At 36.5% G+C, this 72,089-nt stretch overlaps 2 protein-coding genes and 2 non-coding genes across 8 annotated transcripts; all 4 read right to left on the bottom strand.

Moving 5' to 3' along the window:
• Positions 1 to 9,504: 9,504 nt before the first annotated feature.
• On the bottom strand, positions 9,505 to 16,509 carry LOC107809742 (NAD-capped RNA hydrolase DXO1). Of its 2 annotated transcripts, XM_016634414.2 has the most exons (13): positions 15,968 to 16,509; positions 14,722 to 14,957; positions 14,035 to 14,100; positions 13,858 to 13,936; positions 13,650 to 13,729; positions 13,529 to 13,552; positions 13,093 to 13,217; positions 12,215 to 12,431; positions 12,078 to 12,131; positions 11,768 to 11,814; positions 11,214 to 11,298; positions 10,088 to 10,151; positions 9,505 to 9,927 (listed from the first exon to the last, which is right to left on the bottom strand). In XM_016634414.2, the coding sequence occupies exons 1-13, from the start codon at positions 16,380 to 16,382 to the stop codon at positions 9,824 to 9,826; spliced, it is 1,596 nt and encodes a 531-aa protein (XP_016489900.1). In that variant the 5' UTR covers positions 16,383 to 16,509; the 3' UTR covers positions 9,505 to 9,823. The 2 variants fall into 2 exon arrangements, with proteins under 2 accessions (XP_016489900.1, XP_016489901.1); XM_016634415.2 differs by lacking the exon at positions 12,078 to 12,131 and having other exon boundaries at positions 15,968 to 16,508.
• A 31,864-nt stretch (positions 16,510 to 48,373) lies between these two features.
• LOC142165156 (small nucleolar RNA R71) lies at positions 48,374 to 48,480 on the bottom strand. Its single transcript, XR_012696105.1, has one exon. It is a non-coding gene; the product is annotated as a small nucleolar RNA R71 (small nucleolar RNA).
• A 13,759-nt stretch (positions 48,481 to 62,239) lies between these two features.
• On the bottom strand, positions 62,240 to 62,337 carry LOC142165017 (U6 spliceosomal RNA). Its single transcript, XR_012696061.1, has one exon. It is a non-coding gene; the product is annotated as a U6 spliceosomal RNA (small nuclear RNA).
• LOC107780982 (calcineurin B-like protein 1) lies at positions 62,296 to 70,861 on the bottom strand. Of its 4 annotated transcripts, none has more exons than XM_016601605.2 (9): positions 70,604 to 70,861; positions 69,821 to 69,994; positions 68,974 to 69,056; positions 67,660 to 67,719; positions 67,277 to 67,385; positions 67,114 to 67,166; positions 63,121 to 63,201; positions 62,765 to 62,877; positions 62,296 to 62,680 (listed from the first exon to the last, which is right to left on the bottom strand). In XM_016601605.2, the coding sequence occupies exons 2-9, from the start codon at positions 69,897 to 69,899 to the stop codon at positions 62,617 to 62,619; spliced, it is 642 nt and encodes a 213-aa protein (XP_016457091.1). In that variant the 5' UTR covers positions 69,900 to 69,994; positions 70,604 to 70,861; the 3' UTR covers positions 62,296 to 62,616. The 4 variants fall into 4 exon arrangements, with proteins under 4 accessions (XP_016457091.1, XP_016457093.1, XP_016457092.1 ...); XM_016601607.2 differs by having other exon boundaries at positions 69,821 to 69,988; XM_016601606.2 differs by having other exon boundaries at positions 69,821 to 69,965.
• Between the last annotated feature and the right edge of the window lie 1,228 nt (positions 70,862 to 72,089).

Raw genomic sequence — 72,089 nt, 5'->3', positions numbered from 1 at the left:
GCAGTCCGCCAACAGCTGACCCCTCGCCGTCAACCACCAGCCCCGTCAACCACCAGCCCTGTCGCTGCTGCTGTTGTGTCACCTTCCCGAGTGCCCAAAACCACCAGCCCCATCGCCTTCTTCCTCACCACAAAACCCTAGCAAAAACCTAGGAGCCCTCCCCGTCAAACACTGCCCGTCGACCCCACAGTCGTCGACCAAACAGTCTGTCAGTGAGGTCGAGTTGAAGTCAAGTTCCAGTCCAAGGTCCAAAGGTTGAGTCGAGGTCCGGTACGTCGAGGCGCTGTCCGAGGTTCCGTCGTTGTTCTTCGTTCAGAAAGGTCCGGCTTAAGTTCCGTCGGAATCGTGTTTGTCGCTCTGAGTTTGTCGAGGTGCAAAGGTTAGTAAACCTCGATGTATTAGATAAATAAACTTACGTTGAATGTTTGAGATCCAATATAAAAATTGGTATGGAAATTTTCTGCCTATGTTTCATCGTCTGCATTTTGGTTCATTTTCATGTTATGTTATTCTTGTTTATTTGATGTCGTTTAATTAAGTTGGACTAGTCGTTCTATGACACAAGTTTGACGTTAATCTGTTCGTCCTTTCCTTCGGTTAGGTCATTCGAAAAAATAGTATTAGTGCATGCTTTTACTACTACCGAAACACTCATTCACTAAACTCCTTTCATTAAACTTTTAACAAGTCATGGGATTTTGGTTGTAAAGAGGCCGTAAGTTTTAGTATTGTTAAAGACATAAAATGGCATCCTTTTAAAAAATAAAAAAAAATAAAAAAAATATAATAGTAATAATAAAGAATAAAATGAGACGAGCCTCGCCAAATAAAAGGGACAAATTGCGGGGCCCTCACAAAATATATGTATTAAATACTTAGATTCCGGGATGGGCCGTTTAACAAATTTCACGGCCCTCCCCAAAAATAATAATGCGCTAGTTGCTTTAGGCGCGCCTTTAATAATGTTATCTCCCTAAACTCGGGTGCACATTTATGTGACCCAAATCCAAATCTCAACGGAGTCGAAATGTGTCTCTAGTCACGGGCGCATTGATTGTGGCGTGGCCCGAGATGCATTTCCATGACGTTGCAAATTCCTTTAAAAAATAAGAATGAGATGAGCCTCGCCGAATAAAAATACAAATTGCGGGGCCCTCAGTAAATACTTGTTTAAAATTACTTAGAATTCAGGAGGGTCGTTTAGCGAATTTCACGGCCTCCGCAAAATAATAACGCGATAGTCTCTTTAGGCGCACCTTTAATAATTTAATTTTCTTAAACTCGGGTGTGCATTTCATGCGACCCAAATCCAAATCTCAAAACATCAAATAAAATGCGTTCCGGATTGTGGGTGCATTTCATGTGACGCAGTCCAAAGACGTGTTTTAAGCGATGTTCACATTCTTGTAAAAACAATAATAATAAAGCGGTTAAAAGTTAAAATTTGCACATAAGTTCATACTTGTATAAAATCAGATAATCAAGCCGAATATAACAATTGAGCGACCGTGCTAGAACCACGGAACTCGGGAATGCCTAACACCTTCTTCCGGGTTAACAGAATTCCTTATCCGGATTTCTGGTACGCAGACTATAATATAGAGTCATTATTTTCCTCGATTCGGGATTAAAATTGGTGACTTGGGACACCCCAAATCTCCCAAGTGGCGACTCTGAAATAAATAAACGAATCCCGTTTCGATTGTCCTTTAATTGGAAAAAACTCCCCCTGCGCCCCCGCGGGCGCGGAAAAAAGAGGTGTGACACTATCGGCTTAGTATTGAACCTATGGGGCCGCACACTAACGAGTGTTCTGATCTTTGCTAAGGATTAATTAATTTATTATTTGACAAATAAATTAAAGAATTTAATTAGTAAAAATAAATAAATTTATTAGTCCAAATGAAATATTGCTATATTCTTTGCTAGCACAGAAGGTATAATTAATATTGTGTACAAATTGAATTTTTCTACTTGGAATAGAAATCGAATTATATTTCTTGGTTGAAGTATATATATGTGATGTATATAATTAATATTTATTTTATATAAAAGATGTTATATAAAATATAATATTAATAAAAGGCTTGTTAGTAATTCCAATTTGGAATTGGATTAAATCACGTGTAAAGTTCACAAAAGGAACTTGTCGTCAATTTCATCCCATTTGGAATGGGATTAATCTTTTATTAATTATGAAAGGTTTACAAGTAACAGATGACAACTTTGAGTTGGAATAATCACGTGAACAAGTCTTCAGCAGTCATAAACCTATTTGAATGAGATTCGAACTTCTATGGAAAAAGTTTACAAAGTCTATTTTTGGAATAAACTTTTACCCCAAGTAAATCATTACATCAACCAATGGGAAAAGGTTTTAGGTGATGCTATATAAAGGGTGATGGAGAAAAATTTGTCATATTATTCTTGAGAAGAAAAATCACTTTATGATAGTGCGAATACAATATAAAGCCAAAAGAGAAAATATAATTACAAGAAAAGTGTTTCTTGTTCTTCTAATTTGAGTTGAGATTTTTGAGAAAAATTTCAACACAATATTCTTCGTTCAATTTGTTCGCGGGTTTCATTGATCAAAGAGTTTATAGCAAGGATCAATCTCGGTGTGGATACGCATAGAGTCTTTGCACTATCAAAGAATTTGAAACGAGATTTTCTTCACCAGGTACATCTTAGATCCGATCTATTGACATGTAAATAAATTTTAAACACGAAAAGATCTGACTAGGATTGTTATTGTCTTCCGCCGCATGTTACGAACACCTATACGCAATCCTTCAGTGGTATCAGAGACGTGGTTTATTGTGTCTAAAATTTATTTACCAAAATATTTTAAGATTATATTTAAAGCGTTCAAACCATAATACATGTGTCTTGTGCTATAGTCAAATTGTTTGAATGTATATGGATTCATATTATTTTATTGTGAATAAAATATGTATACATATAAGTTAAACTATTGAGATAATTTGTAACTTAAATTTGAAATTTTGTATTAGATATGATGGTAATCTATAATAGGTTATTGGATTCTACTGTTATTTTAATTGTTATTAGTTCATGAGATGTTAATTAATAAAAATATTCTGGCATGAATTCTTTTTATGTGATATATAAGATAAACATGTTAGAGGATGTTAATTTTGTTTTTATGCCATGTGCTTGTTCATTACATAATTTTGAATTATTTATTACATGTGATGTAAATTAATTTAGGACTAAGCATGTAGACAACTTGAACTAATTCACATGTTATAAAAGATTTGATCTTCATATTATTAAAAATTATTTTAGTAACAATTCCCTCTTACTAAAATTTGAGTTCTTAAATAATAAAATATAAGATATTTTATTATAGAGCTATCCATCAAGGTAAATAATTTTACTTATTTCTTATTTATAAGGAGCGGCCTGACTACCAGGAGACTTATAGTTCGAGAATATGTTAAAATTATTTATTGCATTAGATGTATGGATTGATAGAATTATTCAATTTTACACTAGAAACCTGGATCACCTGGGGGAGTATAAAATTTAATAAGTTCTTTGTTATCATGATGGTTGAACTCAATTATGCCAATAAGATCGACCTGACTACCAGGGGACTATTTGACATAGAGCTATTTAAGATATGGGGATACAATTGGTAAGAGTACCTACCTTTAAAATATATGTGAGAAACGACTTGACTTCCAAGGGGCTCATACATATTGTTAAAGGATTCATTTACTCCACTAATAGAAATAAAGATTTTGTAAACTATAATGAGAGTAAATAGTTTAAAATAATTAGTGGAAATATCATTTAGATAAAAGTCCATGTCTTTATGATATATGCAAATATGTTCTTATATTATTGCCTTTTCTTTTCTGTATTTTAGATTTCTCAATATGTCTGTTATATCACTGCGTGAAATGCTTGAGACCAACAAGTTGGTAGGACAAAACTTAGATGACTGGTATAGAAATTTGAGAATTGTTCTCATGCATGAAAAGCTCATTGATGTGATTGATAAGCCTGCAAAGATAATTCCACTAGAGAATGATGTTTAAGGCACCAAGGTTTATCAGAAATACTTGGAAGAATGTCTTGCTATTAAACACATCATTCTCGCTTCTATGAGTTCTGAACTCCAGAGGAAACATCAGAATATGGATCCAATTGCAATCATTGAATATCTTAAGAAGATGGTTGATACACAGTTGGACATTGAAAACTCTCCAGTTGGACCCCTTGTCAATCATATGATTGTTCTTACAGAAGAACATGAGAAGTTGGGGTACAAGCTTGGTAAAGAACTTTCTGAAGATTTGATCTTGCAGTCAGTACATGATGTTGAATGTTTTCACTGTAAGAAGAAAGGTCATTGGAAGAGAAACTGCAAGGAGTATCTTGCAACTCTAAAGGACAAGAAACAAGGTGAGACATTAATGAAAAATGTTTTCAAGGTTTCTTTAGCTACTACTAATTTTTCACTGTGTGTATTAGATACTGGCAGTGGTTATAACATCTGTAATATGTTGCAAGGGTTCAAGATAAGTAGGAAGCTAAAGAAAGGAGAAGTTAATCTACAAGTTAAAAATGGTGCAAAAGTTGCGGCCGTAGCTGTAGGATCGATTTCTTTAATAATGCCTACGGGCAAAGTACTTATGTTGGATGATTGTTATTACATTCCTAAATTTGTTTCGAACGTAATTTCAGTTTCTATATTAGACAAACGTGGTTCTCGCATTACTATAGACAATGGTATTTGCTCTATTTATTATAGTGATAATTTATATGTGAATGGCTATCTTCAACATGACGTTTATGTCTTATTTAATGTGAGTGCTAATTCGATTATGCATGTTTCAAGTCTTAAGAGGAAAAGAGATGATCAAGTAAATCATGCATACCTTTGGCATTGTAGGCTTGGTCATATTGGAGAGAAAAGAATTAACAAGTTGTACAAGAAAGGGTACCTTGACAAATATGATTTTGAATCATATCCAACTTGTGAATCTTATCTCAAAGGAAAAATGACCAAATCTCCATTTACTGAAAGTGGAGAAAGAGCTTCTGAATTATTGGGACTAATTCATACAATGTTTGTGGGCCCATGAAAATTCAAACTAGAGGTGGATATTCTTACTTCATCACCTTCACTGAGGATATGTCAAGATATGGATTTGTGTATCTTATGAAACACAAATCTGAATCTTTTGAAATGTTCAAAAGGTTCCGTAGTGAAGTTGAGGAACAGACTGGTAAAAGTATCAAAGTACTAAGGTCTGATAGAGGTGGAGAATATTTTAGTGAAGATTTTACTAGGTATCTCAAAGAGAATGGGATTCTCTCCCAATGGACACCTCCAGAGACACCACAACACAATGGTGTGTCTGAAAGGAAAAATCGAATCTTATTAGATATGGTGAGATCTATGATGGAGTTCACTGATTTTACCGCAATACAACAACAATTTCACTAATACCATTTCCAAGTGGAAAATCATCCATGTCATTGAAGGCAAGGTTGAGACTTTGAAGATGAACAAGTTTCGCGAGGCTGCTGTTAGCATTGATGGTTCACATGACCCGTGAATTCATCCCATTCGCAACAATCTCCTGCTACGGAGCTCGAGCATAAAATATAAAATATTATATATATTTATATAATTATATTATGGATGTGTTACATATATTTAATTAATTGAAATTAGATAAAAGAATCACAAAAGAAAAATAAAAATACAATGTAAATTAATTATATTTTGCCAAAGTTTATATGGCATGTACTGCCAAATGGTATTAGCACCCCAAGTGAGTGAGGAATGTATATAAGGTCTATTTTGTTGTATATCTATATCTATCTATATTTATATCTATATTTATATTATTATAAAAGCACGAATGTTGAAACGCTAAATATTAAACGACAAAAATATTCTTAAAATGTTAATCGACTTTTATACTCTTAAAATTTTAATTCTTTTTGGGAAAAGACAATACCATAGTGGGTAAAATTGTAAAATTTAGAATTTTGCTTATAATAGAACTCAAAAATCAACCAAGATTTTAGAAAATCACCGCCACTAGCCCACTACATAAAGGAAGCATACCTTATTTATAATGGGAATTCTAATTCAGTTAAGCCTTACAACTCTATGTCATTTATGTAAGGAAAACTAATTGTTAAGGAATTATTTGTAAGAGACGTGCATATTTTTTTATTTTACTTTAAGAATTGTCATCAATTGTTCAACATATTTTAGTTGTGATTACAGGCCGGAGGTGGTTATGTTGCTTTGCGATACAACAGTTGAGTTCTTGCTCATTTGGTAAATTTCTTGTATGTGCTTTATGTTTGAATATCTTGATATATTAGAGAATTTATGATGAGAATTAGGGTTAATAATAATTGTATTCTTCTTTTAAATTATTGTTGAGATGGGTAGAGAAATTTTTACTTTTTTTTTTCACCATATATGAATTTTTCCGCTTTGCATATGTAATTTTTTAAATTGAGTTTCTTCTTTAAAAATTAGAATTAACCAATTCCGTTTAGACTCCGCTAGCTACAATGAGAGAATCCTAAAACCAAGGCCTTCCCAATTACAAGTATGAGTTTCGACAATGTACAAGCAATAATTACATGATAGGTCACAATTAGTTTTCTAATATTCGGACATTTTAGAATTAATAATCTATTTAAAAATTACTTACTTTTTATATAAGTATAATTTCACATACCTCCCTCCAAATTTGGCTTGTAACACTAATCCTCCATGCAATTCATAATACAATTAAAGTTTGCTCCCTTGTTTTGATTTCTCAACTTAATAATTATTTTAAACTACTTATTGTTACTGCAACATGATATACGACCATTAATATTTGAAATCTAAATTGAAGCAAAGAAAAAGGTTCATCACGAGCACAGAGATGGTATGAGAATCCAATAAGCTGAGATTGTAGGAACTGAATAGAAGCAGAAAGGTATTATTAATACTTGGTACTCCATATCTTATAACTAGGATCCACCTAGTAATAAGAAATTGATCACTATTCCTTCCAACTTTCAATGTACTGCAAATGAGTTAGGAGTAACTTTATTTTTTCTTCCTTAATTTCACATGTTCCTATTACGTAATTTCCATTTACTATCTTCAAACTGTGAGTCCTTTCGTTTTTCTCCTTCTCTATTTCTATTTTCTCTCTGAAATAGCGGCACCATCTTAATTCTTGTTGATTACTTCTGTGTGTCTCTTTTTTTTTCCAACAAATGGATGGCTCAAGCTCAAAAATTGAACCCTAAACTTGATTTTGCAAAATAACAACATACAGGAAGAAGTTGTAGGTGGAAATTAAAAGTGGGAGAAATTGAATCTTTATAATATCAAATATAGATGCACCAAAAATGTCACAAAAATTGGAAGGTTTGAGATGACGTTAAACGTGACCTTGCCGCGATCTGCGATTTCATTGTTAATCCCATGGACCCGTGCCTACGTGAATTCGGTGAAACACATTTTGACTCTATAAAAGAGTTTAATCCAAATGTTGAACTTTCTCATTTGATGTCCTTAAAATAATTTAATGTGGAATGAAATTTGTTGTTGAATCAATAAAGTGTCCCCTAAATCTCCTAAGTCAGCATTGACTATTACCCACAAAGGATAAATCTAGCAATTTTTATTTCTTCAATTGATCACTTCTGCAACTGAAATTTTAATTGAGTGGTATTTATTTAGTGATTGAGTTAAAAACAGATATGCCTTGGCATATTTTATTGCTATGAACTTTTCAAAGGTCATATTTGATTGTTAAGATACAGGTGCTATCCTAAGGTTTGGCCCATTTTCAAGCACTATGATATTTGGGAGAAATTCAAAAATAGTCAGATTTATATGTGATCGTTCAAAAATAACCGCAATTTTAAAAGTAATAGAAATTTAGCTACTTTTCATGTAAAGATAAATCTGAACGAAAACACTGTTCAAAATCCGGAAAAATTCTCCAGCATAATATACTGGAGTTCCAGTATAATATACCGGTCCAGCATAAAATACTGGAGTTTGGAGTAGGGCTGTGCATTTGGATCGGATATCCGAAATCCGATCCGATCCACTCTATTTCGGATTTTCGGATTGAATACGGATTGTGTTTTATGAAATTTCGGATTTTCGGATTGGATTCGGATTGGTATGATTTTAATCCGATCCGATCCGATATCCGAAATTATATGTACCTATATAAATACACACTAAAATTTTAGGGTTATGCTTATTCATTTTTCACACACTCCCTCACTCACTTAGATTTTTCCGCCTGTCTTGCACCTGTCTTCTCTTCAGTGAAGACTAAAAGAGTCTCAATGACTCAAACTTCCGATTTTACTTTGATTTTATGTCTCTTTCTTCCGCCTCTCTTCTCTTCTCTTCTGTCTTTTATGTCTATTTCATGTTCTATTCTTCAACTTTTGATTTTATTTTGATTTTTTTGTTTGTTTTGATAGATGGAAGATGAGATAGAGACACCGAATGAACTTTAAATTGTTGAAAAATTTTGTGACAATCCGATCCAACAATCCGAAAAATTATCCGATCCAAAGTTTAAAATCCGATCCAATCCAATGTTAATTCGGATCGGATTCGGATTGCCCTTTTCAGAATCCGAAATCCGAATCCGAAATAGGCTAAATCCGATCCAATCCGATCCGTGCACAGCCCTAGTTTGGAGCACCGATGCTCCAGTCTCCAGTATATTATACTGGAGCCAGCAAAGTATACTGGTCCAGCATAATATGGTGGAGTTCATACACAGGTGTATCGAACTCCAGTATATTATGCTGGACAGGTCACTGTTGCAGCAAAATAATGGCTATTTTTCATTGACTTGGTAAACGCTGGCTATTTTTAAATGACCAGTCCGAAAACTGGCTATACCGTGCTATTTTTACGATATAACTATTTAATTCTTCCACTTGCTTTTGTTGTCATATAAGATTCAATATAGAAGAAGAAAAAAGAAGGGATCTTTTGGATTCAGTGTTCGTGACTCAAAAATCAACATATACCGAAATAAATGACTAATAAAGCATAACTTTACTACTTGTATTCATCGTAGGAAAGGGCAAAATGCATTTTATGCATTTAAGCTGCAGCATTCTTAAATACTTGCTATCGGTACCCCTATTCTCTATCTATTGCTATCTTCGATTTAGTTTTCTAATTAGTTATTTTGTTATTACTTGCTATCAGGACTTCTTTCACCTTCTTTAGACGAGGGTCTATTGGAGACAGGCTCTCTACCCTTCCAGAGTAGGGGTAAGGCTGCGTACATTCTACCCTCCCCAGACCCCACTTGTGGGATTATACTGAGTGGTTGTTGTTGTTGTTATTGTTGTAAGCTAGCATTCTCAAAACCAAAATTGACAATGATCTAACTTCATCATCAAATTCCCATTAGAAATACAAATGATAGAACTCCCAAGACAAGGAATACACAGTTCAAAGAACAAAATAGAGAATTCCAATTTTTGTAGTCACTTCCGTTAAACTTTTACACTATTCCCTGTTTTAGAGGAATGGAAAGGAGGATTCCGCTGCCTCTTACAACTTAACTTGGATAAAAACTGAACGTAAACGACTGTAATGAAGGTGAATGTTCTTGCATCTCAAAAACTTTACAACTGATTACAGTTGATACAAAAATTCCGCAAAAGAAAAGGGGAACGTCCTTACTCTTCAGCGAACAGTGCTACATTTAGAATTGTTACGTTACCACATCAAAACCATTTATGAAGAATTGATCATCCAAAATAGGTACTATAACTGTTGAACATGGTCAGTTATTGCATCTGGGCAGGATTGAGCTTGAAGAAGCTCTAAACGCGCAGAAGGTGGAGCAAACTGCAATATGTAGTCTTCATCTGAAGATTCACAACATTGTAAATAAACAAACTGGTATCAGAGCTTTGAAAGCATTTCAAATTTTTTGTTTCTTTCCTCCAAGTAATCAAATTATATTTCGGACAAGAAAAAGAAAAAGTGAGGAGACACTCAACAAAAAAGTTTTACTAGTGTTCTTACTTTCTTTAACCGTCCCGTAGAGCCAGCATAATACTTCATCTGCAAATGCTAAGCACACTCCACCCTACCACAGCAACAGCCAAGAGACGTGAGAACTGGAACCTAATTGCTAACTTGGCAATTTCACCAGGAAAAATTAAGAGAAACCAAAGCGATAAAAGATTTCCCCTGATGTCTTTCATGTGTAAGGCTCATAAGCAACAAGAGACATTTTTTTACCCAGTGCATATTGATAAGAAACTGCTTGGTTTCCATTACGGAGCAGGTAGTGCTCCAATTCCTATGAAAGCTAAGTGTAGAAAAGAGATCACTATTTCTTCTTCTTGTTTTTTTTAAACTTCTTCTGTTTTTGTTTTTTCCTTAGGAGTAGATCGATAAGAAAAATAAGAGGGCAACTGGCCTTGGATGCGACAGAGGTGCGGGGAAGACCCATGGGGAACTCCTACGATCCCTGATTGAAGTATGCAATGTCAATGACTATGCTACTGGTGGATGACCTTCAATATTTTCAACTAGCTGAAGCTTAATATTGTGCAGCAAACCACTGGTAAATTTCACTATTGAGTTATAAAGATCTTAGGCTGCTTCACCCATTATCTTTAAAGTTCTAAGTTGGATGCTAATGCTTAGGTACTTTTAGCGCCAACTCTTGCCAAACTTATTCCCGCACTTGGTAGGTCAGATATTAAAGTACGAGTTGACCCCCCAAATCATGTTATACATGTCGAAGGCTGTTGAGTTATATAGTTCTCCCGCATGATTTTGTGTAAGGGCTTCCTTTATAAAGGTCTTGTACACCTCTATTCACTACCTTAAGGTTTTAGGTTGGATGCTCAAATTCTTTCAAACCACTATGTTGGAGATTCATACGAAATGAGGACCACAATTTAATCCACCCTTGTGACCCCCACCCCCACAAAAAAAAGGTCAAAGAAAGAAAAATAGAAAACCATACCCCACCAAAAGGCTGAGATAAGAACAAATCTATAAACAAGAAATACATGTTGCAGTAGTGGCTAACGATTCAGTATATTGGAGCTGCAGGAGACCACGAAGCACCCTCCCACAACAGATCAGACAGAAGTATAGGCATTTATGCATATCTCAGAACAAAGAGATTAATTACCTGCCAATAATTTTTCATTTTTACTCTGTGGGTGATATCTTTAGTTCTCAATCTCTCTGTGCGGACAAGACGACCAGCATCATCCCTACAGTATAATACGATTACAGATTCATAAAGTTAACCTACAACACTTGCCGAAAAACGAACAAATTTGACTAGGGTCATGATCAGTCACCGGAAGAACACAACTAGCAATGAAATCTTGTGAAGAAGATTACTGAGCACATTTTTTTAAATAGGTAACATGTTTTATTACTAAATACCAAGATGGTGCCAAAGATATGTACAAGATGTCTATATGATTCAAACTAGTCATCCATTGGCATATATCAAATTTGTCAAGGTACTCTGTTCATACCGAAGTACAAAGAAAGATATTTTAATGTTTTCAACAACATTCTCATTACTGTTGAACATTAATGGAGAGATGAAAGAGAAAAAAACATGGCATTAAGTTGCATAACAGATCAATTGATAAAGGGCAAGAGCTGTCCCCCGAGCCTTTAGAAGGGAAAAGGAAAAGCATAGATGGAAGAGCACAGCACGTAAATTACCTAAAACCAACAACAATATAAGGTACACCAGCAAGAAAGGACTGGATCTGCAACAAAAGAGAATACACATAAGTGAAAGTAATAGACTACTTGAAAGCTTCAAACGAAGGACAATCTAGAAACAGTTGATAAACGAAGTTGAAGGGAAAAGTAAATTCAGGTGATTCATTATTTAATTTTCACTTGGGATAGCCTGCACCATCGCAAAACTAATCCTTATGTTAATGCGTCATTAATTTGGTATTTCAAAGAAATAATGAAGCACGGAAGAATCTGCATAGAGCATGGAATGTGTTTCCGTTGTCAATACCCAAAACTTGAGCAATTTTTCCCTCTCATATCTTTCCTCGGTATGATAATCCAGCTGTAAATAGCAGAAATGAGGTGTACAAGTTAAAAATCAGAAAAGAATGGAAAAACGGAAGAGAACCCAATAGGCAGGCATACCTCGCGACTAGTCTTCAATTCAACATAAAACCTCCTCCCATCATCAGTTGAATCACAACAGTCCATTTCAGCCCCCATTAAAATACGATGCGCCCCTAATTTGGTCTTAACTACAGCACAATATTCAACATTGGCATCAACGTGGTGTATCCCTTCTCCATCAGATCGCGTCGGGTCTTCCGTTGCAAGGCTCTCGAAACAATATCCCCAGTAACACCTAGATTAAAGGGTAAAAAGAAGCCTTTTCAAACAAGAAGAAAAACAAACAAGCAAAGCATATTAGTTGACTCTAATGATTAACAAATTTATACTAATCAACTTTGTTACTACTACAAAAATTAATATTTCTAATAACTATAACTGATACTCTTTAAACACAACTGCTATACTAGTATCGACTGTTAAAAAGAAAAAGCAGACTACTTTTATGTTGTAAAAATTTTGAAGGTGTGGGAATATTTTGATCACAATATACTTGTGACCAACTAGAATTATTTGATATCTTATCATTGAACCTTGTACTAATTTTTTTCAAGGAACGAAAACAAATTAAAAAGGAATAATTACTCTAACAGACATCTTCATAGCTATAACACTATAACTGGTCTTTAAATTACACGTAGTGCTGATACTCCAAAGAACATTGTAGTTAATAAGCTTCTGTTGCCCAAATATTAACTATAACAGAGCCAAGTAAAACAGAGTATATAACAAATCCTAAGGGGATTCCCCCCCTCCCCCCCCCCCCCAAAAAAAAAAAACTCTAGGGTCGGAACCAAAAGTAGGAAAAGGAAAATGGAAAGGTGGAGAAATGGAGAGATACTGCATTCAAACTCCATTGCTATTCTTAAAAGCAAGAAATGGAAACACGCAAGAACCTTCTTCGATCCAGCTCACTCTTTGGCCTTTCTGGCAGTTTATGTACGTCAAGATAAACGACCCCTTTTCTTTTGTGCACTCCCATTTCCCAAGGTTCATGCCTGAGATAAGCAGTAGCCATTATCTGCAGACAAACAGGATACCAAGACGAGTGTTAACAGACTCAAGTATCATGTCAACTGAACAATTATATCTGGATCTTCCTATCAAGGATATCAGATGAAGATTATACAAATGCATATTAGTTGTGTCAGTTCAAAAAGCAGTTATTGCTGAAGAAGTGAACTATTAATACATCAAATCAAGGTCTCCTGTTTTGAACTGGTCGACCAAAAATATTGCAGATTAATGATCTTCTCCATAATCAACATTTGATACTCTTAAACTGGTCATTCTGCATTATGGAAGAATCAGTAAGAGGAGATTCAATGTTACCTTATTCAGGTTGTTGCGATAAGTCTGTGTCACAAGGGAAAAGGAAAAACAAAACACCATCAAATAAACTGCCAAACACATGAAGTTCTGATAACAACTTGAAAAGACAACAAATCCTTACCACAAAATGCATTCTATCAAGTGGTATATTTTTATTCCTGATACTGGCCAGTAAGTCACCAAAACCTTGAGAACCCAAATCTTCCAAAGAGACATATCTGTCAGACAATATACACAGAGGTGCAGAGCGAAAACACAAGAAACTCTGAGCCTAATCATCAATCATCTAAACGTTGCATATTCTCTACTTTCATCCCTCTAGAATATACCTTTCTTTTCAACAAAAGTGTCAAAGCCTTCATTCAGGTCTGCTCCAACATCTTCAGTAATTAGACGCTTGAATAGCCTCTGATAATACGAAAGTGATGTGCTATTATGATTGGTCATTCTGGGATTTGTAATACTGAAATGTCATTGAAGAAATAAAAGGAAAAGACAATACTTACCAAGCTGCGGTCGTCAAAGTAGACTTCTCCACCTTCAACTCGACTGAAGCACGCGAGTTCACATGGCTATTTATCCCAAAAAATAGACTACAATAAATTAGAAGAAAATATGCAAGGAGCAAAGACACACAATAATTTCCACCTCCCCTCCCCCTTACCCCCACACCCCAACAAGAAAAGAATCAATATCTCTCTCTCTCTCATGTGCACTGAGTGGTAAAGCATCAAGGCACCAAGAAGGTCCTAATTTTAAAGGATATGGAAGAGGGACAGAAGAGGGCGGGGGATCATACAAAGCCACCATCCATCTCTGCTCCAATTACTCCAGTTCATCCATGTGATAAAGAACAAGCAAAGTTTTTGTGAGAGAATATAGTGTTTGATAACAGGGGGGCGAGCTGAGCCCCTACAGTGGAGAATTATTAAAAACATTACTCCCTCATTACCAATGTATGTGGCAGTGTATGACTCGGCACGGATTTTAGGGAAAGAAAGGAAGAGTTTTGAAACTTGTGGTACAACGGTTAAACCTCAGTACATTAACAAAGGCGTAATTTTGAGGCTAAGGTTGTGCATTAAATCAGCCCAGGTACCATTAAAAGTTGGCTTGGCAAACATCAATTGAGCTTAACTATGTAGTTTGGCATCAAAAAGGAGGAAATATGAAAAACCAGGGAAAGAACTTACCTCTTGAAATGCTATACATTTTCTCGCTAAGGTTTCTTCACTCTTTGCAAACTTCAATTCAGAGACAAAGCGTTCATCACGATGGCCGTTGAAAAACTTGGGACCATAACCATAATTCTGCCTTGGGGGATAAGGTCCAGGTCGCGGAAGGATGCCAGCTCCTCTATCATTTTGCCAGCGACCCCGGCCAAAGCCTCCTCTTGTGTGGTGGTTAGTGTTACGTATAGGGGGTAAAACTGCAAAAGAGAATGAGAAGGAGATCTTAAACAACAATAGACCCAATTAATGGAATATTTACCTAAACAGTGGCAATTGGAATTACTATTAGTTAAGCTTAAAATGCTATTAAGCTGGGCATTCTTCTTTCACGGCTCGAAACCAAACACTAATAACTCAAACGCATTTACCTTATTCATTAGAGTGTCAACATAGCCACATCTCCATTTCCGTTAGCTTTATATCCTAAAAGGTAATTAGAAGTGCTAATACGAGAATGCACTTAAAACACCTGTACAAACAGCCAAATAGTAGCATACCAAAAATCCAAATCAAAAAGAAAATTGTAGAACTCTATCATCCTATAAACAGCAAAAAGACTAACAGAATTTTCCATGTCTGAATAATTAATTTACTTTTTAAAAAGTTTTCCAAGTTGATGAAATCAGACTAACAGAATTAAAATCCTCAAAAGTTCCCAAATTCAACCTTTAGAAACAATTAAAATATACACCAATCACTCAGCGCAAACAAAAAGCAAGTTTAAATGTTCCAAAAATCAGCTTAATAAATCCTAGAAGCAAAGTGCTCAAATCAATCTAACAGAGTCAAAACCTGCAGAGTTCCAAAATTTAACCCTCAAAGACATTTCAAAATATACACCCATCTGTCAAAACCACCAAAACACAGTTCAAAATTGACCAAAAGGAGCTCAAATCCTAGAAATAAAGTGTTCAAACAAAACCAACTGAGTCAAAAACTTGAAAAGTTCCAAACTTTAACCCTCAAAAACACTTAACAAGATAAACTCATCTAGCAAACCAACTAAAAACCCAATCCAATGTCCCAAAAGGGGCTCAAATCCTAGAAGTAAATGTTCCAATATAACCAACTGAGCTGAAAAGTTGCAAACTTTAACCCTCAAAAACACTTGAAAAGATAAACCCACATATCAAACCAACTAATAAAACCCAGAATTAGCTCAAAACCTAGCAGCAAAATATTCAAAGAATAGTAAGTAAGAAATTACCAGGAACAGGAAAAGGACTCTTAGAAAGAGTTTTAACATAATCTTCATTATCAGACCCAAAAAGATCCTTATCATCATCATCATCTTCTTCTTGAAAATACCCACTACTACTATTATGATTATTATTATGAGAAATTACTTCCCCATTGTCATCATCTTCTTTTCCACTGCCACTTCCACTACCACTGCCGCCACTACTACTTCTACTCCTATTTGATGATGATGAACCCGATGAAGATGCCGATGATGATGATGAAGCGGCGGCTGATGACGATGATGATGATGATGGTGATGATGGTGATGATTTATGATGTTGATTCTCTTCTCCTTGTTGTTGTTGGTTTGAATAATTTTCTTCTTCTTCTTCTTCTTCATCTTCGTCTTCTCCAAATAAGCGTTTCAAATTCATGGGCATTGGTGAGGGTATACACGGAGTAGTAGGTGGGTATCTTTTTGATTTGATCTTAGGCGTATGTTTGCGTATCAAATTTGTTCTTGTGGATCTTTTGGGTGCTTGTTTAATATATTTTGGGGGGTATAGTGCAAAGTTTGTAAATGGAGTATAGCGTTTTGAGTCACAAGTAATTGTTTGGGAAAACCATTTATGGGCTTTGACAAGTTTAGGCTTAAGCCTAATAACTTTATGGGCCCAATCAGAATTATATGTTGGGCCATTTTGGTTAGAGCAGACAGAACTATGAATTAATATGAATAGTTGTCCACCTAATTTATTGCATTTTAGTTGAGTTTGCGCTTTAATCGCTAATGTTTTACACTAACGATGTATTTTATGCCTTGTAGGAGTGATTCCGAGCTATATAGATGTTATGGAATGAATTCAAGTGATTTGGAGCTTTGAAGTCTGAGTAAAAGCCCAAGGAATTAAGTCAGGATCGTATTCAGGGATCAACAGATGATAAAGCAACAAAACGAAGACTCGAGTAGGCATATTGCGTACTGTCTAGTAAAATACACATAACTTTTTGCTCAGAACTCCATTTGGGCTCCACAATATATGGTTGGAAATCTAACTCAAAGGGTTACAACTTTCATATTTTACGTTTTTTTAAATTCCAAACGGAACAGGGTGAAAAGCGCGTTCGAAAATGCGACCGCGGAGCTGAGGCGGGCTGAGGCAGTATGCCTGCCATATACCACGGTTGACCGCGGTTGACCACGGCCGCAGCAGTCCAAACGTGAAATATTGTCCTTTTTCGCGTAAGAGAAGGTATAATTGTTTGGGCCCGACCCTACTTGGTATATATACATGGAAAAACGGTATTTTTAAGAGGTGGGACACACTTTTGATATAAAAATTAGACCTAAGGAGGCTAAGGAGACCGAGGATTCGACCTAAGGAGTCAAGAACACAATAGGAGCAAGGCGGGGAATTCTTCAACGAGTTTTTCCTTCCTCTTCTTATTTTTCATTGTTGGTTATGATTTTTAGTATTGTAGTTTTACATACTATTATGAATAGCTAAATTATTTTCTAGGGTTTTGATAGAACCTTTTGTAGGATAAATTCTTGTTATGTTTTTATATAATTGAGCCGTTGGATTTCTCTACTTGTTCAACTACGTGTTTATTGTTGTTGATTGAATGACCATCGATTGACTGTGCCTATTTATTATGTGTTGCTTGAGAAAGGATACATATTTAGGTGATTGTTGAACAACGTCACTTCTAATGTATGTGAGAAATCAATACAGCAGGTTTAAAGGTAGGTTTAGAAATAACAAAGCTTTGACGTGGTCATAATGAGTGGTTAGATAAAGCCAACTAGCGTAATTCGAGAGAATATGTCTAGTAAATTGTTGTAGTTGCTCGAGAGAGAATTACGGCACCTAAAGTGCTCACGATCAGTAGATAATACATCGGCGAAATTGTAGGGAATATAGCTAGAAGGATTCCGACAATTGGAGAAATCATAACTCTAGACCTCTTTAATTTAGTCTCCAACCCTTTGTCTCGTTAGTTGATAATTTTACCGTTTTCTAGTATTTGCTAGTTAATTAGTTAGAAATATAAATCTTAATCTTTATAATTTAGAAAATTGTTAAACTTGTCTTTTTAGTGATATTAAACAGATATAGCTAAGCCTTAGTTCTCTGTGGGATTCGACTCCGGACTTTTAGACCAGATTATATTTGCAGCGACCGCTTATCCTTTTTAGGACTAGAGTTGGGCGTGATCAATGTACTATAGTCTTCCATGTATATTTATAAGACTGCACTAGTTATTGAGCTCCACAGTACGGTAGGCACCGAAGTTGCCTTCTCAATTTCTTTTTTCCATGATTCCTTTATGAATGCAAAATGAGAGAAGGGAATCCAGAATTAAGAATATCAGTATATTTATAACAAAATAGTAAAATACTTATCTGTGTTAGGACCGTAAAAAGCAGGTATCATGCTGAAGCTAGCAAAGCAAACCTTGAACGACGATAAATCATACAACAAAGGAGAAATATACCAAAAGAGACACAAACATTTAACGTGGTTCAGTCAACTAACCTACGTCCACCGCGGAGATAAGCAATCCACTATATAAAAAGAGAGTACAAAATATCGAGAGAACAACCTCACGAAGAGGCAAACATAAGTGACATACTAACACTTGTCCCGTAAAGTTCTCCCCCTAAACACTACTCTCAAGTCCCTATGGCTACATTGTGGATGTTGCTGAATGAGAAGGACGGATCCTCAATTTATAGAAGTCCAAATATTTTCCTACAAGAAAAAGGACTAGCCAAGTATAGAAGAATTATAATTTCCTTCTACAAAAAGGAAAATACAATTAAGGTAATTATATTGCCCTTTCCTTCAATTAATAGGAAAACCAAATATGGTAAGAAAATTATGGCAAACACCTAACAATTCTCCCTCTTGGCCGAAATTTTCTGACAAAATAAACTTGATCCACCTTCTTCACATAGCCTTCAACAGGTTGCATCTCCAAATCTCCACCACAAAGTTTGTCTCAACGTGTATAGCACACCGGTCAAATTTCTCATACAAAAATCACGATTATCGTCAAATATGTTGCAGCTAGAATTGAACCCGCCAAGATGAACCCGTCTTGAACCTCGCTCTGATACCACTTGTTAGGACCGTAAAAAGCAAGTGTCATGCGGAAGCTAGCAAAGCAAACCTTGAACGACGATAAATCATACAACAAAGGAGAAATATACCAAAAGAGACACAAACATTTAACGTGGTTCGGTCAACTAACCTACGTCCACCGCGGAGATGAGCAATCCACTATATAAAAAGAGAGTACAAAATATCGAGAGAACAACCTCACGAAGAGGCAAACACAAGTGACACACTAACACTTGTCCCGTAAAGTTCTCCCCCTAAACACTACTCTCAAGTCCCTATGACTACATTGTGGATGCTACTGAATGAGAAGGACGGATCCTCAATTTATAGAAGTCCAAACCTTTTCCCACAAGAAAAAGGACTAGCCAAGTATAGGAGAATTATAATTTCCTTCTACAAAAAGGAAAATACAATTAAGGTAATTATATTGCTCTTTCCTTCAATAAATAGGAAAACCAAATATGGTAAGAAAATCATGGCAAACACCTAACAATCTGTTTATATTTTAAAAAAAATTAAAATTTGTTTTAAATATGATCGTATTTAGATTTAAAATAAATAAAACTAAAATTCTATATATTATTAAAATGAGAGAAAGTCTCCACATTAAGCCAAGTGACAGCCTAGCAATAATCCACTTGGTAATTTAGGACAAAGTTAGTTATGTTTTTTTTTTGGTAATTATATTTTCATTAATCACCAAAAGAGGCCTTTACAAATCAGTAGAGTCATCATCGACTCACTTACTCTTTACATGATATCTAAGTCTACCTATTCTATGAGCAGTACATAAGAAAATTATACAAAAGGCTGATTAGTTGCTATATTGCTTTTAAAATCTAAGCTGTTGTAATCTTGCTCTCATTCCTCCTTGACCTCGGATGTTACAAACACATGCCATTTCTCTTGCTACCTGCTCTGTTGTCCTGCTTGTCCTCTCAAATATTCTACTATTTCTCTCCCTCCAAAGCCCATAGACATATTATGCATATACCATTTTCAGAAGTCTGGCTGCACTTGACTTCCCCTTAGCTTTTGCTGTTATCCATGCCATCTTCTGTGCATAATCATGGTTGGTATTCACCTGGATTTGTAGCCATTGTATAAGTCTTCCCCATACTGCTTTGGTAAAACTGCACTCACCAAACAAATGTGTGTGTGTTTCATTTGTTCCATTGCATAAACAGCACATTGTATTCACTTGTATTCCCCATTTTGCAAGTCTATCTGTTGTCATTTATTTGCCATGGCATTGCATCCACATGGTAAATCTTGCTTTAGGCCTAGCATCATTGTGAAACATTAAAGCTCTCCAAGTCACCCTGCTATGATTTCCCAGCATGCCTAGATATATCTGCTTGATGCTACTCTGATTGAGTTGCGCTGTAGGTAGTTGTTGAATTATCCCTCTAGCCTCTATGATCTTTTTCACCATCCAACTGGCCTGTTGGGGTATGTCCATCTTCATTATGCTTTGACTTTTTATGTAGTAAGTATGTATCCATTTCATCCACATCTTATCTCTTTTCTTTGCCAAATCCCAATAGACTTTACTGATAGCAGCTCTATTCTAGATTCTAATGTTCAGAAGATTATATCCTCCAGCAGATATAGGTAAACACATTCTATCCCATGCTATCAAAGTTCTCTTGGTGATTGTATTAGCACCAACCCAAATATAGCTTCTGCAATATGATTCAATCAGACTCATCACCTTAGCCGGGATAATGAATATTTGAGACCAATAGGATTGAATCCCAAAAATGACTGTTTGGACTAACTGTACCCTACCAGCATAAGATAACTTTCTAGCAGTCCAAGATGAAATTCTTGCAACTATTCTGTCAATCAGTGGTTGCCATTGCATAGCTGTTATCTTCTTTGTATCCAGGGGAATGCCTAAGTATTTGAAAGGTAACTCCCCAAGTTAGTATCCAGTCTTCTGTAATATTTCCTTTTTAGTAACCTGTTCAACCCCTCCAAAATAGATTGCACTCTTATTAGGATTAGCAAGCAGTCCAGATGCAGCAGAGAACTGCATGAAGCAGGCATGTAGAGTAGTGACAGATTTGCAATCCCCTCTAGCAAACATCAATAAATCATCTGAAAAGCTGAGGTGTGTTATATCAAGCTTACCACATCTAGGATGATACCTATACTCCTTATTATGTTTCAGTCCTCTGAGAAGCCTACTTAGATATTCCATTGCAATTGCAAACAAGAATGGTGATATAGGATCACCCTGTCTGAGTCCTTTGGCAGCTTCAAAAGGCTTTGTTAGTTCCCCATTTATCATAATTGAATAACTCACAGAGGTTACACATGTTGTCATCCAATTGATGAATTTTGTAGGAAAACATAGATACTCTAGCAATTGTTTCAGATACACCCACTCAACTGAGTCATAAGCTTTCATCATATCAACCTTCAACATACATCTAAGAGATATATGCTTCCTGCTATAAGCCTTAACAAGTTCATGGGCAAGTATGATGTTATCTGCTATATTCCTTGTAGACACCTGATTTTTTACCCTCCCCAAGAATTTTCACATTTTTAGCGTGAATATGTGAAATTAGGTCTAATATAGCCATTTTAACTATTTTTACTTTATTTCGTTGCAAAAATAAAAAATCACAAAAATACATATATAAATTTTAGTTTATGTATTTCTCATAAACTTGAAAAAATACAAAAATTGTACTTTATTTTGGTACTTTATATAAATTCGAAAATTACAAAAAATATAATTCTATTAATGTTTTGTAGTCATTTTAATTTTGGAAAAATACAAAAAATATTACTTTATATTTTGTCTTTATTAAAAAACGAAAATTACAAAAAAATAGTTTTATTAATGTTTTGGAGCTATTTTAATCTTGAAAAAATATTAAAAAGATATAGCTTTATTTTAAATAATTAGTCTTATTTTAGTAGCTATTTTGCTTACATAATCAGTTGAGCAACGTCGTGTTCCTATTTCTCGGGTCCGGGCAAAATAATAATATTCGGGTTCAAATTACCCGTTTTTAGGCCTAATTTTCGGACCTAGCCCATAATAATCCGAGTCCGCCACACGTGGGGAACACGGACGGAATCCCATACACGGGGAACCCCACCACGCGTGGGGAACACAAGCCTCGAACCCCACCACGCGTGGGGCTCATTTTTCTTGGCAAAAGGGTATCAAATACACGAGACTTGGACTGGGAACGGGGGGGATTTTGAAAATTTGGAAGTACTGTACATCGAAGAAGAGAAAACCTAGAAAACGACCATCCGCAACCACCACCACCCCTCGTCGGAGCTCCAGCTCCAGTCCGTCGCCTTCCCCGTCCTCACCACTCCGAACTTCCCCTACTCCGGACCTCCATAGCTGCTTCTTCCTCACCAAGAAAAACCAAGCAAGGAACCCTAATTCCTCGTCGTCCAGCCCAACGCCATAACCTCTGTGAGACCACCTCCATCGACACCGTCCAAACACCACCTACCACCAGCCCCCTCCCAACGCCTGAACCCAACCACCGTCAAGCAGCAGAGCTGCTGCGTCATCACTAACCACGTCCGCCATTGCCGCCCGCTGCAAGCTCCAGCTCCACCCAAACCGACGTACTGCTGCATTGCCATAACCAGTCTCACCCTCCTCATCAACTAAACCACCCACCAGCTGCCTCACGACCACCAAACAAAACCAGAAAACCCAAACGCCATAACCACCAACCTTCGACGAAAAACCCAGTCGCACCACTCCGTCAACTGCTCAAACGACCCCCCACAGCTGCTCCCCCATCGTGAAACCACCAACAAACAGCCCTCGACCACTGCCAAAACAAGCCCGTCAGCAGCCTCCTTGCGTCGACCTTACTACTGTCGACATTGTTCATCTTTTCGTGAGCAGCTGTTGGTGGCTGTGATTCTGCCTTGCCGAAGCCTTCTGTTTTTCCGTCGAGGTCGACTTTGGTCCGAGCTTTCTATTTCATCGAGGTCGTCTTTGGTTCGTCGAGGTCCGGTACGTCGAGTTTGTTCCGAGGTTTCGTCGTTGTTCCTCGTCCAGTGAGGTCTGGCTTGAATTCCGTTGGGGTCGTGTTTGTCGTTCTGAGGTTGTCGAGGTTCAAAGGTTAGTAAACCTCAAGTATTAGATAAGGAAATGTTATGTTAAATGCTCGAAGATGCAATATAGAAATTGGTATGATAATTTTCTGCTTATGTTTTCACCGTATGCATTTTTGCTCATTTTGTGTTATGTGATTCTTGTTTATTCGATGTCATTTAATTAAGTTGGACTAGTTGTTCTGTGACACAAGTTTAACATTAATCTGTTCGTCTTTTCCTTTGCTTAGGTCAGTCGAACAAAATTATTATTAGTACACGCTGTTACTACTCCCGAAACACTCATTCGCTAAACTCCTTTTATTAAACTTCTAACAAGTTATGGGATTTTAGTTGTAAAGAGATTGTAAGTTTTAGTATTGTTAAAGGCATAAAAACGGCATCCTTTAAAAAATAAAAAAAGAAAAAAAATAAAAACAATAAAAAATGAGACGAGCCTCGCCAAATAAAAGGGACAAATTTCGGGGCCCTCACAAAAATATATGTATTAAATACTAGATTCCGGGACGGGCCGTTTAGCAAATTTCACGGCCCTACCCAAAATAAATGATACGTTAGTCGCTTTAGGCGCGTGTTTAATAATCTACTTTCTTAAACTTGGGTGTGCATTTCATGCGACCCAAATCCAAATCCCAAAACGTCAAATAAAATATGTTCCGGATTGCGGGTGCATTTTATGTGACGCAGTCCAAAGACATGTTTTAAGCGATGTTCACATTCCTTAAAATAATGATAATAAAGCGGTAAAAGATAAAATTTGCACATGGTTCATAATTGTATTTAAAATCAGATAAATAAGCCGAATATAACAGTTGAGCGACCGTGCTAGAACCACGGAACTCGGGAATGCCTAACACCTTCTCCCGGGTTAACAGAATTCCTTATCCGGATTTCTGGTACCCAGACTGTAATATAGAGTCATTCTTTTCCTCGATTCGGGATTAAAATTGGTGACTTGGGACACCCTAAATCTCCCAAGTGGCGACTCTGAAATAAATAAACCAATCCTGTTTCGATTGTCCTTTAATGGAAAAAACTCCCTTGCCCCCTCTCGGGTGCGGAAAAAGGAGGTGTGACAGCTCTGGCGACTCTGCTGGGGACTAGACCCAGAACCACCGGTTCAGGGTTAAGAATTCGAGCTTAGAATAATTGTTATTATTTGGCTTTATTTATTATCTGATTTTATTACATGTTTTGAGCCTAATGTGCTAAATGCTGCTTTTACCGCTTTGATATTATTTGAACTGTACATATAAATTGTGCCGAAACCATTCACTTCTTACCTCCGGGGAGAAGCTCGCTGGCCGAGACTCCCTATTCTGTTAGTGTCGATACCTGAAATAAGAAAGAGGCCGGATAAGTTACAAAGCCGGACGATCCCGCGGGTCTCCGGTACGTAGCCCCCTCCTCGACTCGAGTTGTCCGCTCGGGTACACTGTCTAGAACAAATACCCAGGTTTTGAACCTAGAATAACTCAACTTCATGTCGGATCCCTAGTAAGAGCGTTTATTTGCATCATGTGCATTTGACTTAGGGGACTCAACACAGGGGTTGGGTCCGTCTAGGACAAGCAACCTGAAAATAATAGACCATCTTTCGGCATCCTATGTGCTACATGTTGTATTTAGTCAAGGGCGAATGGGTCATTTGGTCATTTCCAGCATGGTGTTATTTTAATCAAAGCATGGGGAACATTTGTGGAATCCAAGAAGCTTTGGAATTCCCTATGTCCCCCATGCTTCATTTTTGGGAAAAACACCTAGGGAACATTTGTGGAATCCAAGAATTCTTGGAATTCCCTATGTCCCCCACGCTGCATTTTTGGGAAAAGCACATGGGGAATATTTGTGGAATCCAAGAAGTCTTGGAATTCCCTATGTCCCCCACGCTTCATTTTTGGGAAAAGCGCATGGGGAACATTTGCGGAATCCAAGAAGTCTTGAAATTCCCTATGTCCCCCATGCCACATTTTTGAAAATATAATAAATATAAAAAATAAAATATATATGTATATATATAAAATAAAAATAAAAACATTGAAAATTCAAAAAAAAAGATTGTGTATGTTTTCATCATCCTCCACAAATTAGAAAATAGTGGAAAAGAGGAGAAAATAACAGTGTAGAGATGTGACTACTTATTGTTAGGGAAAAAAAAAGCAAATGTCCAAGTAGTGTCGAAACTCTGCCGAAATTTTGAGAAAATAAAAAAAAATATGTCTTATTAGTTTGTTTTATTAAAAGCAAAGGAAAAGTAGAAAAAATCATCATTGTTTTGTCTTGTTTTTCTAAATAAAAAAAAGTCTTGTTTTTAAAATAGGTTTATTTATTTGTTTATGAAAATGCCGAAATTAAAATAATCCAAAAATATTTTCCATTATTGACTTCTTTAGAAAGTCTTTCTAATTGTTTTAAAATATATATATATATATATATATATATATATATATATATATATATATAATAAAAAAAATCCGAAAATATTTTGATTCTTCTTTCAAAATTGAAAAGAAAATTCAAAATTCAAAAACATTTTGAGAAGCATTTCTTTTATTAAAAGTAAAATTCCGAAAAATATTTTCTTCTTCTTCTTTAGAATAAAAAAAAAGCAAATGAAATTCAAAAAATATATCTTAGAAGTATTTCTTTCAAAAAGAAGATCAATCAAAAATCCAAAAAAAAAAATACTTCAGTTCTTCTTTTAAAGTAGTTCTTTCACAAATTCACAAAAAAAGGGAGTTAGTTCATCTACTTATTCCTGATTGCCTGAACTACGCGGGTTTGATTCTCACCGGATGTGAGATACGTAGGCAACCCTCATCGGGTCCAACCCCACCTCTTCAAAAAAAAAAGGAAGGAATGCTTTATGTTTTTCGTTAATTTGTTTGTTTGTTATGAATGAAAAATAATAGTCTATTTGATTGTTGTGAAAATAATAAAAACAAAATATATAGAAAATGGAAAAGGGTCTTCTCAAAAATAGTTTATTTGCCCGAACTACGCGAATTTGATTCTCACCGGATGTGAGATACGTAGGCAACCCTCATCGGGTCCAACCCCCCTTTTGCTAAAAAAGCCAAAAAAAAATAATAAAAAAAACATGTCAAGATTTTTAATTTTGTCATAAATAAGTCGGGTGATGTCCAACTTCCCCTTTTACAAAAACAAAATAGCAAAATATATATGTCAAATTTCTAAGAAGTCGGGTGACGCTGTTTTATCAAGACATAGCCGAATGTTCCCGAAGGGGACGCCGGAAGGCTGACTTTGCATAAACAGCCACTTTTGGGTCATATTTAAGATTTGGTCCAGTTGACCCACACAGCCTTAAAAATCTTCGTCCCCGAGACGTTGAAAGGTCGTGTTTGCAATATTGAGATTTCTAATTTGAAAAACGATAAAAAGAGTCATAAATAAGTCAAGTGATGTTGTTATGTCATAAATAGCCGAATGTTCCCGAAAGGAACGCCGAAAGGCTGACTTCGCATAAACAACCACTTTTGGGTCATGTTTAGGATTTTTGGTCTAGTTGACCCACACAGCCCTATAAATCTTCGTCCCCGAGGTGCTGAAGGGCCGTGTTTGCAACACCAGGTTTTTATTATAATTTGAAAAGAAGAAAAAAAAACAAAGAGTCGGCGGTCAGGTGAATACCGTTTGAATTTTTGTCATAATAAGCCGAGCCAGCTTCGGCCGCGTGTTAAACCCTTCTTGCCGAAATAGCCTTAGAGTATCTTTCAGTTGTCGAAAGGTTATTTTCGTAAAAGAACGCACAGGTATGCAAAGTATCATAAAATAATCCTCCCCAGCCTCAAAATTCATGTGAAATTTGGAAGGGGCCACATTTGCAAAAATAGCCGTTTGGCTGCATTTGGCAAACGGGGAAAGAAACTGGCCGTTTGTAAATCTTTTGATTAGAATATGTGGGTTGTTTGATTTTCAAGTTTGTAGGTCATCTTCAAACCCTTGAAACCCAGTTTGTTTTAATATGAAAATTGAAAAAATGTTTAGTATTGTTTATCTCTTATTGGTCCGAACTACGCTCGGTTTGATTCATGCGGGGTCATGATATGTAGGCAATCTCCATAAGATTCGACCACCACTAAAATAAAATAAAAAAATAAAAAATACAATAATAAATAAATAAAAGAGAGTGTGGAAGATTTTCAGGGGGCACAATTGTCTAACTGCTTAGGTACATTGTATCCCTGATATATGATTATCTGTCCAATGCCCTAACACTAACGTGATGGCTTCCCTTTGATGTGTCCATATATAGAAAGTGGTTGGTTGTGGTAACTCCTCCCTGTAAAGCAAAATCAAAGGACAATGGCTCAGAACCGCAGAACCGAGTGGGTCGGTACTGATGACCGACAACAATTGGTCGAACGGAACAACGGGTTGGTAGAAGAAGTGAGAATGCTGAGACAGCATGTGGCAGACATGTATCAGGCATGGATAACGGGAAAAGCACCACCCCCTCCACCACCAAGTCTTTTGAACTCGGTCATTTCCCAAGCACCCAACACCATAATGGAAGATCCCCCATACTCTCCATCCCAACCCACTTATGGCAGCTTTCCCAGCTATCCGAGTAGCTCCATCACTCCTCAATGCTTCTCCGCTCCCCAACACCACTTCTTTCCCCGTGACCTCAAAAGCCATACCTCACTTCCTAGGGACCCGACTCCACGAAATGCTTACCCACCCATACAAGTTCATCAAAAGCCATCTGGATCAGGTTTCCGGCCCTGTCAACATGCAAGAATGAAGAGGTTGCTGAAACGAGGAAAGGCTCTCACCCTCATCGGGGTATCTTATGCCAGTCTGTTTGAAAGGCTAAGGCATGCTGGCTCGATTGAGCCACTCCCCGCATGTACTCTAAATCCACTTGCAAGGAGCTTTGATCCGGCAGCGCGATGCGCCTACCACTCCAATGTCATAGGGCACAACATTGAGAGTTGTCATAGTTGGAGAAGGGAAGTAGAGAAAATGATCCGAGAAGGGCGGGTTGTGATTAATAACAGTGACATGGAGCACTCGAACCCCCTCGAGAACTTGCCGACGGAGGTTGATGAGGTTGAAGCTGGTAATGGTCTCGGCAGTATTGATGCAAAGCTCAGTGGCTAAAATGCCAATTTTGATAAAGTGGGAGGACGTTTCGTTCCTTGGTCAACAAGAGAGAAGCTTGTGGTGGCTCATTTTGTTGTCATTTCTGTTGTTCGGATTATTAGGGTTATAAGTCGGATGTTGTCTTGTCCAGTTTGTTTTAGGATTTTGTTCTGGATTGTTTTGTTTGTTTTGTTATTTAAACCATTTCACCGGTAATCTAATACAAAATCCGGTCTTCTTTTATTTCCAGTTTTCTTTTGTTTAGTCCTTTTATCGTTTTTATTCAACGCTGATTCTAGTGACATGACATGCGCACACAGTTTGGGCCTAGTCTTTAAAGTTAATCATAAAACCCCGGAAAGGCGATCCGACCATTTAAAGAAAATAAGGACAGTTTGAGATTATTCAGAGCTCGAGTCATGTGGAATTGGGGCAAGTTAAGAACAAAGAAAACCGTTAAAAGCAAGATTCGCCAAATTGGCATGAGGCTCGGTCATGATAATGAGAGTGCCGCCCAACGGTGCTTAGAAATGACAAAGGAAAAATAAAATGTTTAACATAATTGTCAAGACCAACACCATCGGAAGAGACTATAAATCTATGTTCAATTGTGTTGTTTGCACTTGGCTTGTTTTGAAGACTGGAATGACGAAGGCATTTTGTTCTGCTACCTAAACACTTTATCCTTCGTTACCCCTTTTGAGCCTTACTTATTTTTCTTTCATACCCCTCGTTCGGAATCAGTAGCAACGACTAGAAAACACAAGCGTGGCAGGTAAACGAAGAAAAAAAAGAAAAAAGAAAGAAAACAACAAAACGAAAAAAAGAAAAGAAAATGGTAACAAAAAAAAAAGTCAAATGAAAAAAAGAGGAATTGGGAACTACGTTTGACCTGATTCCTCAAAGAGGATACGTAGGCGCTTCACGGCTCGGTCATAGTTTTGAAAAATGAAAAAAAAAATCAATTAAGATATCCCCAAGCAAGAAACTGGGGCAGAGGTTGCGTTCGTTGTAAATAAATCTGGTTCCGAAAGTTGTAATTAATAACCCAGAATCGATGCACTTTTGAGCCTTTAATACCCTTTCTTTCTAGCCCTATCCAAAACCCACATTACGGTCCAAAGAAAGACCTTCTGATCAGTCTTCAAAAGATGCCAAGTCAGACAAATGAGAGTCTCACCGGTGAACATAACATTCTGTTCCACAGCAGAAAGGACTCTAATCTCCAACAGAAAGAGTCATACCAGCAACACTCCAAATCCCCAGTTGGAGAGAGATATAAAATGAGAGAGTCTTATTGGTGAAAACCTTCACAGGCACCATAAGGCGATGAAAGCTGAGAAAAGAACCAAAAATGAGAGAGACTTGGTAGTGAAAACCCTTCGGGCACTACAAGTCGAATAAGATTGAGAATCAGATGGGGAATCGCCAATTGAAGATCTTGAAAGATGATTGACGGTAGAGGATAGACCACATGTGCATGTCATGACCAATAGAGTCGGTAAAGAGTCATCTTCTCCTTTGTCTTTTATTTTGTTTCTTTTTATCTTTTTCCTTTCATAGAAAATTCCCTAATAGAGTCTGTTTGGTCAGAACCAGTAGGAAATGACTTCAAAATAGGCCATCAACTAGTACACCCAAGTGGTACAAGGAACAGGCGTAAAACCCGTGTCAAGAAGGGTATCCCCATCAAGATGAGATCGATAAAAGGGATGGGCCAGTGTTAGCAATTAATATCATCCCCAGCAAGTTTGATGGCATAATGGAACACAAAGCTGGGAAAGGAGAAAGAGGAAACCATCCCCAACAAGAGTGGCATGACCGCTTACCATGTTTTTAAACTAACAAAATTTTCTTTGATTTAGAAACAGGGAAAATGAACGTTATTGATGGCGGAAAGACATGCCATAAAGAAAATCATCAAACCGGGGCAGAAAATTTTCTCATTGTGAAAATTTGCTTGAAGGCGGGTGCCCACTTGGGGAAGAAGAAAGATAACACCTGTCTCAAGGGAGCTGATCTTTGAACCAGTGTTATCCCCAAGTTTTAATAAAGGAAGCTGAATCCTCAACAAACCGAGCAAAAAGATTGAAACTTGTGTGTGGAAAGGCAAAGGGCCAGTGTCGCTCCCAGCAGGCTTCAGAAGAGTGGAGCACCAATTTTGAAGGAATGCAAATCCCCCTAGCAGTGTTATCCTCAACAGGGTTATCCCCAGCTCATAACACTTATCCCCCAGCAGGTAAGTAAATAATCCCCAGCAAGTATTGAGGTAAGACATTTTCATGTTTTAAGGATATGTCGGGTTCATCCGCCCTCGAATAGGATATGCTGGGTTCATTCGCCCTCAAACAGGATATGTCGGGTTCATCCGCCCTCAAACAGGATATGATGGGTTCATCCGCCCTCAAAACAGGATATGTCGGGTTCATTCGCCCTCGAATAGGATATGTCGGGTTCATCCACCCTCAAACAGGATATGTCAGGTTCATCCGCCCTCAAACAGGATATGTCGGGTTTATCCGCCCTCAAACAGGATATGTCGGGTTCATCCGCCCTCAAATTGGATATGTCGGGTTCATCCGCCCTCAAATAGGATAGTTCGGGTTCATCCGCCCTCAAATAGGATATGTGGGGTTCATCCTCCCTCAAATAGGATAGTTCGGGTTCATCCGCCCTCAAATAGGATATGTCGGGTTCATCCGCCCTCAAATAGGATATGTCGGGTTCATTCGCCCTCAAATAGGATATGTCGGCTTAATCCGCCCTCGAACAGGATATTTCGGGTTCATCAGCCCTTGAACAGGATATGTCGGGTTCATCCGCCCTCAAATAGGATATGCCGGGTTCATCCGCCCTCAAATAGGATATGTCGGATTCATCCGCCCTCAAATAGGATAGTTTGGGTTCATCCGCCCTCAAATAGGATAGTTTGGGTTCATCCGCCCTCAAATAGGATTTTATTTTCAAAGTTGTGGTTGAAGCCAGGCGCCCACCTGAATAACGAGAGGAATACATTTCTGTCTTTTCATTTCATGTTCTATGTCGCCCACCAGTATAATGCGGGAATACTTTCTGTTCTAGGTCGCCCACCCGTAAAATGCGGGAATACTTTCTGTTCCAGGCGCTCACCTGTATAACAAGAGGAATAAATTTCAGTATTTAAATTTCATACCAGGCGCCCACCTGTATAACAAGAGGAATACATTTCAGTCTTTAAATTTCATACCAGGCGCCCACCTGTATAACGAGGGAATACATTCCACGTCTTCACCCATAGGAGATGCATTTCCTCCTAAGTTTGTTTTAGTGTTACCCATAGGAGATGCATTTCCTCCTAAGTTTGTTTTAGTTTTACCCATAGGAGATGCATTTCCTCCTAAGCTTGTTTGTTTTTACCCATAGGAGATGTATTTCCTCCTAAAGTTTATTTTTACCCATAGGAGATGCATTTCCTCCTAAGTTTATTTTACCCAATAGGAGACGCACTTCCTAAGTTCAGTTGTACCAATAGGAGACGCACTTCCTAAGTTTATTTCACCCAATAGGAGACACACTTCCTAAGTTCAGTTGTACCAATAGGAGACGCACTTCCTAAGTTTATTTCACCAATAGGAGACGCACATCCTAAGAATAGTTTCATCAATAGGAGACGCACATCCTAAGATAAGTTTCACCAATAGGAGACGCACATCCTAAGTTAAGTTCACCGATAGGAGACGCACTTCCTAAAAAGTTTCACCGATAGGAGACACACTTCCTAAGTTAAGTTTTACCAATAGGAGATGCACTTCCTAGATCCATTGTACCAATAGGAGACGCACTTCCTAAGAAGTTTCACCAGTAGGAGACGCACTTCCTAAGCAAGTTTCACCAGTAGGAGACGCACTTCCTAAGTAAGTTTCACCAAGAGGAGACGCACTTCCTAAGATAAGTTTTACCAGTAGGAGACGCACTTCCTAAGATAAGTTTCACCAGTAGGAGACGCACTTCCTAAGTAAGTTTCACCAGTAGGAGACGCACTTCCTAAGTAAGTTTCACCAAGAGGAGACGCACTTCCTAAATTCCACCCAGAGGAGACGCACTTCCTAAAAAAATAATTTCACCAATAGGAGACGCACTTCCTAAGGAGACGCACTTCCTAAGCAAGTTTCACCAATAGGAGACGCACTTCCTAAGCAAGTTTTACCAATAGGAGACGCACTTCCTAAGATAAGTTTCACCAATAGGAGACGCACTTCCTAAGAATAATTTCACCAATAGGAGACGCACTTCCTAAGTTATTTCACCCAATAGGAGACACACTTCCTAAGAAAAGTTTCACCAATAGGAGACGCACTTCCTAAGTTCAGTTCTACCAATAGGAGACGCACTTCCTAAGTTTATCGTACCCAATAGGAGACGCACTTCCTAAGTTCAGTTTTACCATAGGAGACGCACTTCCTAAAGTTCAGTTTTACCATAGGAGACGCACTTCCTAAGTTCAGTTCTACCAATAGGAGACGCACTTCCTAAGTTCAGTTTTACCATAGGAGACGCACTTCCTAAAGTTCAGTTTTACCATATAGGAGACGCACTTCCTAAGAAAAGTTCTACCCATAGGAGACGCACTTCCTAAGTTCAGTTTTACAATAGGAGACGCACTTCCTAAGTTCAGTTTTACCATAGGAGACGCACTTCCTAAGTTCAGTTTTACAATAGGAGACGCACTTCCTAAGTTCAGTTTTACCATAGGAGACGCACTTCCTAAGTTCAGTTTTACCATAGGAGACGCGCTTCCTAAAGTTCAGTTTTACCATAGGAGACGCACTTCCTAAGTTCAGTTCTACCAATAGGAGACGCACTTCCTAAGTTTATTGTGCCCACAGGAGACGCACTTCCTTAAGTTTATTGTACCCAATAGGAGACGCACTTCCTAAGTTTACTTTTACCCCATATGAGACGCACTTCCTAAATTAAGATTTCACCCATAGGAGACGCACTTCCTAAATTATTTTCATTCATAGGAGACACACTTCCTAGTTCAAAATCGTTAAGGTTTCACCCATAGGAGACACACTTCCTAAGACTATTTTACCCCTAGGAGACGCACTTCCTAAGTTTAATTTCATGCACAGAAAACGCACTTCCTGAATTAAGTTTTCATCATTAGGAGACACACTTCCTAGTCTGGTTCGCCCAGGTTATAATTTTGCTTTAGGAGACGCACTTCCGGAATTGAGATTTCACCCTTAGGAGATGCACTTCCTAGTTTGATTCATTTTAAGTTCGACCGTAGGAGACACAATTCCTAGTCTAGTTTTTTGAAGTTTACCCGTAGGAGACGCACTTCCTAATCAAGGGCTTTCAAGTTTTTAGGAGACGCACTTCCTAAATCGAGATTTTATTCATAGGAGACGCACTTCCTAGTTCTAATCACTGAGGTTTTCACCCTTAGGAGACACGCTTCCTAGTTTAGCTCATTCCGATTCAACCATAGAAGACGCACTTTCTAGTTTGAGTCATTGAGGTTTTTATTTTAGCAAACACATTTGCTAGCAAGAGTTTTGGTTTTACTCATAGGAGATGCACATCCTAGCCTAGTCTTTAGTTTACTCTCATCATTGCATCAGTAGGGTAAGTGAGTTACAATTTTGCTAACGACTCACAAATCTTCCCAGTACAAACTGGGTTAGGAAATTTTGTTTGTTTTTTTTGGTTGTCAGAGACCCTCCTGTAGAACGGAGTTTGTGGTATGTCGAAGATCGAAGAAGTTAGGAGTCCGCCTGTAGAACAGAAGAACATTTTTCAAGATCAAGCAGTGACCCACTGGAAAGCAGAAGGTTGCAACAGAAATCCCCAGCATTCAATCCAAGTTAGAAATAGTAGAAGCTCGCCTCAAGAATGCGGGTCAACAGTCTGGGATGATCAACAGAAGTTGGTCACAAAAACAAAAAAAAGAAGAGAAAAAAGGCAAGCATAGAAGAAAAAAAAGAAAAAAAAAAGAGAAAAAAAAGAGAAAAAGAAAAAGAACCCAAATACGGAAGTGGAGAACAAATGTGGTCTGCTCAAGAACTAGCACCTACAACTAACAAGTCAAGGTTCAAATCCAAAGTCTATATGAAGCACCATTCGAGACTCAAGACCAAGTTTCAGAAGACTTAAAGATAGTAATCCTTGTAACTAGTAGCTGATAGGCTTAGTTAGTCTTTTCAGTTTTCATTTTTGTTGTAATGACAGGACCGCGGACCGGAACCTCAACGGAACGACACCTCGATCGGCTCTTCACCTCGGTACAATCTACCATCTCTCATTCCCGAACTACACGTGGCCTGATTCCTGTATAACCAAGGATATGTAGGCAGCTCAGATACCAGGGCTCGGTCACATTCCCTCCCTTTCCTTAGTGTAGTCCGTCCAAGTAATGGTCGGGTCAAAAACATGTCTAGTCGTTCTTTGTCGGAAAACTCTTCGTGTTTCCAGTCAAAGAGGGGCAGCTGTAGACACCTGATTTTTGACCCTCCCCAAGAATTTTCACATTTTTAGCGTGAATATGTGAAATTGGGTCTAATATAGCCATTTTAACTATTTTTACTTTATTTCGTTGCAAAAAGAAAAAATCACAAAAATACATATATAAATTTTAGTTTATGTATTTCTCATAAACTTGAAAAAATTCAAAAATTGTACTTTATTTTGGTACTTTATATAAATTCGAAAATTACAAAAAATATAATTCTATTAATGTTTTGTAGTCATTTTAATTTTGGAAAAATACAAAAAATATTACTTTATATTTTGTCTTTATTAAAAAACGAAAATTACAAAAAAAAATAGTTTTATTAATATTTTGTAGCTATTTTAAATCTTGAAAAATATTTAAAAAAGATATAGTTTTATTTTAAATAATTAGTCTTATTTTAGTAGCTATTTTGCTTACATAATCAGTTGAGCAACGTCGTGTTCCTATTTCTAGGGTCCGGGCAAAAGAATAATATTCGGGTTCAAACTACCCGCTTTTAGGCCTAATTTTCGGACCTAGCCCATAATAATCCGAGTCCGCCACACGTGGGGAACACGGACGGAATCCCATACACGGGGAACCCCACCACGCGTGGGGAACACAAGCCTCGAACCCTACCACGCGTGGGGCTCATTTTTCTTGACAAAAGGGTATCAAATACACGAGACTTGGACTGGGAACGGGGGGGATTTTGAAAATTTGGAAGTACTGTACATCTTCTTCCTAAAGAAGAAGAAGAGAAAACCTAGAAAACGACCATCCGCAACCACCACCCCCCTCGTCGGAGCTCCAGCTCCAGTCCGTCGCCTTCCCCGTCGTCACCACTCCGAACTTCCCCTACTCCGGACCTCCATAGCTGCTTCTTCCTCACCAAGAAAAACCTAGCAAGGAACCCTAATCCCTCGTCGTCCAGCCCAACGCCATAACCTCTGTGAGACCACCTCCATCGATACTGTCCAACACCACCTACCACCAGCCCCCTCCCAACGCCTGAACCCAACCACCGTCAAGCAACAGAGCTGTTGCGTCGTCACTAACCACATCCACCATTGCCGCCCGCTGCAAGCTCCAGCTCCACCCAAACCGACGTGCTGCTGCATTGCCATAACCAGCCTCACCCTCCTCGTCAACTAAACCACCCACCAGCTGCCTCACGACCACCAAACAAAACCTGAAAACCCAAATGCCATAACCACCAACCTTCGACGAAAAACCCAGTCGCACCACTCCGTCAACTGCTCAAACGACCCCCCACAGCTGCTCCCCCATCGTGAAACCACCAACAAACAGCCCTCGACCACTGCCAAAACAAGCCCGTCAGCAGCCTCCTTGCGTCGACCTTACTACTGTCGACATTGTTCATCTTTTCGTGAGCAGCTGTTGGTGGCTGCGATTCTGCCTTGCCGAAGCCTTCTGTTTTTCCGTCGAGGTCGACTTTGGTCCGAGCTTTCTATTTCATCGAGGTTGTCTTTGGTTCGTCGAGGTCCGGTACGTCGAGTTTGTTGCGAGGTTTCGTCGTTGTTCCTCGTCCAGTGAGGTCTGGCTTGAATTCCGTTGGGGTCGTGTTTGTCGTTCTGAGGTTGTCGAGGTTCAAAGGTTAGTAAACCTCAAGTATTAGATAAGGAAATGTTATGTTAAATGCTCGAAGATGCAATATAGAAATTGGTATGATAATTTTCTGCTTATGTTTTCACCGTATGCATTTTTGCTCATTTTGTGTTATGTGATTCTTGTTTATTCGATGTCATTTAATTAAGTTGGACTAGTTGTTCTGTGACACAAGTTTAACATTAATCTGTTCGTCTTTTCCTTTGCTTAGGTCATTCGGACAAAATTATTATTAGTACACGCTGGTACTACTCCCGAAACACTCATTCGCTAAACTCCTTTTATTAAACTTCTAACAAGTTATGGGATTTTAGTTGTAAAGAGGCTGTAAGTTTTAGTATTGTTAAAGGCATAAAAACAGCATCCTTTAAAAAATAAAAAAAGAAAAAAAATAAAAACAATAAAAAATGAGACGAGCCTCGCCAAATAAAAGGGACAAATTTCGGGGCCCTTACAAAAATATATGTATTAAATACTAGATTCCGGGACGGGCCGTTTAGCAAATTTCACGGCCCTACCCAAAATAAATGATACGTTAGTCGCTTTAGGCGCGTGTTTAATAATCTACTTTCTTAAACTTGGGTGTGCATTTCATGCGACCCAAATCCAAATCCCAAAACGTCAAATAAAATATGTTCCGGATTGTGGGTGCATTTCATGTGACGCAGTCCAAAGACATGTTTTAAGCGATGTTCACATTCCTTAAAATAATGATAATAAAGCGGTAAAAGATAAAATTTGCACATGGTTCATAATTGTATTTAAAATCAGATAAATAAGCCGAATATAACAGTTGAGCGACCGTGCTAGAACCACGGAACTCGGGAATGCCTAACACCTTCTCCCGGGTTAACAGAATTCCTTATCCGGATTTCTGGTACGCAGACTGTAATATAGAGTCATTCTTTTCCTTGATTCGGGATTAAAATTGGTGACTTGGGACACCCTAAATCTCCCAAGTGGCGACTCTAAAATAAATAAACCAATCCCGTTTCGATTGTCCTTTAATGGAAAAAACTCCCTTGCCCCCTCTCGGGTGCGGAAAAAGGAGGTGTGACATTCCTCCCTGGGATAAAACCTGCTTGAGCTTCCGAAATGATATATGGCATGATCTTTTGTAGTCTACCCGCTATGACTTTGGAAATGAGTTTGTATAGTACAGTGCAGTAGGCTATAGGTCTAAAATCCCTAATAGTCACTGGGTTGGGGATCTTTGGTAGCAAAGTAATAGTAGTGCAATTGATTGCTGGAAACATCACCCCTGTATGGAAAAATTCTTTCACCGAAGCACACACTTCATCTTTGATCAGTGGCCAAGCTTTCTTATAAAATTCAGCATTGTACCCATCTATACCTGGTGCTTTATCACTTCCTATCCCTTTCAAAGCTTCTTCTATCTCTTGACAAGACACTTCAGCTATCAAATCTTGTTGTTGCTGCTTTGTTAAGGTAGGTCCTCTCCTCATCACCATTTTATCTACTGCTGGAAGGACATATGCACTAGTACCCATTAAACTTTTGTAGAAGGATACTATCTCCCCTTTTATAGCTTCATGATCTGTTATGATGTTTCCTGCCAATGTTTGCAGCTCATCAAGATATTTCCTGTGTTGTCTCTCCTTTATCACTGCAGTAAAGTATTTATTGTTACCATCACCCAGTTTGATCCAGTTTGCTCTTGATTTCTGCTGCAATATCATCTCTTCTATCATTGACCATGTCTCTAGTTTCTGCAACTTTCCTGTTCTTGTAGCATATCACTATAGTTATTTTGCAACTGTTTTTGTATGTGTTGGATGGTTTGTCTGGCTTCCTCTATCTTCTCAGTTACACCTTTGAATTCAGCTTCATTTAGTTGCCTAAATTTGCTTTTCATTCTCTTGAGCTTGGCCCATATGCTTTTCATCTCCCGTGTTCCTTTGTTATTACTCCACTCTTCTCTTATTATCATCAGAAAATCAGGATGATTAGCCCATACATTAAAACATAACTAGTTAGTTATGTTTGCTAATAACTAGTAGTTTATTTTTAGATTTAAATTATGCGTTATATGTTTTAAATAATTACTCCTAGTTACTCTCTTTGAGTTTACAAATTTAGATTTTTAAACTATTTAAAATAAAAAATGAGAATAAAAAAATTAGCGATTCAAATCAGGAAGTAGTTTCTTCCTAATATAGTAATCTATATCTATAAAAAAACTGCTAATATTTTTTTTGATAAAGTAAATAATTTGATTTTTAATTTAAAGATAAAAATATTATTTTTAATTATAGATAGAAATATTGTACTGAGAAGTAAGATGCCAATTGAAATTTTATTAATGCAACATGATATAATATAATAATAATAATATAAATTGTACTAATTTAAAATAATAAATATTTTTTAATATTGATCGCGCAACGCACGGATTCTAATTCTAGTACGTTATTAAAAATACAAAATTTTATGATCTTTATTTATTTCTTAAATCGTAAGCATAGTTAAACAGAGTCAAATAATTTTTTAATTTTTTAAAAACAATGGATAGTATAAGTTTTTTTTTTTTTTTTAAAAAAAAAAAGAGTAGAAGTATGTGCATATTTGTCCTCGTGACGTGTGTTTGAATTTTTGGAGGATGACCGCAGAATTTGTCTTGTTCTTTGTATATATTGCGTAGGTATGAATTGGTTAGGTAAAAGGTAAAAGAAATGTTGAGGGGGAAGCTATAAGATGAAATGGAAGGAATATATGGAGGTGACGTCATATCGAATTTCTTTTCTTTTCTTTTAAACGCATGGAAGCTGATCATTACAAAGATAAAATAATATTAGGTGGCTAGAATAGTATTACTACAAAAGGTAACTTAAAATTATTTAGCAAAACTGTTTTTCGTTATAAAATTACATATGTATAAAGTGAGAACGTAATTTTAAATTTTATTAAAGACATTTCAGTTACTTTTGTAGAAGGTAAAAGAAATGGTGAGGTGTACGTTGGGGTTGAGGTCACATGGAATTTGTTACGGAAACTGATCCAGAAAAATAATACAATCTTTCCGATTTATGTGAATTTATTTCTTTTTTTGTCCATTCCAAAAGAATGATCTCTTTTTAAATTTAAAATAATTAAGCTTAAACTTCGAATTCTATCCTTAATAGAAAGTTTTTATAACCCTACAAATACTTTAGATCATTTTTAACTTATTTAAGATCACAAATTCCAAAAATTTTTATTTTCTAAACTCCGCACCCATCAAACATGTACACATCATTAGGGAGCTATAGCAGTAAGTACTACTAATATATTTAATTACAGATTTTCAAGAGTAGCTAGCAGTTACCCTTACATTATAAAAGTACATATATAGTGTCTCCTCCAGCAGAACCCAAAATTGGTTCAGGTCCTATCAGTGTACACATTTGCATTGGAAATTTTTCCAAGTCCTTCAATGGTTTATTTCTAGCCTCATTTGTAATCCCGCAAAGTGTTATATTGGTATACTTTCTTCATTAATATCTTGTTATTGGGACTGGTCTCTGGGCATACTCTCCATAATTCCAGTGCTTAAAATTTTCATCAATGCTGAAATTGACAGCAGTGGGAACGAAGATCAGCAATCTCCACTCTAATTAACTAAGATTTGGTCCTCGAGTTATTTTTGTATTATAATTTTGATATTTAACTTTGTTTTCAATCGCAAACCTTGTTGATAGTACGTGCTTAGGCCTCATTTACACTTCAACAATATGTATATATAACTATCTTCAATGGATGAACAAGAAAATCTGTAAAATGCGGAACTCCGAGTGCTCTAGCATTATAAACATAATACGTACAAACAAAACAGCTAATTAAAGTATATAAGAAGATTATAACACTGGTGAAAAAATAAAATTTGCCACACTGCCCAGTACTTTAGTTCTACTCTCTAACCAACTTGGTCTCGCAATAAATTTGACTAGGCTAATCCTCAAGTTCGGTCCAAAGAAATAAATAAGAATTATTTTCGGGAATTTGATCTCATCACATCTACGTTACAATATTTTTTTGTACTTTTTCTATCCCAATATAACTTTCACTTTTTTTTTCCTTCCAAAAAGAATTGACAGAAGATGAATAAGAGAATTACTACTATTTTATTGGCCGTTGATTCTTTTTTACTTTGATTTCTCATTGTTTTTTCTTTCTCCCAAATGAATAAGAAAATTAGCTTAGATGGATCAGGAAGGACAAGTATTCATCATGTAACGTTGGTAAAGGATAATTAATATTTTAAGTTGATCTTTAGGTGGCTTTTAGAAACTATTTTGGGAAGATTTAGACGAAGTATTTTGGAGAAATTTCATGTGTAAGTGTTCCTAAAAAGATTTTTTAGGACAGTTCTAAAATTAGGTTTTGAAAGGAAAAAAGTAAAGAACCTCATGCTATAGTTATTAAAGTCTCTCAAAGTCGGGAATAAGAAATTATAAGTCAGATGCTTCGTCAATTATTTAATTTTTGGACATTTCGTTACACTTTAATCACCTTCATAAAATAACGCACTCCGATACCATTGATGTTCATAAGCTTTTAAAGTAATGGTTGGATATATTACTACCTCATCCATTGAGTATAACATAGCAAATGATACACTATAAAGTTGGTTGAAAAGAATTATTTTGACTCTTAAGCTTTAAGTTGAGGGTGAGGGGAGAAAATATATGCCAAAAGTATCAATGCTGAAGTCAGAATCGTCATGTTGGAAACAAAAAGAAAGTTAGAATGGCAAATAAAGAATCTTAAATGACCACCACTGTCACCCAATTAGAAAGTTGCTTACGTACATTCGTTACTTTTTAAGATAACTTTTTAAAATTAATTTTTTTAAAAAAAAGGTTAAATCCATAATATATTCATACGAGTTGAAGAGTTAAAATCTGCCTATGAACTTTACGGAAATTAATCACCAATCCAAACGTATTATGTATACCTGCCTTTCATTTCTAATGAGACTCCAACTGACATGTTATTTTTTGGTAATTTCTTTCCTAATGTTTGACTTTGTAAAATTAATTAATTAATTTTACAATTATTTTTCTTTTTATCCCTTTTTTCCGTAACAATTCTAACATATCGTTTAGGGTCCCTTTGAACAAAACATATTATGTATACCTGACTTTTGCTGAGAAGAGCAAAACGGTTTCTGACCAAGCAGCTTGAGTTCAGGTTAACCAAAGGACAATCACGATAACTTTAATAATTAAAGTTAAGGAAATAATATTAAACACATAGCAGAAATCATTCAAAATAAAGGTATACAAAAACAACTTAGTAATTCATCACAAATTAAATTATATTAACTACGTCCCCAAATGTATAGTATTTGTGACGAACTTATTTGTCAAACAAAATACTAGAAAATTGTAGTTGATAGTATATTTTCGTCACTAAAAAGGCCATTAATAATGATAAAACTAATTTTAGTATTTATTGAGTACTCTCCAAACTAGGGTCTTTTTTCAGTTGCTTCAATGAAATTGCCTTACTGTATTCCGAAAAAACGAGGTCAACATCACCCATTCAATGTTCATGAAAAACTTAGACGAGACTCACAAAATTGTAATACAAAAACAACAACTCATGGACCAAAATTTTTAGTAGTGGTTATGAGTAGGGGCGGACCCACATGGTGTCACCCGGGTGCCGGCTTAATCGCAGTTTGGGTATGTCCCAATTAATATTGAAAAATTGACATCCTATAACAACTCATAATAGGAATTGGTAATTTTTTAGCCTTATATTAGGTTTGACAACGATACCCCAAAACAGTTGGTATTATATAGCCAAATCCTAAAAAAACCTATTCTTTTTTATATTCTCTCTAAAAAAAACTACACGCTTATTTTGGCTTCTCTCCCCCTTTCTCTCCTTGGACTTCTTCTATCTCTTCTCTTTTGCTCTCATAGTTTAACAAAAATTCTTGCAAATTATGCAAAAAAAAAAAATCAGTGGGGTGAAAAGGTAAGGTTGATTTCACATCAGAGAAAATCAGAAGCAAAAACTGAGAGAGAAAAAATATATTTCAACTTTGTTTTTCTTCTCTCTTCTTTTTTTTGTTGGATTGAATGAGTGGGTGTGATTGAAATTGATTGAAAATGCTTAAACAAGGCTATATACAAAATTTGAGCAAGATTAGCAAAAACTAAGAGAGAAAAAATATATTTCAACTTTTTTTTTCTTCTTTTCTCTTCCTTTTTTAGTTGGATTGAATGAGTGGGTGTGATTCAAATTGGTTGAAAATACCTAAACGAGACTATATACAAATTTTGAGCAAGATTAGAAGTGATTTACAATGGTTTCATGCAAAAAATCAGATCTAAAAATACAATTGCGACCATGTGTATATCATGTTGTATATCGTATACATCAATGTATATCACATACAAATTTTTAAGGACGTCTGTATATATCACTTTGTATATCGGTATACAACATAATTTTTTCATGGACGCCCATGTATATCACATTGCATATCGTATATATAACACAAATTTTCATGGATATACACATATACACATAATACATGAGATATCACTGATGTACATAGAGATATACATGGGTTACAATACGGGATACACATGTGGAGTCGTCTTGAACTTGAGTTTTCAATCTGAAATATATACAAAGAAGGAAAATAAAATTTTAATATTTTTTTTGATAAACACATTATTATTATTATGTTATACACTGTGATATATAAATAATATAATTATTAATTATTGATCAAAAAAGGAATTTTATATTTGATATAGCATATTTAAGCAAGTTCTAAAATATAAAAATAATAAATATAATTGTGGGAGTAAATAATATTTTAGTATATAAAGAAAACTAATTTTTGATGTACACAAAGAAGAAAAATAAATTTATGATATCTATTTTGGTATACATATGTCTGATGTGCTATACATTGTGATATACAAATAATATAATATTTTTATTCAAATATACATTGATATAAATGCAGCAATAACTATATATATAATTTTACATTATTGATATACAAAGTATAATATTATTTATATACAAAGAATGAAAATAAAATTTTAATACACATGTTGGTATATACAAAGAAGAAGAAAAAAAAGTTGTGATATACATATTATTATTGTGATATACATTTATTGGCTATTTGATGCCAATATCTATAACTAGGGCTATTTTCTGTCAATTATATGAGTATGTTGTTATACCATGCCAAAACTCCATTAATATTTTAATCCGTACTTGTAACATAAGTGTATGCAACTGGAAAAATTTTATTTTGTGTCTCATACAACTGACACTAGTTGTATGCGGCAATATTTTTGTCTTACAAATTTGTGGACCCAGATTTCTGTGGACCTAGAAGTGTAAGATTGGGGTCCACAAATTTATGAGACAAAAAGGAACCTCATACAATTAGTGTAAGTTGTATGAGACACAAAATCAAACTTCTCATGCAACTGAAGGCCAAAGAATCTGTGTTCCAAATTAAACATCTTGTCCTTTAAATTTAATACTCTCATATCCTCTCCTTTGTCATTTTACCATTTCACTTTTTTTTTTTTTTTGGTTCTGTTCTCTCTGCAAATTACAACTTCTTATTCATAACAAGGAAAATTCTAGGTCTATTTAAATATCTTAGAGTTAATAAATATTTGTTAACTTAATTAGATAAAATCTTAAAATAGAGATATATACTTTTTTTAACCTTCTTAAAAATATTTTCTACTTTGTTAAAATAGAGTGTCAACTTTAAAATAACTTCATTTTGAGATTGTATTAAGAAAAAAGGATAATGCACCCTACTTTTCATACCCGACACAACTTATACTATTAGACACATTCAGAAAAAGGATAATGCATGGGCTAGCCAGTTTTTGGATTGGTTATTCAAAAATAGCCAGCGTTTGAAAAGTCATTGAAAAATAGACAATATTTTGCTGCAACACGAAAAGTTCCAGCATAATATACTGGAGATCGGTGCACCTGTGTATGAACTTCCAGCATATTATGCTGGAACTCCAACACATGGAAAGTTCCAATATAATAATATACTGGAGAATGGAGCACCGGTGCTCCAATCTCCAGTATATTATGCTGGATCGGTATATTATACTGGAATACTGGAGTAGTTTTTCGGATTTTGAACAATGTTCGTTCAGATTTATCTTTACATAAAAAATGACTAAATTTTGATTACTTTTGAAATTGTGACTATTTTAAAATAATCACTTGTAAGTCCGGCTATTTTTGAATTTCTTCCATTTTTGACTGAACCCACTTATGTTGGGCCCACCACGGGTTATGAGTAAGATCTCTTTAAAACAGCTAATCTGTCATAGACAAATTATCACCAACATGTCTTTATTCTAAGGCGAAAAAGTTTTTCCATCACACGTAATTTGAAAAAGTTTTGTTCAAGATTGCGTCATACGAATGATACATCAGTCTTTTTTCTTTTTCTTTTTTTTTTTTTTTTTTTTTTTTTTTTTTTGAGAAGAAGATTGATATAATTTCATCATCTAATTGATACGAAAGTTTTGTTTTTCAGTAGTCATTACAATTACATCCAGATCTTCTAGGGCAAATTGTTACATGATGCCTAAATATTATGAAAATATTATTGTAGATGTTCATTTATTACTCTGGTGTAGTTAATTTTTTTAAGAAGATTATCCTTTTGATGCTCCATTAAAGTTTATCTACAAGCAGCTGATGCAGGCAGGTTGCAAACAACTCAATAAAATGACTTGCAACTACTTCCTAAAAAAGTCTCGCAACTGCTTTCTTCTATACATAATAGAGGAGATTTCAGTTCATGTGAACATCACTTTGAAGTTGAATAATATATCAATATCTCTCTTTATACTTTTCTTCGATTTATTTTCTTTACAGTTTTTATTTATAATACATTATCAGTATGAGTTTCTATATTTAAATATATAGTTATCTCTAACTTGAGATAATTTGGAGCAAAAGACGATGAAAGCCAAAGCTGCGTAGGTAGATGTACCTAGAAATCTCATAACTTTGAACAAGGTTTGTGTCTAATCTTGCTTTCGCTTGTTAAGTATTTTCTGTATGGACAACTATTATTAACTACAAACGTTATGATGCTCTAACAATTTTGTTTTATATATATATATATATATATATATATATATATATATATATATATATATATATATATATATATATATATATATATATATATATATATATATATATATATATATATATATATATATATATATATATATATATATATATATATATATATATATATATATATATATATATATATATATATATATATATATATATATATATATATATATATATAATGTTTCAGGTTTCATTTACGCTTTGGCAGCCATGTCCTTTAATATTATATCATTACTTGTCTAATGAATCATATTTGAATTGTCATGTGATAACAAAGAAAGGTCTACTTAAACTCCATTAGAGTTTGCAAAAAAATAGGTGTATTCAGAAACACATAAGGAAATTGGGTCGTAGGTTTTACAAAATCTACTCATAGAAATGGTTCACTTGAGGCAGAACTCAAGGCTCTCCTTGAGGGACTCCAAACAACGCAAGAATACAGAGTGTTCCTACTGTAGATTGAAACAGATTCTACAGAGGTAATACAGTCTATACAACAAGGCAATAGACTATATGACGATGTTGTTAATGAATATAGATTGTTAATGCACTAGGAGAAGGAAGTGGTCCTACGACACGTTTTCTGGCAAGGGAATAAAGTGGCACACCAACTAGCAAAGGAGGCTGATGTACAAACAAGGGTGAAGAAATATTATGCACAACCTCCATCTTCTGTTGAATCTTTTGTAATGAAGGACCAAAAGGAACAATGCATTTTTTTGTAATGGGGTATGATTGAATGTCTTAAACACTACGTAGTACTAACATAAATATTCCTATTTGCCATAAAAAAGAGTTTGCAAAAAATATAATGATATTGGGCTAGATTTATGTCATTTGACGATTGTTTTGCCCCAGCTTGATTATGTTTCAATGCTCTAATATAATCAAATGATGAAAAATGAGCTCTAAATTGTGTTGCAGGAATGAGGAGCTTATATAAGGCCTTAAAGATGTGATTGGAGCTGCATTGAAGCAAGAAAGACCCCTAGGAGCTGAGTAAGTGAGACGACGAGAAAAAGAATCGACCAAATGAAGGCCTGGACTAGCGCGAACATTAGTGCATCCACTAACGCGACCGCGCTAGCCCAGATGGTCGAGGCAGAATGGTAAGGCTACTAGCACGGCCATTAGCGCGGCCGCGCTAGCCCAGTTCCGGATTATAATTCCTGGGGGTAAATTTGGAAGTCTGGGTGGCAAATTCACTTAACCTATAGAAGGTCAAGCTTGCCCAAGGGGTGTGTGTGCAGCTTTTGATAGCTGAGAGCAAGAAAAGGAAAGGCAAGAGGCAAGGAGGAGTATTCTACATCAAGTTCTTCTCTTCTCTCTTTTGTTTTTATGATTTGTAATGAATTTAATTATTGTGATGAACATCATTGTTATGAGTAGCTAACTCTTTTAATCTAAGGTTTTGGGTGAACCCGTTGTGGATGAACTTGTTGTTATATTAATATAGTTTGAATTGGTTATTAATCTCTATTTGTTCAACTACGTTTTGATTTTGGTTAGTTGAAAGGATCCTCAATTAGCCGTTCCTATTTATTATGTATCTTCTTGAGAGAGAGTGCATATTTAGGTAATTGTTTGAACAACATCACTCCTAGAGTATAGGCGAGAGTCATAACCGAGGGTTTAGAGGTTGGAGTAGAGATAACGATACCTCGGGTGCGATCTAAGTGAACTGTAATGCGAATCTAGCTAGTGTAGCTTGAGAGAGTGCGTCTAGTAAATTATCATAATTACTTGAGAGAGAGTTATGATATCTGGATAGTTCTTGATCGATAGATACAACTAATTCATAACTATAAGAAACATACGACTAAGGAATTCAACAATGGGGGAAACCATTACCTTAGACCTTTATTCTAATTGTCTACAACTGCGTAGTAGTTAATCTTCGTTTTGTCGATTCTGTTAGTTGGAGTAGTGACCATAACACCACTTGTTATTTACAAAGTTTGAGAAGGTCGACTCATAAGAATTTAGTACTTTAAAGGCTTCTCTTGATACGTTAATTCCCTGTGGGATTCGACTCGGGGCATAATACCCCGGATTATATTTGCAACACCCGCTTAGTCTTTTAATATACACAGTTGAGCGTGATCAAATTTTGGCACCGTTACCGGGGAGTTAACGGTATTATCAATTACGATTGAAAGAAGTACAAAAAATCTTAGTGTAGTTAGTTCTCTCTATACCCAACTTTTACATTGAAATTTTTAACGTTTGTCAACTTGGTTGCACAGGTGCATGCCTAGAAACTCATTGAGAACTGGTGAAGTATTTGAAGCATTACCAAATCCCGAGAATTTTTTTAAGACCTTGAACTGGGCCAACCGTAAAACAAACAACTCACCCATTAGAAATAGCAATGGAGATCACGAAGAACACCCATCTATACCAATAGCGCCAATGGCACCTCTTGTGCCAGAGGCGGCTCTCTATGACTAAGCACAACCCACAGCTGAAAATCTGGCCACCTCGATTTTAGTCCCGCAGATACAAGCTGAATCCTTCCAAATCATGAATAACATGCTGCATTTGTTGCAAAACAAGGGATTATTTTCGGGGTCACAAGTAGAAGATCCTCAACAATATTTGAAAATTTTTCTGTCAATCTGCAAAACCCAAAGGCAGCCCAATGTAACTCTAGAAGCAATCAAGTTGCTATTATTCCCACCTTCAGTGACAGGAGCTGCTCAAACCTGGTTAAACTCACTCCCCATAAATTCCATAACAACTTGGGAGGAGTTAGTCAGGCAATTCGTGAACAAGTTCCACCCCCCCCAACAAAACCGCTTAACAGATTGATGACATTTTGAGTTTTAAACAGAGACCAACGAAAACATTGCATGAAATATGGGAGCGTTTTAAAGGAATGTTGGTCATATGTCCGCACCATGGCATTCCAGATTTGATGTTGGGATAGCGGTTCTACATAGGATTATCAGATAGCGTGAAGAACATTGTTGATGCTTCAGCCGGTGGAGCATTTTTGAGTAAAACGTGGAGAGAAGGTCAAGGTCTGCTTGACAAGATGGCGTAGATTTTGGGATGGATAACCAGAAATGCACCAATCACTCCAGTGGTGCACTCAGTGCCTTTAGATCCATCCAATTCAATGGCTGAAAATATGGCCACCTTATTGACACAGATGAGCATACTCACCAAAAAGGTGGAAGAGTCAGGGCAAAAGCAGCATGTACATATTGTAGATACTACTAATGGGGGCTTGTGCACATCTTGCATTAGTCATCCAATTGGTAACCAATGGAAAGCAGAACACGATCATCAGCATTACCCTAAAGATATGAACTATGTGACTAATTATGGGGGCCAGAGAGAGGGTAGTCAGAGTTGGGGCCAACAGAATCAACAGTACAAGCCATCGCAATCACAGTTCAACAGTGGGAATATGGGAGGTATGAGACCCCCCAATAATATAGCACCTTACCCAAGGCCACAGGGATATAGTAATCAGAATCAACAATAGGGGTATCACCCTTCTTAGCAGCAGTATAGTGGAAGGCAGAAAGATGGGTTTGCTAGACTGGAAGCAATGATGCAACAGGTTATTGGGTCTAATGCAAAGATTAGCGAGAGAGTAGATGCACATGATTCAACGATCAAAAATATTGAAATGCAGATGGGCCAAATTTTGATGTTTCTGAACAATCGCTCTCATGGAACACTACCTGCAGATACCCAGGTAAATCTAAAAGATCAAGTCCCAAAGCAGATGATGTCGATAAGCCTACGGAGTGGCAGAGATTTGGATGTCGAGCAAGAAAGGGCTCGAGAAGCCAGGGAGGATGAGACACTCATATCAGTGCCCATTGAGTTGGATGAATCAACAAAACTGACAGAGGTGACAGTCCAGCCTGCCCAGGAAGAAAGTAGCATTCAAATGGAGATCGAGAAAGAAGCTGAGATAGCACAGGAACTAGTGGTTGATGTGGCAGCTGATAAATATCGAAGTCAAATGATTGGAAAGAAGAGACCTCCTGCACCCTTTCCTCAGAGGCTAGCTAAGTACCAAAAAGAGGAGCAATACAAGAAGTTTTTGGAGATGCTAAAACAAATCCAGGTAAATATTCCCTTGATTGATGCTTTGAAAGAGATGCCTGGGTATGCAAAAATGATGAAGGACTTAATGTCCCGAAAATTTGATTTCCAAGGCTTGGCCACAGTTACTCTTACTCAGACCTGTAGTGCAGTAGTGACCAGACCAATTGCGAAAAAGCTGTCTGACACAAGGAGCTTTACAATCCCATGCACTATTGGTGATTTTGCCTTTGCTAAAGCACTGTGTGATCTAGGGGCCAGCATTAATCTTATGCCCCTGACAATTTATAAGAGGTTGGTTATTGGAAGAGCTAGACCCACCTCTATGTTGTTTCAGCTGACTGACAGGACGGTAAAGCGACCCTCTGGTATTCTGGATGATGTGTTGATTCAGGTAGGGAAATTTGTCTTCCCTGCAGATTTTGTAATCTTAGACTGTAAAGTGGATGAAGAGATTCCCATAATTTTAGGAAGACTATTCCTGGCCACGGGTAGAGCTTTAATTGATTATGAAATTGGGGAGTTAAAGATGAGGTTGAACGATGAAGAGATAACATTCAACGTGCAGAAATCTATGAGGCGACCAAATGAATTCGCCAATTGCTCTCTTATTGATGCCGTGGATGTAATCGTAGAGACCGGTGATGAACTGCTGACTATTGAAGACTCCATCGCTGCGTGTTTAATGAATTTAGATGAGGTAAAGGGCGAAGAACTGGCTGGATGGGTGATGGCAATAGAGGGTAGAGGGTTCTGGGATAAAACTCTTGAATTTGAGCCCTTGCACCTGGAAAACGGAGAAACTCCTCCAGCCAAGCCATCAATCGAAGAACCACCAAAGCTGGAGTTAAAGCCATTGTCAGCCCATCTCAGGTATGAGTTTCTTGGACCTGACTCCGCATTACCTGTTATTATCTCATCTAGTTTGTTAGATGTGCAGGCTCAACAACTCTTGCAGGTACTTAAGGAATGCAAGACTGCCATTGGGTGGACCATGGCAGACATAAAGGGAATCAGCCCTGCATACTGTATGCACAAAATTTTACTGGAATAGGGACACAAACCTTCCAAGGAACACCAAAGAAGGCTGAACCCCAATATAAAGGAGGTGGTGAAGAAAGAAGTGATCAAGTGGTTAGATGCGGGAATCATTTTCCCAATTTCTGATAGTAGTTGGGTTAGCCCAGTTCAATGTGTACCTAAAAAGGGTGACATGACAGTATTTAAGAATGATAACAACGAATTGATCTCTACAAGAACCGTCACAGGCTGGAGAATTTGCATGGATTATAGAAAGCTAAATCTAGCCACCCGGAAGGACCACTTCCCACTTCCTTTCATTGATGAGATGTTAGATAGATTGGTAAGGAGGTCACACTTCTATTTTTTGGATGGATACTCGGGGTACAACCAGATTTCTACTGCTCCAGAGGATAGGGAAAAGACTTCATTTACTTGCCCTTACGGAGTGTTTGCCTTCAGGAGAATGCCATTTGGTCTTTGTAATGCACCTGCAACATTCCAACGGTGCATGATGGCCATTTTTACAGACATGGTGGAAGACATTATGGAGGTCTTCATGGATGATTTTTTAGTGGTAGGAAATTCGTTCGATGAATGCCTAGCAAATTTAAACCGTGTACTGAAGAGGTGCATCGAGACGAATCTAGTGTTGAATTGGGAGAAGTGCCACTTCATGGTACAAGAAGGAATCGTCTTGGGGAACTTAGTGTCGAGTAAAGGGATTGAGGTGGACAGAGTCAAAGTCGACGTGATAGAAAAACTTCCACCTCCCACATCAGTCAAGGCTATTCGTAGCTTCCTGGGACACACAGGCTTCTACCGGCAATTCATCAAGGATTTTTCCAAGATCGCCAATCCCCTCTGTAAGTTGCTCGAAAAGGATAACCCATTTGTGTTTTCTGATGATTGCAGGGTGGCTTTTGAGGAACTAAAGAAGTGGCTAGTCACAACACCAATTATAATTGCTCCCAACTGGGAGCAACCGTTTGAACTCATGTGTGATGCTAGTGACTACGATGTGGGAGCCGTGTTGGGACATCGCAACAATAAGGTAATGCACCCTATTTACTACGCAAGTAGGATGTTGAATGGTGCTCAGCTTAATTACACGGTAACTAAAAAAGAAATGTTTGTTGTCGTGTTTGCCTTTGATAAGTTCAGGTCTTACTTGATCGGGTCGAAGGTGATCGTGTATACAGATCACGTAGCCATTCGGTATTTAGTTGATAAAAAGAGTCCAAGCCGCACCTAATTCGTTGGGTGCTACTTCTGCAAGAGTTTGACTTGGAGATTCGTGACTGTAAGGGCACGGAGAACTAAGTCGCTGATCATTTGTCACGCCTTGAAGGTGCTGAAAATACAATTGAGTCTGAGGATATTCTGGAAACCTTTCCAGAAGAGCAGCTGCTAGCCACAAGTGTGGACGATGTGCCATGGTATGCTGATATTACAAACCATTTGGCCTGTGGCATTGAACCATATGAACTCTCCTATGTTCAAAAGAAATGATTTTATCATGACTGCCGAAACTACTACTGGGATGAACCGCATTTGTTTAAAATTTGTATTGACAACATGATCCGGAGATGCGTCCCCGAGATAGAACAATGTTCTATTTTGCAGGCTTGTCATGCGTTACCTTATGGAGGACATTTTGGAGGAGTTCAGACAGCAGCGAAGGTGTTAGAGGCCGGGTTATACTGGCCAACAATCTTTAAAGATGCTCACCAATGGTTAAAGGTCTGCAACAAATGCCAAAGAACGGGAAACATATCCCGTAGACATGAGATGCCCATGAATCCAATTCAGCAAGTTGAGGTGTTCGATGTTTGGGGAATTGATTTCATGGGTCCCTTCGTCAGTTCTTACGGCAATAAGTACATACTTGTTGCAGTAGATTATGTATCCAAATGGGTGGAAGCTGCATCATTCCCCACCAATGATTCGAGGGTGGTGGTGGGGTTCTTGAAGAAGAATATATTCACCCAATTCGGGATTTCGAGAGCCATCATTAGTGACGGAGGCACGCACTTTTGCAACCGTGTCTTTGAGAAGTTACTAGCCAAATATGACGTGCACCATGAGGTGGCAACCCCGTATCACCCTCAAACAAGCGGACAGGTAGAGGTCTCAAACCGTGAGATCAAGAGTGTGCTCACTAAAACTGTAAACGCCACAAGAACTGATTGGGCGAAAAAGCTTGATGATGCGCTCCGGGCCTATAGGACTACATTTAAAACACCTATTAGTATGTCACCGTACAAGTTGGTATTTGGGAAGGCCTATCACTTGCCTGTGGAGATAGAACATCGAGCTTGGTGGGCACTAAAGCAATTGAACATGAACCCTGATGAGGCTGGAGAAAATCGACTGACAAAGTTGTATGAGTTGGAGGAATTCAGATATCACGCCTTTGAAAGCACGAGACTTTACAAGGAAAGAATGAAGAGGCTACATGACAAACACATTGTGGATAGAAATTTCAAACCCGGAGGCAAGGTATTGTTGTACAATTCGATGTTGAGATTGTTTCCTGGTAAGCTTAAGTCCCGATGGTCTGGGCCATTCAGGGTGACCGAAGTGTTCCCGTCAGGGGTTATGGAGATAACCAGTGAAGATAGCACTAACACCTTCAAGGTTAATGGACAACGACTCAAACTGTATGTTGGGATGGATGAACCGAAAGAGCTGTCCGCCGTACTTCTCGTTGAACCACAAAGGTCGAGCGAGCCATAAATGCAATTGATCTACGTCGTGTCACGACGTTAACTAAGGCGCTGGTCGGGAGGAAACTCGACGGTAGTAGTAGTGGTTAATTGTGAGTTTTTGAAAATGCTAACCAATGCAGGTGACAATGGGCGGGTGATAAGGCAATCGAAAAATGGAAAAATTAGGTGAAAAGTGTAAAAACAAATTGAAGCATCCTAGCGCGGTCGCGCTACTAGTGCGATCGCGCTACTGGCTGCGCTAAATTTCCAAAACTTTCTGCCTGGACCGCGCTACTGGCCGTGCTACTAGCGTGATCGCGCTAATGGCTGCGCTAGTGAACACGCTAAATTGGCAAAACTCTTTACCTTGGACGCGCTAGACTAGAGCGATCGCGCATCTGAACGCGCTACTCAGGGACGTTTTTTTAAAACGTAAATTTACACTTGTTCTTATTTTCTTTTGTATCATTCAATTGTTTTTTTCTTTCTTCAGTCCAAATTCCCCCCCCCCCCATCTAATAACCCACATCTAACAAACCCCCCACACACCAAAACACACGCCCTAAAACAATTCACGAGATGTTCATCTGCAGCCGAATAAAAAGTATGGATTCTTCTTCCCTTCTTTAATAACTCAACTTTGCAGGTATGCTCGAGTGCCCGAAAATCTAGCTGCGGATGGGCTCGTGAAAAAGGACCGCAAGTTCCGAGCAGACAAAGTAACCACGAGAAAGGAGCCAGCAGCAGTAGAGGAAGAGAGTAGTGGTAGCTCTGACGACTCAGACGATGGGGATGAAGAAGAGGAGAATGTGAGGAACGAACCCCAGTCCCCGAAGCACCCTGTAGCAGCTGCAGTGCCATCTAAGGCATCCACATCTTCACAGCCACGCAGGAGCACCCACATGACCAATTTGGAACAAGAGATGGCTGGGTTACGTACTTCAGTCACAGATTTAGGTACCCGTGTTGAGGCCGTGGCTGACAGACAGGTGAAGTCTGAAAAGAAGTTCTTGGGCTGGTTGAGAGCTCTGGGTCGCGCGTGCAACATGAACCCAGACACCGTCTCCGACCAGGAGTGAGCCATCAGGGAAGTACCTTACTACTCTTTAATTTTTAAAGTCATGGGAACATGTCTTCATTATAAGTGTGGGGTGGGGATACTTCATTGTATATATGTAACTGTAACCTTTGACTAGTTGATTTTGGATGGTTTTGTTTTGTTTTGATTCTTTTAGTGCGTTAGCTTTGATTGCTTTGATGATTAAGTAGGAGTTGATTAGTTTAAAATAGGTAAGTAGCTTGGACTAAGTCGAGCATAAAAATAAAAAAATAAAAAAATTGAAAATGAAGACTCTTCCTGATGACGGATCCTTTAGATAATTTTCTTGAGGGAAGTTAGTATATAAAAAAACAATTTAAAATTACAAAAAGATTTTTTTATTATTATTTTCTTTTTTTTTAGGTAGTGTAGTAACTCCCCCTTGGTTTTTCTTTGGGCCACAGTTCTTTTCCAAGGGTTTAACTTGAACCGGGTATAGGTAGTTTTGTATTCATTTTGTTTTCTTTTTAGTTTTTAAATTAGGATTAATGGGCTAACGAGCTGAATTCGAAAAGAAAAGCCTCTAGCGTTATTACACCTGAACACAATAGACACTAGAGTGTAACGCTTATTCTCAGTAGTCGATTCTTGCTAAAGTGCCTTAAATTGTATATTCATGACTGACTTGAATACTCAGAAGAGAGTGTCTTGATAAGCCAATCTTGAATGAGTCATGTGTCATATGTGTGAGTTTTACTGTATTCCATGATTCACATTTGATGCCTAGAACTTGCCCTGTGTGTTTGCAAAGCGAAATAGTAGCTTCATTCAGTCTTAGAAGCGATATAGGCAATTCCTTGTTGAGCCAGACTTATAAAGTAAACCCACCTAACTGCAATACATCTTAGTTAACCCCGTTGAGCCTATAAGCCTATTTCCTTGGCAACCACATTGCAAACCTTACCCAATTGTTTGAATAGCCTTCTAGTTAAACCCTCTTTCCTCACATAAGCACTTGAATGGTATTGAGAATTATGCAAAGGCAAAGGTGTGGGGTGGGGTTTGGTTTTTGAGTGGAACCACGGAAATCGAAAAAGGTGTAGAATTTTGTCGCATAAGAAATGAAGCACCACCATAAAAAAAGAAAATAATATAGTGGTTGAGAAGTGGTGGTTTGCTATAATTGCACCTAATGGATGGGGTTGTGGTAAATAAAAGAACGGTGGTGAAATGTTTGGTTGACAGAAGTATGGTTTTGAATGTTAATGTAATTGTATTAAAAAGTGCTTAGGGAGGTTAGTCACTACACCAAATATATCTTACCCGTCCCTTAGCCTACATTACAACCAAGTGAAGTCCTATTGATCTTAGACTGAGTGGCTCAATTAGTAGAGTAGTACACTACGGGCAAGCTTATGGTGCATCTTTATGACATGTGAATGTACTTTTTGAGAGTGAGTGAAGTTTATCTATCTAAGTTCCTAATTGTTCTAAATATCATTATATGTGGAACTACTCTCTTTGTGTGAAGGTAAGGGCATATGATTCATGGAGGAAAGGCACGTCTTGACTTCTGTGTAGAGTAGCTTGAGAAAGTATGAATATTGCACGGCACGTGAGACTCAACTTTTGAGGCTAAGATTGTTCACTACTAGGTGTAACTCATGTGATCCGTTCGTGGTGTGATGCATTAGGGAAGAATGCTTAGTGAAGGAACCTTCATAAAAGGTGGTGGATTGCTAGAGGACTAGCAAAGATTTAAGTGTGGGGTGTTGATATTGGGCTAGATTTATGTCATTTGACGATTGTTTTGCCCCAACTTGATTATGTTTCAATGCTCTAATATAATCAAATGATGAAAGATGAGCTCTAAATTGTGTTGCAGGAATGAGGAGCTTATATAAGGCCTTAAAGATGTGATTGGAGCTGCATTGAAGCAAGAAAGACCCCTAGGAGCTGAGTAAGCGAGACGACGAGAAAGAGAATCGACCAAATGAAGTCCTGGACTAGCGCGGCCATTAGCGCGACCGCGCTAGCCCAGATGGTCGAGGCAGAATGGTATGGCTACTAGCGCGGCCGCGCTAGCCCAGTTCCGAAAAATAATTCCTGGGGATAAATTTGGAAGTCTAGGGGGCAAATTCACTTAACCTATAGAAGGTCAAGCTCGCCCAAGGGGTGTGTGTGCAGCTTTTGATAGTTGAGAGCAAGAAAAGGAAAGGCAAGAGGCAAGGAGGAGTATTCTACATCAAGTTCTTCTCTTCTTCCTTTTGTTTTTATCATTTGTACTGAATTTAATTATTGTGATGAACATCATTGTTATGAGTAGCTAACTCTTTTAATCTAAGGTTTTGGGTGAACCCGTTGTGGATGAACTTGTTGTTATATTAATATAGTTTGAATTGGTTGTTAATCTCTATTTGTTCAACTACGTTTTGATTTTGGTTAGTTGAAAGGATCCTCAATTAGCCGTTCCTATTTATTATGTATCTTCTTGAGAGAGAGTGCATATTTAGGTAATTGTTTGAACAACATCACTCCTAGAGTATAGGCGAGAGTCATAACCGAGGGTTTAGAGGTTGGAGTAGAGATAACGATACCTCGGGTGCGATCTAAGTGAACTGTAATGCGAATCTAGCTAGTGTAGCTTGAGAGAGTGCGTCTAGTAAATTATCATAATTACTTGAGAGAGAGTTATGATAGCTGGAGAGTTCATGATCGATAGAGACAACTAATTCATAACTATAAGAAACATACGACTAAGGAATTCAACAACGGGGGAAACCATTACCTTAGACCTTTATTCCAATTGTCTACAACTGTGTAGTAGTTAATCTTCATTTTATCGATTCTATTAGTTGGAGTAGTGACCATAACACTACTTGTTATTTACAAAGTTTGAGAAGGTCGACTCATAAGAATTTAGTACTTTAAAGGCTTCTCTTGATACGTTAATTCCCTATGGGATTCGACTCGGGGCATAATACCCCGAATTATATTTGCAACGCCCGTTTAGTCTTTTAATAGACACAGTTGAGCATGATCATATAACCACCAGACATGGTATATACTTATGACGACCATAAGTGATAATTTAGGTTTGTTATGGTTACAATTGAAGATAAGTTAGAGAAAAATTCTCCATATTACATACATGTCTCGTTTTTCTCCCGAAGTAGCAAATAAAAAAAAAAGAGGTTCGAAGCATTACAATGTAAGTTGGTTAATGCATGTTGAGATAATTATATTCTATTCCTTGAAGGATGAGAATTTTTTATAAATATTAATCTATTTCCTGAAATGAATGGGGCAATATTAATAAAGCTTGAAATATGAACACGCTCTTGGTTGTGAAGATATCACAACTCACGTCAAGAATAGGTAATACGATTAAGAGAACATATCCTTAATCTTCCATACTTCAAATTTGCCCCTGAAGTAGTAAATCTTTGAAATTTCCTTCTGAAGTAGAAAAATATTATAAAACAGTATAAATATTATTTTTGTAGCATAAAGATCATTGTCTCGCGTACCCGTTGTACGTAAAACATCTTGGATAATTTTATTAAGAATTATTCTAAGGAAAAAGCATTCTACAAGAATGCTTTCTACTACAACCACATTAATATATTATGGTTAGTTATTTAGTTTCCTGAAGGAAATAACAACTCGTGTATCTTTCCTTAAAGGATGCAATGACTATGTGGTTGTAACATTGATACAAAATATTCAGATGTTAATGGTATTTCTCCTTGAAGGAGATACTTGTCACAAAGTTAGTGATGGAAATATTAAAATTCTTACTTTGTTGTTATTTATAAATTTAAAATTATCTTTATATTTTTCCTTTGATTATAATTCTCTCATGATACCAGAAGTTTCTGAACAATATTTGATAGTACAAAATGTATTAAAAACTCCTGAAGAGCTAATTGTTTGTCTAGAAGACGCATGACACCAATAGTGTCCGAATAATATTAGATTGTGGATAATAAATGAAGACTCTCGAAGAGCTTATATACAAATATGTCATTCATATAATATGATTATGGTCAAAATATATATTATAGTAAACACAAAGTTTACTAATACAGATGGCTATCATATTGAAATTACAAATGATTGGAATAATGAAAATCTTCATGTTTCCATAATCATAAGGGGTAAAATAATATGTGTGTGAGAAGTTACCCTCTTTATTCTTCTCATATATCATAGTAAATCAGAAGCTTAGTCATGCAAAAGCAGTCACAGTAAATCAGAAGTTTTACCGAGGTAAAAGTAGCTATAGTAAATTAGAAATTTGTCGATACAAAAGTAGACACAGTAAATCAGAAGTTTACTAGTGCAAAAGTTTATGCGATAGTAAACCAGAAGTTTACTAAGAGATGGCACATGTCATGATAAACTTGAAATTTTTATTTTTTATTTTTAAATGAGCTATTTGAGAGTACAGATAAGCATATACTGAAGAACTAGAAGATTCTTCAAAAATTCTCTTGTATTCCTTGTTCTCAAAATAAATTGATTGTACAAGCTAAAATTGGGACTAAAACCCCTAATCGTGAAATATATAAAAGGTGAATATGGACCCGCTCACCTATCATATGAATCACTTATAGATGCATATATGAGATGGTTACATGTGCGATTATTGTCAACCTGCAGTTTGGCATTTGAAATTGCTTTTCTCAATTAATAGCATAATTTTCAGATTATGAAATCAAGATAGTTCATCTTGATAACGCTAGTTTATATCCAAGATGGTTTAGCATTTAATACCTCTTATTAACGGCTAAACTATTTCTTATGATAACAAAGCTTCATGTTTAAGATTTTCTAAATTGCATACATCAGCACTTGTATGCATCAGGCCAACAATATATAATAAGTCTTTCCTCATAATTGATTTAGAATCAGAAACCAAATATTTTTACTATCTAATAACTTTTGATGTGTGGTATATGATTAATTCCTCTACCACAATGCACGAAGATAGAGTTTTCAAAGAAGATTGAGGATATATGTTAGTTTTTTAACATTTGGGGATGGAATAAGCAGCTGAAGAATATGCTATATGAAATAAATTATCATTAATATGATCCTCATTCAGAAGATAATTCAAGTTAAATGCCAGAAGCATTTGTTGATCCAAAATTAAATATCATATTTCAGCTGCAAATGCTCCTATTAAAATTAAAGTTCTTAAAGGATAAAGTTTACTGCAAGCATGAAGCGTAGTAAACTGATCGGTTCCATAGGTAACAATCCTTGAAATGATAGGAGCAAACGATCAAAATGATCATAATGAGGAGGAAATGAGCTCTAGAAGAACCCACGACATAACATTTCATGAAACTCCAGAAGAAGTTCAGGTAACTGAAAATAAAGAACGTGATGAGATCTCAATAAGTTATATCGTTTAGGAACTGATACAAAATAATCGTTGACGATATATTTGATACAATATAGTGCACAATATTTATAAAAGATTGTGAGGATCGGATCTGTAGTCCAGACACCTGAAGATGTCATGCCATTTAAATGCAAGTCATAACCTATATGACTCACTTGATTAAATCTATATGAATATCCCTAAAGAATTTAAAATGCTTGAAGACTATAATTCAAAGTCTTGAGAAATGTATTCGATCAAATTACAAAGATTTTGTACGATTTAAAGCAATCTGGGCGCATCTGGTATACCGCCTCAGTGAATATTTGCTGAAAGAAGGTTACATAAGTGATGTTATTTGTCCATGTATTTTTATAATGAAAATGTCATTAGAATTTGTTATGCTTGTTGTTTATGTTAATGACATCAATCTTGTTGGAACTCCAGAAGAGCTCCAAAAGGCAATTGAATATCTTAAGAAATAATTTGAGATGAAAAATCTTGGAAAGACAAAACTTTGTCTTGGTATGCAAATTGAGCATTTAGCAGACAAAATCTTTATCCATCAATCTGCCTATACAGAAATGGTCTTAAAAATACTTTTACATGGACAAAGCGCACCCATTGAGTACACCAATGGTTGTTTGATCACTTGAAGTGAATAAGGATCCGTTCCAACCTCCAATAGAGGATGAGGAAATCCTTGGTCCTGAAATACCATATCTCAGTATAATTGGTGCACTTATGTATTTTGCTAATACTATAAGGCGTGACATAGCATTTTATGTTTATTTACTAGCAAAATATATCTCTTCTCCTACACGGAGACATTGGAATTGGATTAAGCATATATTACGATATTTAAAGGAAACTCTTGATATGAGTTTGCTTTAGGCAAACAAAGGTAGTACAAATCTTGTTGGTTATGGAGATGCAGGTTATATATTTGATCCCTATAAAGCTAGATTCCAAACCGGTTACGTGTTTATATGTGGAGCAAGTAAGGAATGTGTATGGTTGAGATCAGGAATTCATTTCATTCAAGAAAATTATGGTTTGAAATGTCATAGAAGACCCACAATTTTGTATGAAGACAATGTTGTATGTATGAAGGAGGATTTATAAAAGGAGATAGAACTAAGCACATTTCACCAAAATTATTCTACACACATAATCTTCATAAAAATGGTGAGATTGATGTGCAACAAATCCATTCAACTAAAAATCAGGCAGATTTGTTCACCAAGTCTTTACCAACTGCAACCTTCAAGAATATGTTATACAAGGTTGGAATGCGAAGCCTTAGGTATTTGAAATAACGTCTTTATCAGGGGGAGTAAAGTATGTACTGTACTCTTTTTTTTCTTGCCCAGGTTTTTTCCCATTAGGTTTTCCTGATAAGGTTTTTAATGAGGCAGCTTGCAATATACTCTATTAGTGTACTCTTTTTCCTTGACTAGATTTTTTCCCACGGGATTTTTCCTAGTAAGGTTTTAACGAGGCATTTAATAATGAACATCCAAGGGAGATTGTTATGAAAATATTATTGTGGATGTTCATTTATTAATCCGCTGCAGGAAGATTATCCATTTGATACTCCATTGAAGTTTATCTACAAGTAGCTGATGAGGCAGGTTGCAAGCAACTCAATAAAAAACTTACAGCAACTTCTTATTAAACAGGCAGGTTGCGAGCAACTCATACAGACAGCTTACAAGCAACTTATGAAAAGTCTCGCAGCTGCTTCCTTTCTTCTATAAATAGAGGAAATTTCAGTTCATTATGAACATCAGTTTGAAGTTGAATAATATATCAATCTTTCTCTATACTTTTCTTCGATTTATTTACTTTAAAGTTTTTATTTTATGACACTAACTTACTAGAGGCAGATTAATTAGGGAGGGACTGCAAAAAGAAAAGCTGCAACTTAGGATGATAACATAATGGTAACCGGTTATTCCTTTGCCATTAATTTTGGTATTAGTCTAGTTTTGTTCTTAGAGTTCTACTACTACCTGATATTGATTATGCTTGTTGTTAATACCTCGTTGTTGTTATTGCTTCTTTTCGACTTTTTTCACTACTATATTTCTTTTCCTTACTGCTGTAATTATGCTTGACTTGAGTCAAGGGTCTATCGAAAACAATGTCTCTATCTGCCCAAAGTAACATGGGAGAATTTAAACCCGATGAAAACTTAACAATAGTTGCAGGTAAGTTTTTACCGTGATAAAAGGAAAAACAACATGTAATGCTATTATTAGTCAGATGTGAACAACAGAGGGTTGGGATTGGCTCCAGTAAACAGGACACGTGTTAACAAGCTAATACCCTATAGGAAAATACTGGAGCTTACCCAACCCCACTTTGATGAGTTTTTCTAGTTCAAACATAATTGCGAGAATTTATCTGTACAAAATCTCTGATATGCAGTGGCAACAAAAATTTGACCATTTCTTGACTGTTTGTGCCATCCTTGCGCAAGAACCATAATCTTCTCTGTATCGTTCCAATTTATCAGGTGTCCAAAAAAAGACAACCTAAAACATATGAATTACAATCATCTTGCAAGAGGATTGATAAAAAGTGCACGATAACTAGACCAAATGGTGACTTCACTATCCTGCACATTATCAATTGGCATACTTGGCAATGATAAAGTCACTTTGCGGAGGGAGGCTAGCATCCTCCCCGCCCAATGTGATACTCTTGGTACTATTATCGGCCTCAAATTTCCTATACTCGAACAACATTTCGTGCATCTAATACTAAGAGAAAAGGGAAAAGAAAAGAATAATCTGAACTACATTTCCTAATTATGTAGCAACTTCATCAACTTCGGAATGGAACACAAAACTAGGAAAAGTAGTTGTAATATCCCTGCATAACAGAACATAAGTCTCATCAGAAGACAACATCAGCCAATGTACTCCTGATATATTAGTTGAGAAACTATGGTGGTACCTTAGATAGGGAAGTGTCATTATCTTTAGCAATGAAGGATTTCGGCCAACGAAAATCTGCCATTCAGATTTGTCAATCTTTCCGTCCTGATTTGTGTCTGCCTCAACAAAAGTCTACATATAGAGGCAAGAATCTATGGTTATTCAGAATTCCATGAGATCGATAAAAACAAGAAACTAGTCCTGTGAATGAAAACTGCCCTTATTTTAATCTTGAAGCTACCAATCTCTCAGTGACACAAAATGCATTGGTCTCTTAACCTCGGGACCTCTTCTTAGACGGAAGGATAGAGGTTTCTATGGCTATGTTTAGAACGGTGGAACTGTGGAAGTTTATTTAGTCATTTAGTAAATTACCTTATCGAGTATACTCTCTATAGTCTCATCAGTCAACTTCATCTCAGACTCACATAAAAGTGCAATCAACATTTGCTTAACCTGCCAAAAATTGCAGATAATTAAGAAACCTGCAAACATATATGGAAACAACAACAACAACCCAGTGTAATCCCACAAACATATATGGAAACAAATTTTTAATTATAACATCGAGTAATCTTGGCATAACCCTTCATCAAACTTAGAAGGCACAAGTAAATAGACCAAAAACCTACTACTTCCATGTCCCAAAAATCTGCAAAGGACTTCGAGAAAAGTGGGGAAAGTTACTGGTTGTATATAATGCGAACCAAAGCCACTCAATAAAGACAACAATTTAATGGTTGGAAATGCCTCAGTGAAGTCTTGTACAAAAGCTTCTTTTACACTTTTTTGATAAGTGCTTCTTGTTTGAGCTATTATAGCTTAAAATAAGGCAGAAAGCAACTGAGAAATAGACCAACACTGAAGAGAAAGTACTGAATGGTCTCCTATGCCAAGAAACAAAAATTCATGTTGCCCTACGCAGAGGGACACTACACAAAAGCAAACATGTCTTCAAACTAAAATGCTCTTCTCACCTTTCCTGACCCAAAAAGGAGTAAAATAAATAATAGGAGAGCCTATTGCAACAGTAAACAGTTAGTAAAAGCCAATAGAATGAGGGAGAGAAAAAAAGAGAAGAAGAACTATGCAACTTTCTAAAGTGAACATGTGTTCAAACTACAATGCTCTTCACGTTTCTGACCCAAGAGGGTATAATAAAAATAAGCGAGCATAATGCAAGAGTAAACAGTTAGAAAAAACAGGGAGAACTGCTGAAAACATCGCAGTAGAAGATTACGAGTTTTCTTTTCTTTCTGAGTATCAGAGATTATGTGAGTTAAGAAGAGGACTAGAGGATTGGGAAGAAAACTTGCCTAGGAGGTGTGCTTCTTATTACCTAGAAGAGTTGGATAGTCTTAGGCAGGGGCGGATTTAGGGGGGCGCAAAACCCCCGAACCCCCTTCGCCGAAAAATTACACTGTATATATAAGGCAAAATCTGTTTTTTACCTCTATATATTAAGTTTTGAACCCCCTTAACACAATCCAAAAGAGTAGTTTAGTGGTCAAGGGGGTTCAAAATCTACATAAGGTCATGGGTTCAATTCCCACTAACTACAAATATTTTTTTTTTGAACCCCCTTCGTGGAGATCCTGCATCCGCCACTGGTCTTAGGGGTCGTTTGCATTACTATAAGGTATTATCCTATGTATAACTAATGCATAGCAAACCATGGTATTAGCAATGCAAGGATTTTTTAATACTTGCATAAACATGGTTAAAGACATAAGTGCCCCTCAAATCCCTCAAAACCTATTCCAAATACTTTTCCCTATATTTTGTATATTTTTATTTTGTGATATTTTAATTAATTTTCCCCTTTAGAATTCTACTATAATCAAAATAATATCATATTTAATACTAAATTTGATTTTGAATTCGTTCAAAGTATAAACTGAAGTTTTCTTTATTGTTAAAAATCTTTTTTTTTAATAATTGGTATTTTGTATTATATGTCATAGCAATCAAATTTTTCTTCTCTTTTAACTTTAATATTTCAATTAGTTTTCTCTTCTAATTTTTCCCCCTATTAAAAAAGTTGGCTTTAGAGAGAGTAAAGAATGTCGAGGGTAATAAAATTGTTACAGTAAAAATAATGTACAAAGTTAAGATGTGGAGGTTTTTTTTGTAAATAATCAATTTTTTTTAGAAATTACGCAATGCTTTAATACACCAAACCAAATTGTGGATAAGAAATAATCTCAATATAACTAATGCCAGCATAACTAATCCCAGCATTACTAATATACCATATTCAGCACTATTCTTATACCTCCTACCAAATGACGCCTTACAGTTTCTGCTTTTGCACTGAGAGCAGCAAGCAGTGTTTGCTTAGCTATGTTTTATCACTCCTTACTTTGTGATTAGTGAAATGTTTAATTACCAAAAAAGAAAACATCACAGTAGGTAACATCACAATAGGTCATCACTACTTCGCTTGTTTAATCCAGAATGAACAAGACACCACATTAGGCATACATATATTGGTGCAGACAGTATAAGTTTGTACTATCATCGCCTTTGTTTCTACTGAAGCCCCACATTTATTGAGGGTGTAGATTGTAGTCTCTTTATACAACAACAACAACACAGTAAAATCCCACAAGTGGGGTCTGGGGAAGGTGAGGGTGTAGATTGTAGTCTCTTTATACAACAACAACAACAACGACCCAGTAAAATCCCACAAGTGGGGTCTGGGGAGGGTAGTGTGTACGCAGACCTTACCTCTATCCCAAGGAGGTAGAGAGGCTGTTTCCGATAGACCCTCGGCATACTCCATATTTTATGTTGAACAACTTATTCTATCAAAATCAACTGTTGATCGCTCCTAAGGTTTTAATGGTGTCGAAAAGGATGAAGTAGCAGAATGGAAGTTAACCTCACTGGGATGAAATTTTCAGATCTCCCCTCCGATGAAAATCTGATCTATACAAATAAACAGAAAGGAATACCAAAAGCATAGCACAAAGCTTACTAGATTATCACAATCCTGGTATTGCATTGATAACGATACATCAGCAGTACAAGGGAATTGTCCCCATCTGCTGTGGTTTTTTGAAGGCACGCCTACTTGAAGGAGTAAAAGGAAAACACTAAAAATAGAGAAAGGGGCGGTGCCAGAGAAATTGAGTGCGTTCTGTGCAACTTCATGGCCAATCCAGATAATCTGCACTAAACCTAAAGGGACTCAACCTAGATAATTTGAACTGTCCCCTATTTGATAATACTTATTGATCCTCAAAACATACTATTTCCCGTTTGTAAGCACGCTAAATAAGCAAGCATAAACTTGCTGGAAATTAAACATCTCTTCGCAAAACTATTTGGCAAATGGACCATGACATTCTACATCTAGAGAACAGTTGTTTCAGATAAGAAAGGAAGCACAATAAAGTAGCATAAGAGTTCCCTTGAAATATATGGGATTAGTTGTCAAGGTATTTAGGTAGCAGTTCAAAGTTCCAGAACAATTGTTGAAAAAAAGGAAAGGAGATCTAAGCCAACTTCTCTTTGTACGGTCTTCAGCTAATTGTTTTTGTTGAGTTAGATCCAAGGCCCATTTTTCTTAATATGATACTAGAGCAGGCAAACTTCTTGAGTTAAATCTCATTGTCATCCATTATCAAAAAAAGTTCCACGATGCCGCGTGGCCACGTGAGAGAATATTGAAGACATAACTAAGTAGATAAAAATGTACTCTTTTTAATTACTAAAGATTTTAGATGAGGGTGATCACATGGCTAACATTTGAAAAAAAGAAGATGACAGTGAAAACAGTTAAATATTGTATAATAGCCCGACTCTTCCATGATGTTACCCAAAATTGGATCCCATGTTAGGTTATGCATGCTCACATGCTCAAAATTGTGCTAGCAGAAGATGTTAGAATTCAACATTATTTGAGGGTATGAGTTGTTGTATCTTTATATGGTCTCGGGGCAACCTCAGCTGAGCTAACTTTTGGGTTGAGTTAGGCAGAAAAAGTATATTTCTTCCTTAACAGTTTCATACTCATTTCCTGGTAGAAAAAGAACATGTGAGCTACATTCAACCTTTTGTGCATGGTCATAAAGTACCTCAAAGTGATTATCCACTGTTTAAAATGCAAAAGGTAAAGAAGAATTTTTGGCGTTTTAACTATCATCTGTGGAGAATTAGGGGAGCACTCATTATTCTCCCCAGACAGAGTAAGATGAAATCCTAATCGTGTCAGAGGACAGCACTACATTCAGTCCCACGAAGAAATTAGCCAACATAACAGACACAACTCCAACTCCAAGTCTCAGCAAGTCAAACAATAACGAGATGCTTATAGATGCTTTTCCACATAGGAGAAAGAGAAAATATGTAAGAAAAGCATACCTCTTGCCTCTCAATGAACCCTGTGCAATCTAGATCATAAAGCTTAAATGAAACTGCAAGGTAGGGAAAAGTTGAGTTTCAACGCGACTATTTTTATGCTAATAATGCAGTAAATTGAACAAGTCAAAGAACTATATGTTACGCCATCTTCTCTATAACTTACAATTCATCTTCTCTTCTTGTGGGGCATTGGGGTGGAAGACATGAAGTCCCCTCACAAAATCACCAAAATCAATGAGCCCTTTTTGCTTCACATCAAAGAGATCAAAAATCTACGAGCAGAGAGTTCCAAAGGGAAATTAATATCCCATAATTCAATAAAATTTCGTAGCGGTTCATGCAAAAATAAACATTAGCTCAACATGTTTTCAACTCTGCACATCCCATAATCACCAGAATTTGGGATACCACTGTAGGTATTCTTATATACAGAATACATGTTTGCTCGAGAAACTTTAATATATAATACTTGAAGTCCCATAAAGAGCCAATTAACCAGTACTATATCAAACAGAACTGAAGCAAATAACCAATAAAGTATCGTACCCGATTTGCGAAAAGGTTCTCTTTCTTTCTGTTCTTGAATAAAGCTAACTGAAATTCTTCCTGCACGTCAAACATGAATTTGCCATAAGAAAAACTGAATTTTAATAATAACAACTAAAAGTAATCATATAAAACAATTTCGGTAGTAACGTAGTTACATTGTTCAAAAGAGAACTGCACTAGATTACATAACGTTGAATTTGCAATAAGCTAAAAGATCAGCAAGCAAAACTAGAATATGATGCTTCAACCATGTCTCTGAGGAGATGGTCAAGGGTTGATCAGGGGCATTAAAAGCTTGGAGGTTCCAGGTTCTAATCCCACCTACAATACTGGGTGCGCATCCATCTGCTATAACCTTGGTGGATAGAATTACCTTAGTAACATGTGCTTGTGGGCGGGACAGGATGTCTAGTCAATTAGTCGAGGTGTGCGCAAACTAGCCCAAATACTACCAATGTAAATAAATGATGCTTCAGTCACTACTACCATGCAGTTTGGGGAAATATTTTTTAACCTCCAAGGAGGACCCTTCCTTTTTTAAATAACAATGGTGTAATCCATCTGATACCTGCTACCTCTCACCACTGTAGGTACAACTTCCCAACTTCCCAGGAACTTTAAGTATATATCATTATAGAGCATACGAAACTCAATAACTAAGAAAAGAAAATTATATTATTTTTTTATTAAAAAAAAAGAATAAACAAGTAATTACAAAACAACATGGTCACTAATTATACAATTAAATTGCCTCTAAAGAGTATAGATTACATGATATATGTAATGCTGAATTTGCTGAAAGACAGGAACAGAGCCCGAGTATGATGCTTCAACTATCTACTGCACTACAGTTTCAGCAAACACAACTTTTCAAGAACCTTAAGTATGGGATGTGAGACCACACAAAACTAAATATCTAGGAAGTAAATAACTTTAACCTTATCCTCGAGAACAATGGCAATAAAAGAAAACAAGATTCCCCTTAGGGTATTGTCAAGAGAAGTTTCTCAAAACTTTTCCTTCTAGAAATGTGTGTTTTGTAATACCCCATAAATAACAAATGCCTTTCCAAATACTTGTCACCAAGCCGAAATATCCTCCAAAACCTACCCCTTTAAGCGATCAACCACAAATGAAAGGGGAGATAGAAAAAGAGAACAACAAAACAAATCCTAGCTGATGATCAAAGACAGAGAGAACATATGCCTAGTTCTGCAGGTAATAACTCGCAAAACTCATCTGAATGCACCAGGAATCACAACCTTACACTAAAAGCCAACAAGGCAACGTTTACCAGTTTAGCAGAATTACCTTGCTTATTAGCCCATCGTCAATTACCGAACTACTGATACTCTTGAACAGCTCAAACAATGCTTCTACTTCGCTAACACTAACTGCAAAAGCAGAAAAACAAGAGAAAGGCAGAACAAATAAGGAATGTATGACTAGGAGATATTGGATACTCGAACGGAATCCCAATTGGAGTGCTTGGGGAAAATATAAGCACCACAACCTTTTTCTTAAATAAGAGTAAGTACTAAAACTGTTTTTCAGTCACACGTGTGATAACTAAATAAATCAGAGACGAAGCTGAAACTACAACTGTCTAATGTTTTAGCTCTCCAACTTTAGGCAATTAAAACCAAAAAAAATAAATCAAGCAGATGGTAAGTGCAAAACCAACGAACCTAAGGATAAACCTAGCACCGAAAGATAATAAGCCTACTACCTTTTGGTTTTATTTCTTAGTACAACGCAGGAAGTCTTTTAGACAGATCATGAGAAGTCCATGTTCCATTTATTTTTTTAGCATGAAATCTCATTCAAATTTTTCATCTTTCTAAATAGCTTTTCTGTTGCCTCCTCTTCTTCATATATTTCCCCATCATCAATCTCACAAACTCATCTCACCTTGCACATGAATAAACCTCAAGCTATGGTCCCACCTATTTAAGACAGGAGAAGCTACAGTAACCTCCTTGCCCAATACAAGATGCTAACTACAGACGCTCCAAAATAATGCATGAATTACAAGATCATTACTTGACACTCCCCTTCACGATTTTCTGCTTGTTCATTACAAGAGCGTAATCACGAGACAAGTTCAAAATGTATCACATATTATGTACACACTTAAAGCATCAAATTAGTAACTTACATGCTGTTTGGGACGCAAGGACTACAGGATCTTCGTGTCCACGTAACTGCTTTTTCACCTTAGAATGAAAGCAGCCCATTTACTGAAGAATGGTCGACTGAAGAGGAAGCACACGGACTAGACAAGCGCCTAGTAACCAGCTTCACTACAATATATCATCAAAACCATCTTAACCTTGCAAATTACACAAACCAAATTCACAAAACAATGTACAAAACAATTAGTATATTGGCTCACATAAATCTAATATGACTTATATCGCGACAACAAAAGATGGAAATCAATCCCACAATTTCATTATCAAAAATCACTGAACTGTAACAAACTTTATGATACTATACAAACTCATAATGTTCTCTCTTCATCAACTTCATTTATATCTTGTAAACATCTGAGCTTTAACAATAACTTATTTTTTAAGCTATAAAATTAGTAATTAAAAAGTAAAGTATTGTCCTAATTATCAATTAGCCCTAACAGAAATCACCCCACCGTCACCACCAATAGAGCCACCAGACCACCCCCATTGGAATCTCTGGAATATCATTAATTAATATGAAGAAAAAAAATCAAAACTTTAACACGAAATTTTCAAAATTGATCTAAAAATCCAAAAGGGGTCTTAGATTATAAAACTTTCTATCGTTTCTTCGCTCAAACAAATAAATATAACCTTAAATTAAGAATGGAACCCTCAGAAATCCACATATCGAAAGAACATTAAAACCCCCCGAAAAAAATAAATATAAAAGAAAATAAAAAGGGGGAAATTTGGGAACATACCAATAAAAGGGATTGGCAGAGAAAAAGTTGAATCTTGGTAAGAGAAAAGAGGCAAGGCTATTCAAAGAGGTTTAGTGTAATAGAGGATTAAATGTGTGTGTATGTGTATATATATACACACATCTAGACCTGTAATTATGATCAACGGCTGTGATTAAAGAGGCGTTGTTGAAGAAGAAAGAAGAAAATGAAGAAGAAGAAGCTCAAAGAGAGAGAAGTTGAGTTGGAAACGGCGAAAGGAGAAGAGCAGAAGAGGGACAAGAAAATAAACACGGTGTGGGTACGTGATGTGCACGCGCACCTAAAAGCTCGTGGAATTGAACTGATTTTCACGTGGACAATTTTGTCTGTCGCTTTTATATATGGCAGATATTTAAAAAGAAAAACTACCCCTTTCATTTTATAATTTTATTGTACTGTAATGGGAGATCAAATTTTGTGGTTTTAAATCAAAAATGAGTATAAAATAATAATATTAACTTTTAATTTTTATTATTTTAAATATATTACATTTCTCTGACCTCACTTGTGTTATTCTAGTGATTTTGTTATTTTTAAAATTAAATATATCATATTATTTCTATAAGGGAGTGCTATTAAGATTAAAATAAAAATAGTTGATTAAAAACAAATTAAAGTATATAAAAGTTATTGTTGGATTAAAACCAAACAATATATAGAAAGGTAATTTTTAAAACGGATTTAAAAAAATAAAACGTGTAAATAGAAATAAAGAGATTAGATTTTGTTAACAGTTTAGCCCATTTGAATTTTTGTTTTGGGAAATTATTACTAAACGAATTGGTTTTATATTACGTTCTCAAAGAATGAATGTGCCAATTTGGATTTTATTAGAAAAATAAATTTACATGGATTTATAAATTGGAAGAATTTGTTTTGGGAAAAGATTGGACTTGACTGTAATCTTTTAATTTTTTTTCTGTATCTTCTTGAGAATTGCTAAAACTGTAAACAATATAGACGTTTTATAAAATTATAAGAAAAAATGATGACACATATTTATTTTCTAGTGAACATGAAAAACAAGAAATAAAAGATTATTCTTCCTCAAGGTATCAATAGTCAATAAGCGAAAGGAATCCTGTTTTTCTTCCTTTCAGAAAAAGCGAATTATAACTCTAGCCTAGAAAATAGAAATTGGTTAGTTTGATTTTAATGTTTCAAAACCAACTCTAATTCTTCATGTTTGTTAAAAGCAAAAATAGATTTCAACCTGTTATTCTATGAAAGCTCCATTCAGTTGACTTATCTTATACATATGTTCCTGAGACTATTACATCAAAATTTAAACACCAAAGCCTTGTCGTAAATGGATATAAAGTCAAAGATATGCTATTTCCATTTCAGTTTATACGATCATATCTATCGTAAAAAGAATGATTATTTTTACAATTTTGGAAACTATTTTACCTTAAACTTCATATTTTACTTTTAATGACAATGTTATGGCTAAGATAATAAGTTT

Source organism: Nicotiana tabacum, chromosome 1, assembly GCF_000715075.1.
Source record: "Nicotiana tabacum cultivar K326 chromosome 1, ASM71507v2, whole genome shotgun sequence".
Classification (NCBI taxonomy): Eukaryota; Viridiplantae; Streptophyta; class Magnoliopsida; order Solanales; family Solanaceae; genus Nicotiana; species Nicotiana tabacum.
This window is presented reverse-complemented; position numbering and strand designations above follow the sequence as displayed.

What these genes read in the sequence shown, in the direction of transcription:
- LOC107809742 (XM_016634414.2), bottom strand. Translation starts at nt 16,382, where the DNA reads ATGCCCATGAATTTGAAACGCTTATTTGGAGAAGACGAAGATGAAGAA. An exon ending in AATTGAAGACTAGTCGCGAG is followed by an intron (nt 12,132 to 12,214) that starts GTATGCCTGCCT and finishes TGCTATTTACAG; the next exon opens with CTGGATTATCATACCGAGGA. An exon ending in AAATGAAAAATTATTGGCAG is followed by an intron (nt 10,152 to 11,213) that starts GTAATTAATCTC and finishes TTGCTGTGGTAG; the next exon opens with GGTGGAGTGTGCTTAGCATT.
- LOC107780982 (XM_016601605.2), bottom strand. Translation starts at nt 69,899, where the DNA reads ATGGGCTGCTTTCATTCTAAGGTGAAAAAGCAGTTACGTGGACACGAA. An exon ending in CCTTGCGTCCCAAACAGCAT is followed by an intron (nt 69,057 to 69,820) that starts GTAAGTTACTAA and finishes CTGCTTTTGCAG; the next exon opens with TTAGTGTTAGCGAAGTAGAA. An exon ending in AGAACCTTTTCGCAAATCGG is followed by an intron (nt 67,386 to 67,659) that starts GTACGATACTTT and finishes CTCTGCTCGTAG; the next exon opens with ATTTTTGATCTCTTTGATGT.